Source organism: Mastigoproctus giganteus, chromosome 9 (assembly GCF_048544385.1).
Source record: "Mastigoproctus giganteus isolate SK-2022 chromosome 9, ASM4854438v1, whole genome shotgun sequence".
Taxonomy (NCBI): domain Eukaryota; kingdom Metazoa; phylum Arthropoda; class Arachnida; order Uropygi; family Thelyphonidae; genus Mastigoproctus; species Mastigoproctus giganteus.
The window spans coordinates 82,741,363-82,813,451 of record NC_143583.1 but is presented as its reverse complement, the minus strand read 5'-3'; the positions used below and the strand labels follow the sequence as shown (position 1 = coordinate 82,813,451).

At 37.8% G+C, this 72,089-nt stretch overlaps 1 protein-coding gene across 2 annotated transcripts; it reads right to left on the bottom strand.

Moving 5' to 3' along the window:
- Positions 1 to 19,729: 19,729 nt before the first annotated feature.
- LOC150080499 (uncharacterized) lies at positions 19,730 to 34,938 on the bottom strand. 2 transcript variants are annotated; one of them, XM_090381454.1, is made up of 2 exons: positions 34,823 to 34,938; positions 19,730 to 20,157 (listed from the first exon to the last, which is right to left on the bottom strand). In XM_090381454.1, exons 1-2 carry the CDS (start codon positions 34,837 to 34,839, stop codon positions 19,779 to 19,781), a joined length of 396 nt encoding a protein of 131 aa, XP_090237580.1. In that variant the 5' UTR covers positions 34,840 to 34,938; the 3' UTR covers positions 19,730 to 19,778. The 2 variants fall into 2 exon arrangements, with proteins under 2 accessions (XP_090237580.1, XP_090237581.1); XM_090381455.1 differs by lacking the exon at positions 34,823 to 34,938 and adding an exon at positions 33,963 to 34,058 and having other exon boundaries at positions 19,733 to 20,157.
- Between the last annotated feature and the right edge of the window lie 37,151 nt (positions 34,939 to 72,089).

Sequence of the window (72,089 nt, the reverse complement as noted above, 5' to 3'; positions counted from 1 at the left end):
TGTGGTCTCCTTACTTGAATACAGTATTCCAAGTGTGGTCTAACATAAGCCTTATATAATGGGATTATCACGTCCCTATCTCTACTTGCAAAAGTTCGATAGATCATCGATAGGACACCATGGGCCTTCCTTGCAACCTGTTTACAATGCTCAGAGAATTTCATGTCTGACCGTATCGTAACACCCAAGTCCCTTTCCTCCAGTACTGAGTTTAGTTGAACTCCACCAAGTGAATAAGTTTTTTTGGGATTACTGTTTCCCAGGTGTAATACCTTACACTTTGTTGGATTAAAGCACAGCTGCCATTTTTCTGACCATTCCTGAAGTCTATCTAGGTCTCTCTGAAGAAGCTCAGCTTGACAGTGATCATTAACTACTCTCCCAATTTTAACATCATCTGCAAATTTAGATATCACGCCCTCTATCCCTTCATCAATGTCGTTTATGAAAATTAAAAACAACAGTGGCCCTAATACTGATCCTTGGGGAACCCCACTTCTTACATCAACCCAATCTGAGGAATAGCCGTTTATCACAACCCTCTGCCTCTTGCCCTGAAGCCATCCTTCTATCCATCTAAGGATTTTCCCAGTGATTCCAACCTGTTCCAGCTTATAAAGCAACCGCTCATGTGGGACTGAGTCAAAAGCTTTGCTGAAATCTAAATAAACAATGTCGAAATCATTCCCTAAATCCAACTCGTGAGTGACCCTTTCGAAATAGCGAATCAGATTTGTTAAACATGATTTTCCCTTTACAAAACCATGCTGAGTATTCTTGAGAATTTCAATTCGATCCAAATGATCCTGAATTCCACCCTTGATCATTGCCTCCATGATTTTCTCCACCACTGAAGTCAGACTGACAGGTCGATAATTTCCCACTTCACTCTTAGAACCACCTTTATGTATAGGAGATACATTTGCACTTTTCCAATAAAAGGGAATCTCCCCAGAGTCTAGCGATGCTCGCATAATTAGCCTCAATGGTTCAATGGACTCACTTGCCGCCTCCCTTAAGATTATAGGGTATATTCCATCAGCTCCAGGAGCCTTACTGGTCTGTACTCTCGAAAGTTTTTTCGTTAAATAATCTTGCGAAATTTCAATATCATTAATTACATATTTTTCAACTTCGCTCCCACAATTTCCCATTGCCACAAAAGGCTTTTCATTTGTAAATATCGATGCAAAATAACTGTTGAGTTCATCTGCAACGGCAGCTGGTGTATTTAATACTATCCTCTTTCCCTTACGTAAAGGTCCGATCTGGTTTGTCCTGCTCTTCTTGGCATTTATATATGTGAAGAATTCTTTATCCCCCCCTCTTTGCTCTGTTTGCTAGTGATTTCTCATAAACTGCCTTTGCCTGTCGAACCTTTTCTGTGGCTCTATCACACATCACCTTGTAGCTGTTATAGGCTTCAGTACTTTTTATTGCTCTGTAACCTTTCCATGCCACCTTTTTCTGCTCAAGTAATGTGGCAACTTCACTATTCATCCAACTTTGAACCCTCCTCGTGGAGTATTTTTTAATGGTATATACGCATTCAAGGCATATGTGATTAATGTTTTAAAAGCGTACCACAGTCCAATTGTATTCATTCTCTGCGCGATATCTACCCAGTTAATAGAGGCCATGTAGTACCTTAAGGCATCGTAATTTCCTTTTCTGAAATTAAAACCCATTCCTTTGCCTTTTACTTCTGCTACCTCTCTCGTCATCATCCACCGTAGAACTCCGTGATCACTTCCTGCTACTGGTTCCTCTACTGTCAGCCCTGTTATGTCATCTGATTCATGTGTGATGATGAGGTCTAGGATATTCTTTTCTCTAGTACTTTCCTTGACATGTTGATACAAATAACAGTCATCTAGTTGATTTAAAAATTTTGTTCCCCATGTCGAGTTTCCTTCCCATTTACTCCAATCAATTTGTAGATGGCTAACCATATCCTGATGACTTTAGTCGCTGCACAGGGTACATTTGCAGGTATACAAATTGTTCACAGTACAAAGACAACAGCCACCATTCCTACCTCCACTGAGAATACACTGGACTTAGAAGGTAACATTATCGTATCGAACCTTATATTATTGTTACCCACTGAAATCAAACAACTACCAAGGCATGTGACTCTCATAGACTGCAACGCACGTATGGCATTGACTCTTCATTTTGAAAACAAACTTTTACTGGGAGTTGTAGGTACAAATTCACATTCTTGAATATAGGCTGAGACCAATTCCCTGAGGTATCTCGGGGAAGAGAATGACTAGCAACCTTCCTACCTAGGGTATGCCAAGAGTGCTTATAGAGGTCTGGAAATGTGACTGGTCATTTGATATGGCCCTACACTCGCTCTTAAGGTATTGGCTCAGTAGAAGATCTCACTATATGCATTATTTATTCTCCAAGTTTGTTGGAGAGTATATAACTTTCTCAGGTTTGTCTTGATAACGGATACCAAAGTTGAAATCGAAACGTCGACAAGAATGCTATATTATTTAAGTTTTCTGCTTAATTTCTAGATGGCGGGGGGGACTCAATAAATCGCTTAAAAGTACATAAATAACGTGGAGTCCAGTGTCCAATTTTTAATAAAGTATGCACGTTCATCCCACGTATTACTTTCCAACATTATAAAAGTATTCGCTTTTTATGTTTCTTCCTTAGCTTTTGAGAATCAGTGTAGATTAAAAGCAGTTATGTGAATTTTGTACCAAACAGCGGGGTACGTCCTTAAATTCGCAATTGCTCTATGCATGCTCCTTTTATGACGTGGGAGATGTTTCAAAGGGCAACTTCTGTACGAACCTGCCAAACATACCCTCATCCACTTGCTGAATGGCAAATATAATTCAGATTTTAGAAATTTTTATTAACTTTTTCATTATAAAAAAGTCGCGAGGATGGAAATTATTGTCCTGTAACTTTCAATGAATATTTTGAAACAGATTACTCAAGTTATAAGAAAAATTGCATAATTGAATCACAGCATACGTGAATATGTACGCACTGATTCACATACGTGATGTGAATCAGTGTGTAAGTATGGAGTGTGAAGAAGCTTAAAAATCACCTTTAATCAATATCATTTTTCGGACCTCGGCTGCCTAATTTCAGCGGTCTCCTGGCGAGGAGGGCATAGTGACGTAGCGTTTTTGTCTGGAAGTACAGGGGGTTCCCCCAACTCTGCGTTATCTGTGCAGAATACAATACTCTGTATAAGACCAGAAAATGTATAAGGCTAGTAAATCGGAATGTCTTGTAATGGGGGATTTTAACTTCCCAGATATTGACTGGAACTTGTGGGTTGGTCACTCACACACTAGTAAGACTTTTGTGGATTTATTGGATGATTGTTTTCTGCAGCAGCATGTTCGAGAGGCAACCAGAGAAAGTAATACTATTGATCTGGTTATCAGCAGTGATCATTCGTGTATTAAGAATTTGCAGATAAAGGAACCACTAGGTGGCAGTGATCACAGTGTGCTGAAGTGGGATTTACTCAAAGTGGTAACTACCGTCAGGGGTAAAGGAAAGGGTTTTTGCTTCCGTAAAGGGGAGTACAGTGGTCTCAGACAGTTTTTAAATTCTGTACAGTGGGATCAACTGATGATGTTACCAACAGTAAATTCTAAGTGGGAAGCATTCAAGGAATTAATCGTGGAAGCTACTAAAGGTTTCACATCTATTAAGAAATATTGTTCAAGGTTTAGGCCTAAATTGTTATCAAATGAACTAACGAGACTCGTGACAGAGAAGAAAAATGCATGGGATGCATATAAATTATCAAGCGACTCAGAAGATTATGGCAGATATAAGCTAGTCTGTAATCAGGTGACAAAGGAGGTTAGGCAGGCGAAGGCAGATTACGAGAAATCCTTGGCAAAAGATGCTAAGAAAAACAGCATGGATTTCATTGCTTATATAAACTCTAAAAGGAAGGAGATGAATCTGATTGGTCCGCTTGACATCGATGCTTCGACTGTTGATGATCCTGCTCAGATAGCAAACAAACTGAATGAGTATTTTGCATCTAAATTCACACATGAGGAGTTATTACGGAAGTAAAATGCCAGAAGGTTATCAAATTGTAGCAGGATACTTAATGATTTTGTAATAACTGAAAGCAAAGTGGAGGAGAAATTGTTGAAGTTAAACCTAAGAAAAGCACCTGGGGTGGATGGGATCTATCCAGTTATATTAAAGGAGGCGGCAAAGGAAGTAAGCAAACCCTTAGCCATAATTATGAGAGCATCCTTGGACTCAGGGGAGGTTCCCACGGACTGGAGATGTGCAAATGTATCCCCAATTCACAAAGGGGTATCGAAGAGTGACTCGAGTAATTACAGATCAGTTGGTTTAACTTCTGTTCCGGGTAAATTAATGGAATCGCTGGTTAAAGATGCATTGCAGGATCATCTAGACAAGACTGCAGCAATAATTCAGACACAGCATGGGTTTGTTAAGGGTGAGTCTTGTCTGACAAATTTGATAGGATATTATGATATGGTTACAAAGGAACTGGATGCAAAAAATAATTTTGATATCATATATTTGGATTTCAGGAAAGCTTTTGACACTGTTGCGCATGGAAGACTATTGTACAAATTGGAGCAGAATGGTATTAAGGGTAAGTTGCTACAATGGATAAAAGGATAGTTAAGTGGGAGAAGACAGAGGGTGGTAATCAATTTGGTGCTGCTCTTAGTGGACTAATGTTATTAGTGGAGTCCCACAGGGTTCGGTGTTAGGTCCACTGTTGTTTTGTATATTTATCAATGATATTGATGAAGGTATATCAGGCTTAATGTCGAAGTTTACAGATGATACAAAGGTTGGCAGGGTTGTTAATGACAGTAATGGCAGTCTGCTACTGCAACAGGATCTAGATAATCTGGGCAGATGGGCTAAGAAGTGGCAACTGAAGTTTAACCTTGACAAATGCAAAGTACTGCATATGGGCAGAAGTAACCCCAGAGAAACGTACCAACTGTGTGGTAGAAAATGAAAAAGACCTGGGAGTAATTGTGCAGTCAGATATGAAGTTTTCTGAGCAATGCAGACATGCTGCCAGGGCAGGTCATGGGGTTTTGTCAATGATATATAGGAAGTTTGCTAGCAGGGAAAAGGAGGTGATTATCCCTCTGTATAAGGCAATGGTCAGGCCACGCCTTGAGTACTGCGTACAGGTCTGGAGACCTCATTTTAGGAAGGATGTAGATTTACTTGAGCATGTACAGAGAAGGGCAACAAGATTGGTGAGGGGAATGAAGGGATCCTCTTACCAAGAGAGGCTTACGTTCTGCAAATTGCAGTGGCTGGAGACTAGGCACCTGCGCGGTGATCTGATTGAGGTGTATAAGGCCTTGAATGGGTTGAGCACGCTGAATTCTGATGGGATCCTTCCACTTGTTCAGATTACAAACCTAAGGGGGCATAAATTCAAATTAAGAAAAGACAGATGTAGAATAGATGTACGGAAATTTGCCTTTAGCCATCGCGTGGTTAATTCCTGGAACAAACTTCCATCTGTCGTTGTGGAAGTTGATAGGTTGAATAAACTTAAGGAGGAACTGGACAGGCATTTGGAGGGAATGGTGTGATTTTTTTTTTTTTTTTTTTTGGCTGATGCTGCATAAGCTCATACACTTGCTTTCGTGCATCAAATGCCACTGCTCCTACTACTATGTGTTAGTGTGGGTTGTGTTTTCTTCTGGCCACTAAGCCTGGGGAGGGGGGGGGACCCTGTGGAGAGCCACAATACCCATTTTATGTCACTTTATCCGTGGAGGCGGGTCAGGACCATAGGCTCTTGAGGAGAGGTTGAACTCTAGGGTAGCCGAGGCTACCAGGGAGAACCCAGAAAAAAATAATATTAAAATATAAAATAAATAAATAAAAATAAATAAAATTTTATTGGAAAGGAAATAGGGGAGGTAGACAGAAGTGGGATAAAAGGAGAAGAGAAAAATGGGGCTGTAGCAAAGGAGCCCGCCTGGTTGGAAAGAGGTAACAGTAAAGGGTTCCCTGCAACGGGAAACCCATCCTTGTTCGGGGGGGGGGGTGAAATATTAGCATTAGCACTAGTAGAAATATATGATGCACGAAAGAAAGCATCAGCCAAAAAAAAAAAAAAAAAAAAAAGAACAAAAAAACAGGGAAAACAACCTTCCCATATCACCCATCCTTTTGCTAGCTCCAAATATTTGTCTAGTTCTGCCTCGAATCTATTTAAGCTATCAACTTCCACAAAAATAGATGGAAGTCTGTTCCAGCAATCAACTACCTGCTGGCTAAAGGCAAACTTCCGCACATCTATCCTACAACCGTCTTTCCTCAATTTGAATTTATGTCCCCTCAGGTGATTCATCTGGGCAAGAGGAATAATCCCATCAGCACTGAGCATGCTCAAACCATTCAAGGCTTTATACACCTCAATCAGATCATCTCGTAGGTGCCTAATCACCACACACTGTAATTTGCAAAATTGAAGCCTTTGTTCGTAAGAGAAACCCTTTGTTCCATTCACTAATCTTGTTGCCCTTCTCTGCACTCGTTCCAGAAGCTCTACATCCTTCTTGAAATGAGGCCTCCAGACCTGTATACAGTACTCAAGGTGACCCTGACCATTGCATTATACAAGGGGATAATCACCTCCTTATCCCTGCTAGAAAAATTCCTGTGTATCATTGACAAGACATTATGAGATACTCTTGCAGACCGTCTGCACTGCTCAGAAAACTTCACATCTGACTGCACAATTACCACCAGGTCCTTTTCATTCTCTACCACCTTGAGTGTAGTACCACACAGTTGATATGTTACTCTGGGGTTACTGCTACCCACATGCAGTGCCGTACATCTGCCAATGTTAAACTTCGATTTCCACCTCTCAGCCCATTTGCTCAACGTTTCTAGATCCTCTTGCAGTAGCGTACTGTCATTAGCAACTCTGGCAATCTTTGTATCGTTCGCAAACTTAGACATTAAGCCTGATATATCCTTATCAATATCATTAATAAATACAGAAAACAACAATGAATCCAACACTGAACCCTGGGGGATTCCACTAATAACATTAGTCCATGAAGAGCAGTGACCATTGATTACTACTCTCTGTCTTCTCCCACTCAACCATCCCTTTATCCATAGCAGCATTTTGCCTTTATTGCCATACTGCTCAAATTTGTACAGTGTTCTTTTATGTGCAACAGTATCAAAAGCTTCCTTAAGATCCAAGTATATGATTTCAAAATTACTGTTTGCATCCAGTTCCCTTGTGACCACATCGTAGTATCCAATCAAATTGGTCAGACCAGACTTCCACTTAACAAAACCATGCTGTGTCCGAACTATAACCGAATTGTTGTCTAGATGATCCTGCAGTGCTTCTTTAACCAGCGTCTCCATTAATTTCCCGGAACAGAAGTTAAACTAACAGGTCTATAATTACTTGTGTTGCCTTTTGATCCTCTTTTGTCAATTGGGGTCATATTTGCACATCTCTAGTCCATAGGTACCTCCCCTAAGTCCAAGGAAGCTCTCATAATTATGGCTGAGGGTTTTCTTACTTCCTTTGCCGCCTTCTTTAATATAACTGGATAGATCCCATCCACCCCAGGTGCCTTTTTTATTTTTATCTTCAACAATTTCTCCTCCACTTTGCTCTCAGTTATTAAAATATCATTTAACTCACTACCATACTGTAATACACCTCTGGTATTCCTCTCCCTGAATAACTCCTCATGTGTAAATGTAGATGCAAAATACTCATTGTTTGTTAGCTACCTGAGCAGGATCATCAACAGTTGAGCAGTCTGCTCCTTACAGGTTAGATGGATATATAATGCAAATCTCTCAGACATGTCAATCCGTCGGAGTGATGAATGTATGAGTTAACATTGTAACATGGAGGAAACTCCTGCTCTTTTTATACGGTTTGACTTTAGTTGGAGTTGAATGTACTTTCAAAATGTCACGTCAATGCGTTAATTCACCACACCAAATAACTTTTGTTGTGCGTGGTGATTCCACAATTAAATTAAATGTCATAAACGCTGTTAAAAAGAAGGATATGAACTTTATTTAGGTTCAAATTAGGTGATCAGGACAAGAAGTGGGTTCCCCATATAAGCTGCACTAACTATATTTTATGTCTCAGAGTCTGGTTAAAAATACAAAACAAACGTTGGAAAACTCTTTCTGGATTTTGACCAGACAGGCTCTTGATAATTACAAAAGAAATGCAACGAAAATAGACCCAGTTTGCAATATTTTTGTTCTGTTTATTGTAATACTTAAGGAAATTTTATTAAACATTTCAGTATTCTAAATCCGTGGGTCTGACTTCAAATTTGGATTCAGCTGATCATCAGGAGGAAACAATTAAAAGCTTAAAATTTGTTGTTCAGTGTTATAAATGCTTTTCTTTCACTATTGAGTCTTGTGACAAATGCATTCATTTTAAGGATACCTATTGCTATTCTAATGATAAAACGAAGCAGCGAAAGTGAAGCTTACTTTCTGGGTTGCTCAGGTGACTGCGGTACTCCTTGTTGAATAGATGTTTCGTATAATTAATGAATTATTATCGAGATGTGGTTTCCAAAAATTCTTCCAATTCTCAAGCTATCTATTCATACGCAGGCAAATTATTCCCAATACATACAATTTATCACTCAAAAAAATTGCTAACTCTTAAAGGGAATCGTCAGGAGTTTGTGTAATGTATTAAGGACCTATCTGCAATAGCCATGGGAATGCGTATAAAAATGAATGATTGGATAATCGTGCTTTGAGTCTACAATGATTTTCTGAAAACAGAAGAGCAAACAATGACAGAAAGATAAACCTAACACCCTTGGAGGTCTCTGCTTCGAGGGATGGGGGTGAACAACAGTTTAGAAAAAGTAATTAAAGTTTCTGTTTAATGTTTTGTGTCCTTCGAGAGGCCGTGTTCATCATTAATTGAATTTACACTTTTCTCGAGAGTTCGGACTCCAGGGTATTGTTTTAAAACGTCATAGTTGGAGTGTTCAGACTAGAAGCCCGAACTTATATTATCCCGTTGAGCTTTGGACAACAACGGGATTACCGTTAACTTCAAGAGTAATCCTTAAAACATTACCATCTGTTTTTTTCTTTCCCCACACTCTAAATAGATTCCTCTTTGGCTTGTGTCTAACAGCAAATAGAAATAAGACAGTGGAACAAAATTAAAAAGACACGGCTTTGCTTTTGGGAATGTAACAACTCTGCCATGTTTCCAAACTTCTGCTAAGAATGAATACAATTTGAGTAGAAACTTTGTTTCTAGTAAGTTGCGAAATAACTTTCTTTTTTTAAAGGTGAGCTCAATAACTCATTGAAAGGATTTTTGTAATTTGAATGTCCTATTTGGAAAATTACGTTATTTTCTGTACAGAATGTAAAATTTGTAAATATTGATTTACTACTATGTATAGAAGCTGATGGCAAAAAACGATCTAACTGTGAGAGTAGGGTGTTTAAATTTGACCTTGCATTTTCAGCTTTTCTTGTACAGCAATGTATTATTTTTACACAATCATATTTCGCTTCCTCACGGATTTTCGTACCTGAGTTTGGTCATACCTCAAGATTGCGTCCTCAGAAGTTATTAAGAAGGTGGAGCACTAATGTGTAATAAAAGTTTTGGTGAAATAAGGATTACATATTACTGACTGATATTACGAATACTTTTCTTCCCACCACTAGCTCACCAAGTAATCGAGGAATTGGCTGTCGGCGTGCAATGCGACGCCCAAAAGAGTCCCACACTTGCTCCATCGAATTTAAGTGTGGTAATCGTGTTGGACAGGGCAGTAGTTGGATATATTCAGTTTCAACTCAGACACTTCCCATTGCACCTACTCAACCAGAGTATGAAGGCAGCCTGGCTCACCTCCCAGCAGTGGTGGTGGCGGGCAACGCAGGGTTCCACTAGGGGGCCCTGCGGCCAAGTAGCCAGAGACACAACAACAGAACAATAACACAATACTGCATAAACCAGACACTACAATTTTTTCTGGCTTGTGCAGTAGTTCTGCATTCCATCACAGAGTACATACGGCGCAGATGAGGGAAACCACAGGTGGCGGCTAACCCTAATTACTATGCCACTATATTCAGTTTCAAGCTATTGAAGAAGAAGAAGAAGAACACTTTATTGAATACAAAAGGCACACGCCGTACACAAGACCCTTCACGGCTACAAGCCAGGGGTTTACAGTAAAGGCTAATACAAGGTTACAAAGGCTAATACAATATTACAGTAAAGGCTAATACAATGTAATGAACAAGGATGAGATAGGAGAAAAAAAAACAATATTATTACTAATTATACAAGTGTAGGATTAAACATTGGAAAACAAATTAAAAATTGACATATGAACATATACACAACAGCATGTTTCTTCCACATTTGAATTCTTTGTACAGTGGTGTCGTTTGTGTAACACAGAACTCTGTGAAGGCCAGAGGTTTTTCAAAAAGTGAGAAGTGTATGGTTGTATCGTGTAATGTCATATTACGTTGTTCCTTTGACCTTTTAGGCGTTGGACCACTAGTGGGATCCCCCGTTGCCCACACTTTGCCCCGAGGAGGCAGATCAGGCAGTAGAGGGATCGCTTATTTACTCGAGCAGACCCTGCTGCCCAGTTTCCGAAGATATCAATAGCAAGGGCCTATAAAAAAAAATAAATTTTTCTTTTCTTTTTTGCTTGCGAGTTAAGTTAAAGCCGAGTTAGAGTTTAAATTAAGGTATAGAGTTAAATTTAAGTTAAGTTTAGGGAAGGTGAGTACGCGGTAGGTTTGATAGGTTGGAGTTGGAGGTGAAGGCTGGAGGGGTAAAGGTAGAAATATAATGCCGAGACAACACTGCGTGCCACATTAACACAATATGCCACCTCCGCCTGAGATTGCCCCGATTCAAGTCGTCAAACGGCCAGCCCTCTCAAAGAATCATCTAAAAATTTAGATTATAAATAATGATGACTTGCCATCCTGAGTACTGCAGATGTGGCTATCCCGCTGAACAAGCCAAAAAACGGGAATAAAATGATATGGTCACAACTCGTGTTTTTATAGGCATGAATAATTTGCATAATGTGTGGCTCGGTAAGGTGGTAGATCGATTTATATTGGATACTCGGAATTTGCATGCCAGGATGCCTATTATGTCAAATATTCACCTTTGGCGACACTATTCACAATAAAATATTTATGAAAAACATTTTGTTCTGTTAACTTTGTCGAGCAGTGTATTTGGCGGTGGAAGCCGAATCCAATGTTTTACCAGCGAGGGCCCTAAAATCGCAATTTAAACCATGACGAGCCATAAATAATTCACTTTAATTTCGAGACGCCTATTATACGGTTGGGGCGAGTTGAAAATGGTTTCAATCCAATATAGATTGCAGAGGTTTTCGTGAAAGACAATATTGCCAACTCTTCTTGTAAGTTCACAGAAAATTTCAGGTTTATAACTATGTTCTTCTCCTTTACGGCAAGCGTTGAAGTAAGGAAGGTGAACGAAGACGATGACTGTTGAGAAAAATCAAGCACCGTGCAGTTCCTGGGTACCTTCATTTAAATTTGAAACCACCGTCAGATTCAAGCGTGGACAAGACAGTGCTGAAGATGTACCCTGCAGGGTGGATCTGTTACTGCGCCAACATCTATAGATGTGGATGTCAATCATGCCTTGATCTTTCAAGACCACAGAATAACATTGATACACATTGAGATAAAATTCAACATCTCCTACGAGCGAGTTCACGATATTGTGGTGAATGTTTCAAGAATGAAGACGGTTCCTTCGAAGTTGTTCCCTAAAGCATTGAATGTAGATCAGAAGCGAGAAAGAGTGAGGTGTGATCATAAGATTGTGCAGTATTTTGAAGCTAATGAAGCTCAGTTTTGGGACTATATGTCACTATGAATGAAACATGGATGCACCACTTCGACCCTGAAACAAAAAAAGTAATCGAAACAGTGGAAGCATCCCTTGCCCTCCTGAAAGGTTTCGAATGCAGAAGTCGACTGGGAAAGTCATAGTATCCTCTTCTGCGATGCAGAAGGAATGATCATGGTTGATTTCCTGGAACGAGCTGTCACTAACCTACTGAGACGTTTCTGTGAGAAATTGAAACTCAAGAGGTGTGGTAAATTGGCCAAAGGATACATCTTGTATCAGGACAATGTACGGGCGGGCACAGCATTTGTGTTTCAGACAACACTGCGTGACTTTGGATTCGAGCTATTACACTTCCCTCCTACTGACCGGATTTAGCTCCATCGGATTATTTTTTATTTCCAAGTCTCAAAAAGGACTTGAAAGAACAGAAATTCGACAGTGAGAATGCTGTAATGGATTCAGTCAACAACTGGTTTGAGTCAAAATCTGAATTTTATTTGAGTGGGTTACGAAAACTAGTGGATCGTGCCAGAAAGTGTGACTTAAGAGGGGACTATGTTGAAAAATAAATGCGTATTCAACTTCCAGCATTCCTTCTATAGGAGGCTGGAACCTTTCAACCTCCCCTCTTATTTTTGGTTTTAATGTTCATTCTTCAGTTAAGCACAAGTGGATTTATCTTTTATTTTGCCCTTTCTCCTACCTCTCAGTGTCCTTTTCCTCTCTCTCTCTCTCTCATAATACGTCATTACATTATCCAAAATAAATTAAGCTTTACATCTTTATTACATTATTCGCTATTTTCGCAAGTGGAGAACAATTCAATAAACTCCAGTATTCGATTGGATGATAAAACTGCTCTAATCATTTCCTAGCAAAAAAGTAAATGACAAGGTTACCTTGAACTATCTAAATAGCATCCGTGATTCTTTTTTTTTACCTTTTCAATTCTATTTAGGGACTTATTAAAAAGACACTGGTGCAAAATCCGAAATTATTTTACATACTGATTAAGACAAATTTAACAGTTGATTGGAATTAAAAGGTACCCGAAAAACGTGCCTGTTTTCCAGATCCTGACCTATTTCACAGCAACAGAACACGAGAGGCGTTTCAAATCTGATTAAATACACTCAAATTCCACTCAGGATATGTAATGTAGTCACTCTTGCTAACATCTCGAAGAGAAAAGGACAGGAAAGAAGTTGGTAATTCAATAAAAGATAAGACGTGTACCATTTATTTTTGATGAACAAAAGGTTACGCCTTGATTGCAGTTTTATTTAATTAATTAGTCGATTAATTAACTAAATAAAAGAAACAGTTGAGCTCAAGGGTAGAACAGGACAACAAATTAGCTACCTTTACGTCGATAGAAAATACTGCATGTTGGGATTAAGTATTTGATTCTTTCTGTAGATTATGTCTTCCTCATTGTAGCCCATAAAAATTCCTCACATCATCGACTCGAACTGAGATCTTTTCCACCCAGTCTAGGGAAGACGGTGAGTCTACCAATTGTGCTACCAGCGGCGGCACTGTGAGACAGATAGATATATAGTTGTTGTCGGATTTTAGGAGCATCGGCTACTTAGGCCATGTTCCTTCATGTATTGTCTGCAAAATGAGTATGTTCTGAGGTTGATTTTCTGTTTTTCTGAATGAAAAACTCCAGTTTCCGAAAGGAAAAAACCACGCTACCCTCGCCTGAGACCGACTAACTCGGCCACGTTATGAAAAATACCCATAAAAATTCCTCCCGTCATCCGAACTCAGGTGTGTTCCACCCACTGTGGGGAGGATGGCAATCCTACCAACTGTGCTACCCACCAAGGCAGATTGATAGATGAAATCCAGAGAGGTGATAAGCGTATGACTTCTCGCTCAGTTCGTTGAAAGATTTAATATTAAACAGTGAGCATAAAATAATTTCCTCCGTTATAAATCAAAATTTTTTAGGTTAAAATCACCCTAAAAATTCATTCTATAATGATTAATGAAATTAGATGAGCGTATAAAAAATAAAGGAATGATAAAAAAAGAGTTCTGGACCATGGTCCATTAAAGCACTTGTTGCTATAGTTAAGAAGTTACATGAATCCCAAAACTCTTCAAGAAATTGTTTTAACAAGTTTAGATATTTGCAGTACCCTCGACATCGCTCGACAGATGGATATTCTACTGAGAGTGGTAAAAAAATACCTACTTCAAAAATGAGGTAAGCTTAAAGTTACATTTATGCAAGAGCAATAATTCACATGAGTAGGACGGATTATGCTAGCATTTATTTTTAAAGATTAGATAAAAACCTAGACGCTAGCTAATCTGTTGTGGATAGACGAGGTTTATTTCTAGTTTCGTGGTAATGTTAACCCCTACAGCAGTGTAATTTGGGACAAGTAGAATTCTGCTTACTTTTAAAATTTTCTCTATGATGAAAAAGTTATTGTATTTTGTGTCTCTATACTAGGATTTTTGATTGGTCCATATTTCTTTCAAGAAGAAGTTAGTGGGCCACTCAAAAAGTGTTACTGTAACTGTGTAAAGAATTTTTCTTTTATTTCTTGTGTGTTGGCCGTCCAGAGCCGAACTATGGCAATCCTACAGTATGTGAAGATAGTGCACCCAGCGAGCCGATCTGTGTAGTGGTGATTGTGTTCACGAAGTGTGGTGTTGGGTGACTGGCCTCTTAATCCAACGAGAAAATCACTGGTTTCCAGTAATTTTCTCGTTGGATTAAGAAATAATTTGAATTGATAACAGCGTAAACCCTTACATCCGCGTGGTTTCGGTAGTGATAGGATGTACATATTCCTCCAAAATTTCAAAGAAATAAAATTATGCAACCAATGCTTGGGACCGGTTAACTCGGCCACGTTGTGAAAAAAAGCCGTAAGAATTCTTTGCGTCATTGATGGGATTCAAAACCCACCCGCTTTAGATGGACGATGATTATAATCACTGTGCTACCACGGGGACATCTGTTCAAAACATATTTCGCAATATTTGGAATTTTCTTGAATAAATAAAAGGCCGTTTATAAAATTTATATTCATTGTGGTAAATTATTTTTTGATCGCCTCATTTAAATAATCTTTTAAATAATCATCCGCAGTGATTGGAAATAAATTTTGGCCTCCACGTAAATTTATTGTGTGAGGAACAGAACAATAACTCAAAAATAGGAAATAGGTAATAAAAGACCTTCCAACTACTCTTTCTCCCTTTTAGTAGCGTATTTTATTTATTATATGCCTGGCCTATAGGAGAATACTGCTCAATACATTAGTTTAACCTAACAAACTCTTGAGTACTAATTAAAAGTCCACGCACACAGCATCAACTGATATTGTGTTAACAGACTGTTAACTCAATAATGAACCCAATATTCAGTTGACAGTCGATTAATCAATTGAGTTAACAATAGACGTAGGACAAGATTGTCACTTGCCTTTTTTTGGAAATTTCAGACTCCTTTTATTTTTATTAAGATAGCCTAATTAAGGTGAGACTGTGCATGCTGTTGTGTCTTTTATTATTTTTCTTTTTTTTAAATTAAAGTATGACAGATATAGTCACGAAAGTAATCAACAAATTAATAAAGTGTTGGTTTGCTTTTGGCACAAATGGCAGCATCAATTCGTCGTACAATACTTGGAACTACGATCAGGTCCTAGTTCCATGGCCCACTACCTCCGATCTCAAATAAGGGCGCAATACGCTGCAGTAGATGACATTCCCCAGGATATTTCTGGAAGCGCATTCGACTCTATGATATGAATATTGTGTAATTGTGACTCGTCGCTTCATGTGATCTGTTTATGCTCTTCATGGTCCAAGAACGATGGGCTAGGAACCACTGAAACGGCTTCTGGCTTGACTCGTGTGATGTGGGATTTGTGGGCATCAGCCTACCATGAAAATATGCGTGTCATATGTACGCTGGCAGGGAAACTTGAGTTCAGCTTCGCCATATACAGTATATCCGAGCTGGAACACAACTCCGAAAGGCCAGTCGTAACAGTGCATAATGTCGTTGGCGTAGAGTCGGTGTAGGGGTGTTATTATGTTCTGATGACTGGTCTCAGTAAGCAAAGAGAAGCAAAAATGGTTCCCATCCCTACCACGAAGAGGTGGGCCGCCATGTGTCGCGTACTGTACTGTACCAGAATGCGAACAGTCAAAAATTACTTATCGATGAGAGGAAGCGCATCACTCCCACAGATTCTAGCAGTAATACTATGTCAACAGGCAATCTCCCAAAAATCATCAGCAATTAAAAAAAGAAATAGCAATTCACTCAAAATTGCTATTTCTCTTCTAATTGCTCATGCTTCGTCAGCGTACTCACTCTCACACGTCTCATCTGTAGCCTCTGTCGTCTGAAAAGGCTGACGTATAAGAATTGAAGATTCTTATACGTCAGCTTTTTCTTTCTTTTCATTTCTTTTTGGCCTACTCCACCCTCTGTGTCCACCTACATCGCCTTCTTTCTCCATTTCATTTTTTCACTACATCTACTACAGCTAACTTTGCGAGGTTGAAACCTTTGGCTCTCGCATTCCGTGATAAATTCAGTCCGGACTCAGTTTGCTTGTTTGCGATATCTCAGCTATTGACAGCGCATTCTTAAACCTCTTCCTGCTTTGCATACATCTTGTTCGAATCACTTGCTACCTTGGGAAGAGTGTCCGATTACTTTTGGTAGGTTATCGTATATCTGTTCGCTTAGTAAGTTATATGTGACACAAGATGGTACTCATAAACAGACACGTCTGTTTATGAGGATTAATATATAGATTAATAGAGGATTAATGTTTAAAAATGAAACCGTGGTAGACAAAGGACTACGTGCTGTTACGATTGTATGAGCCCATAAGTAATAAGAGAAAGTAATTACATAACTGATACGGCTAAGATCCATAGACTATCCTTGTGGGTAGCACAGTGGGTATAATTTCCGTACTCTCCCATACCGGGTGGAAAAGATCTGAGTTCGAATCCCATCAATGATGCGAGGAACTTTTATAGACTTTTTACATTTCGTAGCTGAGTTAGTTATCTCAGGCGAGGGTTGAACGTTTTCATCTCCTGGAAACTAGGGATTTTTTTTTTCGTCCATGAAAAAAATTGACAGAATATAGGATATTTACAGATACAGTATACTGATACCTCATGGCCTTTTGTAGTTTACAGGCATTATGCCATGAGGCATCAGGAACATCAGCAACTAAGGCCATATACTGTCTGTAAATTTGCGTGTGTTCTGAGGTCGAGTTTCTGTTTGCTGGACGAAAAACCCGAGTTTACAGGAGAAAAAACCATGATACCCTCGCCTGAGACCAACTAACTCAGCCACGTTGTGCAAAAAGGCCCATAAAAATTCCTCCCGTCATCGACGAGACTCGAGTTCAGGTTTTTTTCGTCCGATGTGGGGAGGACAGCGATCCTACCAACTATGCTACTCACGAGGGAAAGAAATTTGTATCTAGATGAGCAACCCCATACGATTATTACAATGCTCCATCTGTGTAATTTTCCTGAGACATTAACCGTATTCGTATAATCTCTGTCACCTGTTACAACTTTCTTGTGGAGCGGTGAGAAAGAGATAGAACGGAAAACTACCTTTTGACCAAAGTTTTAGAATGTGACATTAGACGTTTCAGTTCTTGAATATATATTTTTCTTATTATATACATTTTTTTTCAACTGAAACAAATTTTGACAACGTGCAACCGGTGAATTGTCACAATAAACATGACAGTGATTTTTCGCTTGATGCTTCAATTATGTAAATCACTGACCTGGTCGACTCTGTATACTTCAAAAGCAATCCACCTTATACATTTGTATGTTAAGAAATTTCTGACATTCGCTGAAAGCTGTTTTGTTGTCGCGTCTACGTTTTCACTTTGGATGTTAATCTGTCGAATGTTGAACTGTTGTTAGAATTATATCAGCCACACAGATGACGCATTAAATCACCTCCTAAAAAAGAAAACTTCAGTTGGAATGCATTTTATTCCTCGATGTTTGATGCAGAGATTTTATCCATCCACAACTTCTCCATGGAAAAAATCACGCAATCTGTTTTCCCACTTCCATTTTGTGTTTGCAATCTACTGCTTCAGTCCTCATTTGTAGCCATTCCATCAAGAACGGTGGTTGCAATCGCTGTCCTTCCATGAGGAACTTTTATGTGCATTTGTCTATCGTGGCGAAGTTAGTCGGTTTCGACCATCGATTTCACAGTTTCTTGTTTGGAATAAACTCGTGTAAGTTTTTGACGTCTGGAGATATAAAAATTGAATGAACTTTGTTCACGTTTACTGAAAAATGACAAATGTTGCGCTATACACCGCATCTATAATGTTATTATTGTTATCGTTGTCTGATTTTCTGCCAAGGAAACTAAACTCATGAGGCTTCTGTGTATTTTATGTTGGTTTCTCTGTTTTGATGGATGAAAAACCCGTGTTTTTAAGATAAAAAATAGTACGACCCTTACTCGAGAACGACTAACTCAGTCACGTTGTAAAAATACCAATAAAATCTGCAGATACTGACATCATCACGCTATCTGCAGTAGCTACGCTGAAAACAAAAAACTGTATCGATTCGCTCACTCGAGACATTGACCATGAAAAATTAAAAATTTTCAAAGGCGTTTGATTCTTTTGATCATAATAAACTAATTAATAAATTTAATCAATATGGGATTATGGATTATCCTCTCAATTAATTTAAAATTTTTGTCTCAGAAATTCGCAGCTTATTATCCTAGAATTTCTTACCAGAATCGGAGGGTTCCATTCAGGGACCAATATTGAGTGCCCTGTTATTTGTCCCTTTATCAACGACACTGATGAAAACTGGTGGGTGTACACATACACGTTTTGTTGATGAAGCTGTTCGAAATTACTAAGGTTAAATATTTACGAATAACGCAACTGAAATAAACTTACAAATAAGTATTTATTTCACTAGGTGCAGGGACTAACTTTCGTCACTTAACCGAATAAAAGAAAGATCAGAATCCTTTTAACAAACATATTAATAACATCGAGAACAATAATGAAGACTTAGAGAATATACGATTTCTGTTAATTAAGTTACATATCCATCTGTAGACCGATTTTCTACTATTCGAGTGTGTAGTTCCTTACAAGCATAAATTAATTGATTAAAAATATTGAATACGTTGAATAAATATAGCTCAGAGCACTTGCAGCACGCACTTACACTTCTCCATCCAGCGAAACAACTTTTCCATCCACGTGGAATTAAGAAACCAATGCTGCAAGACTTCCCTGTCCCCTTTTGAACATAAAAAAACCATGGTAAGTGATTCCTGCACACCAAGTCGTGTACACAGTTGCCACTACTTCCATATATAATTGCAACATTATCTGGATTAACAAAACTCAAGTAAAGAGAAACAGAATAATGGTATTATTCTACTCAATAAATATGCAAAATGTCAAGAGATGGAAATATTATAAATTCGGCTACATTTTTTTGTTTTATATATTTTTAATACTCGTTATTTACATAAATTCATCGCCACATACAATCAAAGAAGAAAATGGAATGTTTTATTGCTATATTAACGTCTAGGACTACCCGTACACATATTTATTGTACCATATGAAACTCCCAACAGATAGGGATAGGCCCAGACCATATTTAAAGGAGTGGAGAACATTCCAAATATAAATAATAATCAGAGTGCGAGCATCCTCCAAGCAAGTAGCGGGTCAATATTAAATAAAATTATGTAGAATTATTTCGCGTAGTATTTATTCATGCAGAACATCACAAAAACACTTCGTTACACCTCACAACACACCACAGGAGATTGTCCTTCCACAAAAGGAATGGTTTCCGCTTTATCTGGCTTGAACTTGGTGCTGTTTCTTCTCTCTGACTTTTTTTGGATCTTCTTAAGACTCGCTTCATAGGTAGGAGCGGATGGCATGAGATTAGCTTTCGTTTGGTACTCCATGAGTACCCTGTAGTGAGGTCGTTGGTATACTAGAGACGTCTGCAGATTCGGGTGGACTTCTGAAAGCACAACGCATCTGTCTTGTGGTGGTTTCAAACGGCGACAGAGGCAATATTGAAACATCATACTCCAAACGACGACTGCTACCAGAAAGATGAGAAATGCTACGGGAATTGCCACGAGCAGGATATCAATGTCGTTAATTCTGTAACAAAGCAAAATAAATAAATAAAATCATTAACCAAAGTTTAAAATGGAAAATTTCAAATGTTGAAACAATCACGCGTAGGAAAGTATACTCAAATGATGCAAACGCAATTGTTATACCACCATCTAGTGGTAGTTTGGTGTTAAAACGCATGTTAGAATCTATAAAATTATTTAAAGTAAACAAATTTGAAATCAATCACAATCACACGAATTTCGGAGTTCTTTCAACCAAATCCAACCCTACAAAACATGTCCACCTTCGCATACACGTTAGTGAAGTAGTTAATGAAAAATTTCTGCCAACCTTTAATAATATTCTTCTACAGTATATTTAGAAAAATATGGAAGAGATAAGCCGTTACGGATTAAGTATGCATTTGGTCAGTAATAATATAATATAAGTGGCAAGAAACAGCAAAAATTAGAATGGGTGATTCCTGTAGATTTGACGTTGCTAAATTCAAATATGACAACCATACTGCCGTAACATCCACTAGATTTAAGGGAGAAGGAATTAAAGTCAAAAACGAAGTTTCTAGTAAAAAATATTTCATATATTTTAAGAAAATGTTACATGCAGTACTAAATATTGACCAATGGGTCTATTAACCTTATTCTATTAACAAAAATCTTTATCTGATAACAAAACACTTATTTTGTCGTGTTGTACCCTTTGTAATCGTCCATTGGTGTCTTCCGTACGAGATTCCAACAGTATTCTGCCAACATATTTACTCTCCATTTTCCCTGGTATCTTTTTTCCATTTGAGAAATATCTTGGTGAAACCTTTCACCGTGTTCATCTGAGACCACTCCCAAGTTTTCAAGAAAAAAAGTCTAAATGGGAATGTAAGAAGTGAAGCTTTAATGACAGGTCTTGGTTTTTGGTCATTAATATAAGATATTTGAAAACTGAGGGTGATGAGAATTTTTTAAGCACATATCTGAGTTTTTGAACATATTTCCTACGAGAATCTGTCGAAATTATTTCAAGGATCAAAGCGATGCTGACCATGTAATTATTAAGTTCTAGAAATGTGGTTTCTGTTTCTAGTGTTTCTCGTTAAAAGGTAAAAATCAAATTAAGCAACTGCAGAACACCTGGAGAAGGAACACGAAACCATCGCTTAAAAAAAAAAAGTTTAATCGACAAGGAAATTCGAACCTAGATCATTTTGGTTCTTTCTAAGCAGGTCGCACACTCATTATGCTACGGATGACATACGAAAAGAAGAGTCCAATTCAAGGTATCAGGATAATTAGAACACACGCTCTCCTGTTCACCAGACAGCACTTTAACCGAGTAAGTCAACACCATCACGGATATGTAGGTGTATTTAGATCTTTTTATGATTTACAGGATCAAAACCGTACAACCACTTTCAATACATCGTATTCAAAACTCCCAAGGAAAATCTAGACCAATTCTTCGAGATCATCCTTTACCACCAAACCAGAACCTGGATTACTAAAAATAAACCTCTTTTAGAGTTCATGAATTTTATGGACAAACTCAGTAATCTTCCCACTTCATATTACATAAAACTGTTTCCAAATCCTCCACTACGAGCCTCTGAATAAGTTCGTCCTGTAAGTTTTTCTAGATTTCACAAAACGTCATGACATCTCCGTCCTTTAAATGAAAAGTTTAATTTGGAGGACAGAATCAAGTCGCAGTGAGTTAGAGCAGGAGTATAGAGGTCAAAGGTTTATAGTCACTATCCTTATCCAGAAATTTTCACGCACTCAGACTGCTGTGAGAAGTAACCATACTTTAGACATTATCATGGAACATCTGGTAGTACCCGCTGAAGAACTTATCTGCATAAATGCTGGTTGACAGCTTGGCTTAGTGGAAAAAAATCCTTTATGGACAATTTTATTGATGTTCAAAACACGTTCAACTTGCTCTTGATATTCAAGGGGAATATCAAGTTCACGCCCACCTAAAATCTAATTATGAGCAAAGTGATTGTGGTTACTTACATTTCGGATTCTTTAGATCCAATCCGGTCTTTTCTTCTTACTCTAGATACTGAAATTCGAGCTAAGATTTTCTTCTTACTCTAGATACTGAAATTCGAGCTAAGATTTCATGACTCTTTAGAGAGAACAAGAAAAATCGCAATTACTGAAATTCTTACAATTCACTTATTGAAATTCCATGAAAAATCGCGGTTGTTGAAATTCTTAAAGAGAATCGATCGCCAGTTGCGCAAGATATAAAGTCCAGAAAGTGGACACGTGTGTGCGGATCTGACTAGGATGTTTAACATCTTAAAACATTTAAGAAACATTAACATTGAAGGCTTCTTTCCACACTCTAACATAATGCAAACGAGAATCGTAGATTATAATTAAGAAAAGATATTTGGAACGAAATGCAACTTAAAGAGTTTCAGAAACAGTGCGCTTATTCTTGGTCTTTCTATCAAGCATACATTGTCAGGCATATTATTCAAGAAATGGAGCACCAGTGAAACCCTTTCAAAATTATCCCATTTTTTTAATTAACAATAAGGATAGATTTCGAAGTGCAAGTTCTCATATTTAAATACGTATTTTATGAGCCAAACAGTAGATCAATTCCGCTATCCATGGGCAATGCAAAGCGAGATCCTAGTATAGGTAGAATCGAAAAAGTGACTTATCTTTCTTTATTCGCGTTGCCAATATGTGAAACTTCTCGCTAAACGTTCCTTTTTCATGTTGAACTTACATAAGAGGCCACAATTTTGGAAGCTCGGTCACTTATTTTGTAGAGGGAAAATATCGATCGATTTCAGTTCGATCAAACTATTGCTTCTAACGATTTTTCTGTGGGAGGTAATTTTCTCTGACAAAAGCCAGCCAACAAAGTTTTTCATTTTTTAATGGAGTGTGTGCCTCAAAGATACAGAAAAGTTTTTAAATTATCGATTGAGAAGTTCATTTAATATGCAGATAGTGGCAAAGGTTTTGGGTTCTACGACTAAGATTGGACTGAAGTTGCTATGGAGTTGGCGCAGAAATATGAAACTGAAATAACACCAGGTCTGATAATATGCACCTCTTAAGGTATTTTATATTAATAGAAACTATCAACTGCCGATTTTATCCTAAATCTCCTCATAAAGATTAAAAAAATTGTTAACGAAACGTTTATAAAAATGTGGTCAAAACCACATTTTTACATTCATTGTTTTTCTGACACAGTGCAACGGTTTTCTTGTTGTAATATGAACTAGCAAATTGGAGAGATGGTTTTGTGAACACTGCCATTTTTATCTGCTACTACAAATCTACTAAATGACGAACGTACACTGGTGCTCAAAAGCTAAGGAACGAACACCAAAAACGAGAATATATTTTTAAATACAAAAATAAAAACATAAAAGACTATTTCGATGATTACTTGAGGCAGAAGAGCTTTCCGACACCGACTTCGTGCTACTGCAAGCAACATGGCTATTATCTGGTCCTACTGTAAGGCATCATAGAAACTTCAAATAACCCTAAATTTGTTCTGAGTTTGTTGGATCTATGGGAAAGCGTGTGTTGCGCACTGTATTGGCTTATATCGGAGAGCTTATATTCAATTGACTAACCAGATCATTCAGACTTCAACCAATAACGCGTGCTTAGAATGCTGCAGGTAGGAAGGATGCCAGTCACAGTTGTCCCACCATGAAACCTCAGTGAGCTTGAGTCAGCACTTAGGCAAGAATATAAACTGATACCTCCAGCGCTAATTGAAAGTCTCCTCCTTAGAATGAGAAATCAATGTATTACTATCTAAGGAGATTACACGCCGTCCTATGGTGCTTCCATGAATTATCGACGCCCTATTTTTGGATTACTCTATATTTTTTCCTTAGATATTGAACACCAACGTACATTTTTCTCTCTGCTTGTTAATTTTACTATCGATAGTGTTTTAAAAATCATAAATATATCTTTATTTTCTAGTCCAGAAAGGAAAATGCTTCCCTGAATCAGCTGAAATGAAAAGATTTGTAAAATTTTAACCCTAAAATTATAAGGTGATAATTCTCCTACTACACTGGTGTGCAAAATTTAAGGATCAGTCAGATTTTCACCTTTAGCTTCTCATAGGAGTGGCCTGGATATAGGAAAAGCATACCAGGAACCTCGTGAGGTACAGAAATGATGAAGGAAACAACAACGGAAACAAAACGGTACAGAGGGACTTTATTCAAAAATGGCAACATAGCACTGGCTGCCATGATACAGATGCATCACTGCCAATGATGTAACAAAGGGAAGAGGTGGTCCTCAGTAGGAGATATGGCCACCCCTAATGTCGATGAAGGCTTTGCACCGCCTGTCCATGCTTAGAACAATGCTGTTGATAAGTTCTTGCGGTAATATCGTCCATTCCTCTGTCAGAGCCATCTTCAGCTGGTGAACATTTTCTGGTGGGTGTGAACGTGCCGCTAGGCGTCTCCCCAGAGGGTCCCATATGTGTTCGATGGGATTTAGATCGGTGTAACGAGCAGGCCAATCCATACGAACAATGACCTCACTTTGCAAAAGCATATCACAGCTGCAGTGCGATGGGGTGTGGCGTTATCATCGATAAACACGAAATCGGGGCCAATGGCACCTCGGAACAGACGCACATGGGGAAGGATTACCTCAGTACAGTAGCGTTCGCTGGTTACAGTACCCCTTCCAGTATATGGAGTGCGTCCAGATAAAATAACGTACGTCCTTCCAAGATAACGCCTCTCCAGACGAGACCACCTCGACCTCCAGATTAGCCGACGTCCAGAACCGCTGCTGAAACAGAATCTGCTCTCACCAGTAAAGAGTACCTTAAGTAAAGATTTTGTGGTTGTAACCTTTAGAAATAGTGTTGGTCCTTAATTTTTGCACGTCAATGTATTAATCCTGAAGGAGATGATAAGGTAAGTCAATGCAGCAATATATTTTTTTTTTTAGATTACTAGGAACTGAGCACCAATTTCGGTGTCAGAAATCGATATCTCATTAGCACAACATGTTTGATAACAGTAGGCTGAGGGCTGGAGTGGACATGGCGGTTATTTTCTCCTCCCTCACCCATATGGCCCGATTTCGATTTCTTCATCCAATCGAAGCTGAGAATTGTTTTTTGCTATAATTACTTCACACCATGGTTCAGTTAACCGCTCTCTGAAAAGGGGCGCATAGTTTTAATCTTGGAAACTCTGGTTTTTCATCCCGGAAAGCAGCAAAACAATTACATATGTAATATACTGATATAATATATCGATGCTTCATAACTTTAGTTGCCTCGGAAATGCTAAACAAACCAAACAATTCTCCCTTCCTATTCCCAGTCTTAAGACGAAATGCTGCATCTACACAAAGCTATTATTAGCTAAAGATAAATATATGAAACAGATGGTAGTGGTAGAATTCCTGAAACTTTTTTAACTTCATAATCACGTGCCATCATAATCATAACGTTTAACAATTAACACAGTTAAATATCTTATATTTCGAAGACTGAACGGATTAGAAAAATATGCAGTTCCCGATTATTTGATCAAAAGAATATTACACGAAATAAATAATTATAAACGACTCTATGCCTCTATTTTAATCAGTAATAACCATGGCAGTAAATGCGTTATTTACTTATCACAAAGTACACATGACAAGAGTAAATTCCACACCCTGATGCTTGTTAGACCAGAACAATGATAACGTAACACCAGTTACTCCAGAGGGCAATCACCTCCTGGAAAATGCAGGAAATGGTGTCGAATAGTTAACTACAAATACCAAAAACAGAATATGAAGCCTTGATAACTTTTGTAATACAGCTGGGAGGTTTAATCCTGCCCAGCAGAGCTGTATACTGTACTCGAAAGAAGACATCTTTGGAAATATTTTAGCATTTCGTTGTAACCCATGTTCACCTGGTATATTTAAAACATTCCGGGAAAGAATATCATAATTGGAGCTGTTAGAGATGATCTACATCAGTGTTTCCCAACCTTTTTTTTACCATGCCCCACCTAAGTCTTTCTAAAATTCTGATGCCCCCTATGTAACGTTGGGAAACACCGATATACATATTTTTTATATTCAAAAATTGAATTATTCCCTAAATGAAGCCTAATTACAACTTGTTCAGGACACAAAACTTAGGTTTTAGGAAGAAATCATTAGGAAATTATTAAGAAAAAAACAGTAAGTAAATTTTCAAAACATATAATGGACAACTAAAATTCAAGTACAAAATAATTTATATGAAAGATTTTTTTATAATATTTTAATTTTTAGTAATTATTATTTAATTGTTTAATAATTTAAGAATTTCAACATTCCATGTGAAGTCACGTCTAGATGAGTGCACTAAATTTAATGAGACCCTTGTGCTTGATGCTTGCCGCAGAGAGATTTTATATTGGGCTCCAATTTAGTCAGCTTCAGTCTCAAGTCTCCCCGTTTTGTGATATCCAGTCGATTTCTTTTCTTTAGGAACAAATCATTTATGGCACTAAATCCACATTCAGCTAAATATGAAGATGGAAACGGTAACAATAGCTCTCTTGCAAAGTTGGTTGAATTTGGGTATTTAATTTCCGTTTCATCACAAAGCCATGCCATCGCTCCTTTTATATTGAATAAAGTTTTAACCGACTCATCATTTTGCATTTCTGAGAGTTCTTCTTGGTACTGCATTGATACATCAGACAAATCCACTAACGTTGGTTGCATCATCCAGGTTGGAAAATCAATTTGTTTTAAATCAGAAAACCTTTCTTTTAAATCAGCGGACAGAATTTTCAGATGATCGACAATAACAAGTACAGCGGTATCAGTCACTTCACATTTTTGCAGCCAACGAAACTGTTCAAAATTTTTGTTACAAATATATTTTTGACATAATTCAATAAATGTAATGAAATCAAATATCTTCGCTTTTGCATCGACGAGAGTTTTATTTGTTCCTTGAAGTTGTTTATTTAATATATTTAGTTTTTCAAAGATATCGGCTAAATAACTCACAAATGCTTTACCATCGACCGTTAACAGATGCTTCATTTCAGGTTTGTCACTTAAAAAGTCACTAATAGTATCAAATAGTTCCATGAATCTTTTCAAGCAGTTCCCTTTCGAGAGCCACCTTACTTCAGTGTGAAGTAAAAGTCTCACATGGTCTCCATTTTGTTCTTCACAAAAAAGCTTGAAGAGACGCTCACATTTGGTATTAGCTTTAATAGCATTGACACATTTTATAACTGATTTTAGTACTTCATGAAGAACAGGCGAAATATTTTTAGCTACCAAGTTTTCCCTATGAATAACACAATGCACAAGAAGCATTTCTGGATTCTCATCTTTCATCAATTTTAAGCAGCCATTTTTCTTGCCCATCATATTAGGAGCACCATCTGAAGCGCAAGATGTTATATTTTTCATTGGTATATTATTGTCATCTAAGTAATTTTTTAGCTTATTATATATATCTCTGGAGGTAGTGGTGCTCTCTAATGATTTACACAATAACATTTCTTCAGCAAAATTACCTTTATCAATATATCTCACATAAGTTATCAGTACGGCTTCACTGTCTCTCAAAGTTAATTCATCCATTTGCACTGAGAATTTTCTTGTTTTCAGCTTTCCAACAAGTTGTATTTCAATATCTTCACTCATTTCATCTATTCTTCTGCTAACAGTATTGTTATTGAGTGGCATAGCTTTCACGTCTTTGTCATCTTTTTCCAGAACTGTTTTAAGAAATGCTGATATTGATGGTTTGATTAAATTCTCTCCTATAGTATGATTTTTCCCAGATTTAGCAATGAGTAAAGAAATTTCATAACTAGCCTCAAGAGTACGATTGACAGTTGCAGTATGAGCAATAAACAGAGACTTTAATGTTGCTCTTTTTTCAAAATTCTTCTTTAAAGTTTGAAAGTAATCTAAATCTGAATTTACATGAGCATTATGTTTCGCCTTCAAATGCGCCTCAAGACGACCTCGCTTCATTGATTCGTTGGTCAAGCATTGTTGGCATAAAAGACAAAAAGGTGACCTTTGATCGTGGACAGCGGGTATGAAACCAAATTTTAAGTATTCCTCTGAATACTGACGAACTTTTTTTTTACTTGCACTACTCATTTTACTGCGCAACTGAAAGAAATAAATATAAGATAAATCAAAAACTAAAAATAAACTATGCATTACAGTTAATTTAATTTTATTTTAATATATCAAAATTAATTATTAGTACGCTTTTTGAATGAATAAATCACACGAATTACTGAATTCGGGCTATTAAATCTGTGGTCTCTGTGAACAAGCAGATAAGTCTAATTTGTCAAAAATGAGATAAGTGCACTATAATAAAGTATTTATTATTTACTATTATGTGACACGCAGCTATCTTCGTTATTGTAGTTTTAGCGTGAGTAATAAATATTTGTATATTCGAATACAGTGAAACTTCCCTTTAACGGACAGCCATGGGGAACGAAAATGTGTCCGTTACAGAGAAGTGTCCGCTAACAAGAAGTCTGAGGGAGAAAAAAAAAAAGAAAGAAAGAAAAATCGTTAAACGTTTAAGGTAAAATTAAATTAAAATATATACAGATTTTGAACAATATTTTTGTAAATAATATACAATTACATACACAAGAGATAAAGAAAAATCGTTAAACGTTTAATGTAAAATTAAATTAAATTATATACAGATTTTGCACAATATTTTTGTAAATAATATACATATTATGATTTTATCTTAAGAAAAATACATACAGTAATCACTTATTTTCTTCTGCACCTTCTTCCGGCTGATAATTTTGTTTTCAACATTTGTTTGGAGTGAAGAAACCATCGAAAGTCCTTCAGTATCTTCTTCAGAGGCGAAAAACATTTTTAAACGATTGATTTGTATGAGCGCTTCTTCTATTTTCATCGGTGGTTCGTCGTTAATATGTTCTTCGACAGAATGACCTCCTTCCATTTCGTCATCCTCATGAGGAACTTCTTGAAAAATATCGATGATAATGTCGTTGATATCTAGAGCACCATCTTCTGTAGTGAGGTTTGAGTCTATATCTTTGTAGCCAGGGTCACTTGTAGCGGAAGTATCGTACATTATCAATAGATGTTGAAGTTCTTGTTCTTCTTGGTGCTCCACATTGCTGTTCACAACTTCAATTTTTGCGTTTGAGAAGCCAGACTTTACAAAACAGTTCACGACAGTTTGTTTTCTAATTGCGTTTACTGAAGAGGAAATCCATTGAATCGCATCTAGGATGCTGATTTTCTTTGCAAGGTCACTCGCACATGTTACATCGTTCATGTTTGCAATGAGATGTCTTAAAACACGTTTTCTGTAGTGAAGTTTAAATTTTTTTTTTTATCCCTTGATCCAAGGGCTGACACTCTGCAGATGTGTTTGGTGGCAGAAAAACGATTTGAATGTTGGACAATTCAATGTGCGGGTGAGATCCAGCATTATCCATGAAAAGAATAATTTTTCTGTTTTGACGAATCATGTTTTGGTTAAAGTGACTTATCCATTCGCTCATGATATCTCGTGTCATCCACGCTTTTTTATTAGACTTCCAGTCAACATCCAAAAGATTCAACTTTATGCCCTTGAAACAACGAGGATTTTGCGGGTTTCCTATAACAAGAGGTTGTTCAAAGTCTCCCAGCATATTTGTACACAATAGTACAGTCAAGCGTTCCTTAGAAATGTTTCCGCCCTGGCACTTTTCGTTTTTTAGACTCATTGTTTTTTCAGGAAGAGCTTTAAAAAACAATCTTGTTTCGTCACAGTTGTAAATATCCTTAGCTTCAAAATCACGACATAAATCTTCCAATTTGATGGTCCACTCTGTTACAACCCCAGTATCAACAGATCCACCTTCACCACTTACGGTTTTCCAAGAAATTTTATGCCGAGTTTTGAACTTGTCTAGCCATCCCACAGAAGCTTTGAACTCATTTACTCCCATAGATTTCGCAACCTCCAAAGCCTTTTCCCTAATAACAGGCCCATTAATGGGAATTTTTTTAGCAAGTGCGCGACAAATTTGAAGTCCAACAGTTTTCGGGAATGATTTTTGAACCTGATCATTTACGTGTTGCCAAAATTGTTTGAGCAGTTCATTTTTTTTTCTTTAGGATGTCGCTTACCTGCGTCTTTCCGATTTTGAATTTTCCACACACTTTTTTTGCCGATCATACGCATTAATGAGTTCGACTATCTTTTAAAGTTAAATGTTTACGAGAAGACATTGTGCACTTCACACGACACTGAACAAAACTGAAAAGACGAAAGGCCGACCATATTCCCCCCTCCCTGCACACACCGAATTCATCAGAAGTTTTGATGTGCCTTAAAATTCTTGAAAAAGTGTTTAGAACCGCGACGTAAACCTTGATAAAATTCAGAGAATCGGAAATAGAAAATAAACACACGATTGAGGCAATACGTGGAAGAAAAGTTCCTAGAAAAAGGGCCGTGAGCTCGCCCGCTGTCCGTTAAGGGGAGATCAAATTAAGTGCTAATCTAAACGAAACAGTGCAGATTGCCTGTCCGCGTCCGTTACAGAGAATGTCCGCTAGACAGAAGCTGCAAACACGTTAAAACCAATGGAGGTGAGTTGGGGAATTTGAAAATGTCCGTTGTAGAGAGATGTCCGTTAACGAGAGGTGTCCGTTAGGAGAAGTTTCACTGTATATGCGTGTTTATATGAGAGTGTGAAGTTTATTTTTCCTCTCCTGCAAATTCGAGGAGAGGAAAACAATTTTAACTTGTACAAAACAATTCTTCTTTTGTACAAGTTAAATCATAGTAGGCGGTTGTTTTAAACTCTAGACGAGCAATTTTTGAATTGCCCCCCTGAACAATCAAATTGCCCCCATGTGGGGCGTGGGACCCACGTTGGGAAACACTGATCTACATGATCTACGTTCAAGAATGCAAAGTGAAGTGTGTGGCCTTAAAACTTTCCGTATTAAACACTTCCATCTGATTGAACACCATGATTTTTTATCAACATATCATCCCTTGGCATTTGACAGAGATACAACAAGAAACTTGGATGAGTTATCGGCTAAACTAATCGATTGAGCCAACGAAACAGATGGGTGTTAGAGATGGGTTTTCTCCACCATATTAATATTCTATCATCCAGTTTGCTATATGAGTTGCAAATTTCCACTATAACGACATGAATATTGATGGATGTGCCAGAATTGTTTTTATCAATGCAAGAAGACAGAGTAGGCCGCTTTGTTATATGTCGTGATAATACCAACGTAGGAATTCTATCAGAATCTAACCAAACTCTACGAATATGCGAAGAAAACGGCCAGCAAGTACATTAAAGTGTATATTAGTGAAAAGATCACAGAAAACAACAACTTCGAGGGCGAAATTAGAAATACTAAAACAATTGCATGTGGGTGAACATGCCATGGATTACGTCAGATACTTCACCTACACAAAATGATGATTCGTACGAATGCTATCAAAATTAAGCAATACGATGTATTGTGACATCATTAAGTGGTACTGGACTTTCAAAAGGAAAAGACTGAGATGTGGAAGAATATGGAGAAATGTAAAAATGTGCACTGAAAATAAAAGAAAAGGTGGATAAAGAAGAATTAAGTACAGGATTGCATAAATTAATATTTTAAATCCCTAGCTTAACAGCTAAGCTACCATGCGTTAGCATAGCCAGAAGCAGAAAGAGGTACAAAAATATCAATGATGGAACCCACCCGGGCAAATTAAATGTTAGACGAAATACAGTCGTTTGGATGAGTGGCATTTTGCCAATCATGTTCCTTATTATACAATAAATAATATACAATACACTTATCCAATTCGATGCAATGCCACTGAGCACACATGGGACAGTTATAGTTATGAATAAAACGTATTTATTCAAAGAAATTCAATGCGTTATGGAAGACTTTCTATTAATTTCATAGAAATCTGGTGGTACTGTGCTCCGTTCCCACATTAAAGCATCCGTAGGCAAGCGGTTCGCCTTGGCCTTACCCTAATTCTCCATTCAAGTTCATTCAAAGGTATTCAGTTAGGTTGAGGTCACAGCTTTGCGCTGTCTACTTCAACCTACCGATGTTATTCTCTTCATACTACCGTTCGCAATTCCTCGCTTTGACATGGAGCGCTGTTGTGTTGGAAAGTATAAGGGTCAGTGTAGGAAGTAGCATTTGTGGTTCCATGCGCTTTGAGCAATGTGCATATCACGAGAAACAGTAGCCGACGACACCGCCTCCCAATTTCAAAGATGGGACAACTTCCTGAGGTAGTAAGCGTCCTTAAAGTATTCCTCATATCTAACACGTCCATCAGACTGGATGAGTATGTCTTCCCACTTGTCACTCCACGAGACCGATTTCCATTGATCTACAATCCAAGTTCTGTGTGCCTTACACCGTGTCAATCAACGGTATGCATTTGTTTTAGTTATCAAAATGCCTGTGAGCTGCAGCTTTTCCGAAAACTCATGGCAAGAAACTCTGTACCTCTTTCTGTATATGCAATCAGATCTAAGAGAATCTGAATTTGAAGACGCGAGTGGCCACAGTCAGGCCTGTAGCATTTTACACGATCACCTCTCTACTTCCACCTCATCTGCACGTTGTTAATTCTCAACTTCGGAATTTTCGTTTCATTTTCGACATACACAGTTGAAGAGAATTCCAGGCTGAACACCTTTATGGGTCAAAATATTTATGCGTACTTCAGTTACACACAAGTTCCGAAATCGAGTCGGTGGAATGTTTCGCATGTTGGTAGTATAGTGTATGTTTATATTCAAGTCACACTTTCTAAGAACTTCTACAGAGAACTAGTTGAACATAAATTGTCAATATTTGTTATCAATTATTTATATTTATTAGACAGAATTTATATCCAAATGTTTGAGTAAAGTTTTATTTTATCGACCATTTTGGGAAGTGATCCAAACATCGGCAAACATGTTTTTGCTTCACTAACTGATCATTTGAGTCCATTTTATTGTTCAAGCAGATGTACTTCCGTAGGGTAGAGGGTATTTTTCTCTGCAATATTAGCACATGACACGCGTTCAGCTGGCTGGCATACATAACGCAATAGAATAACTGCTCTATTTAGAAAGCATCCTGAGTCATTCAGGCTCATGCGCCATTGACAGTTGATATATGGGTTTGCCTCTAACGAGGCACGTTTAACCTAAACTAATTTATGAAAGTTTCGAAAGACGCATCCACCTACACTGAAACACTACATTTAAACAAATAAAAGATAAATATTGGTACATTTATGTATCGTCCCTTAGTGCATTCCCATATCAATCACAATAAAACAAGATCTACTAATAATAACAGCACAGATCAATAACCGAATCAATTAACTAGTCCTGAAAAGTTTCTCTCAAACTTAATGAATATTTTAACTACTTAGAAGTTATCCATTTGAAATAATGCGTGCATAATTCAACTAATAAAAAGAAATCCAAAATTGATTTCAGGCCAAAGCAATGTAATTGAAACTCAGTCGAACCAGTAATAATTCTCTTCTTATTCAAGAACCAAACTTTATATTTTTAAAAGACAAATAAATAAATAATAAATAAGTATTTTATGCAACTGTGCGTATACGAATGATTTATAAAATATCAAAAACGATCTAAAATGCTATCAACTGTGTATTTAATGCAAATGTATTTTAGCTAAAGATAGAGCCCCAAAACGCTTAGTAGTTAGATTAATAAGTAAATGATATACAAATATCAACTCCATTAAGTTGTTCTTACTTACAATATGCTCATTTAGCTCGATATTTACCACGCAGCCATAATACTTTGATACTGTAGCTGTACATGGAGCAAGCAGTTAGCAACCCTATCTCGTGTTATCTCGCGTGCGTATTGTGATTCAAAACATCATAAAATGATGATACGTCAGATGCAGGTGTGCTTATTTGCAACAGGTGTTTTCTCTCATGGACACAAGATGTAGTCCTGAGAAGGGCAGTTCAGAGATCACGAAGTATATTTCCTGATCTCGTGAGTGTATTCCATAAAACCGTTTCTTTGGATAGGTACGTCTATATTTCAGCTGCTTTAAGAGGTTAGTTATTTGAAGAATGACCAGTTGTCTGAATGGGTAAAGTTGTTGGATGCAGTAAGACGATTTCAATAGATTTGTTCAGCAAAGTGGCGTAATATCTAATACAGTTTCTTCATCAGTCATATATTTCTGGAATTATACGAATTGAACTTTTTTTTAATGGTTCTGTTGACTGCTGTTTTATAATAGCTGGATTTTTACTTGAAATGATATCCCCTGAATGTATTTGGACAATAATATACATCGCTTTGGGCAACATAGCAAGATCAGCATGTCGTTTGTTCTAGACTATTCTTAGCAATATAACCTGCAGCAGAAATGTTAAAAATTAATTTTAACTATATATTCCCAACCCTATTCTGGTCACAAATATAATTAGTGACAAATTTTTAAGGCGCGATATTTTTGCAGAAAACTTTACCAAGAAAATTGTGTTTCAAAAGTTTTAAATAACTTTCAAATGAGTTACAAACAAGCAGTGAAAGAGAGTACTCAAAAATATCTAAAATACTTAAAATTATACTAAATATAGTTATTTTAAATATCACCTGGTAAAAAAATCCATCCGAAATCTAATTTCTAATTGGAAGGATTAAAAATCTTCGATATTGTGGTTCTTAAAATATGTAAAATTATCCACTGTTTTCACCGTTTCATTTCAAGTCTCACACAGAACTCATCACCACACACACGATGTGTTTATTAATTAACGTGAAAGTTGTTCGTCACTTCAAGAAGGCGCATGGATATAAATACATGGGCAAGTGAACCAGAAGCTTGAGTACTGTTATCAGCCTGCTGGCCTAGGGAGATATCAGGGCTGGCCCAGTGAAGTCGAAAAGAGAGGAAACAGGACGTGACGTTTCAAGATTTGTTTAAAGAAAGCTTTATGCATGTTCAACTAATAGAATGTTGCCACCCAAACAAATTTAAAGAAGGGAATCAAGAAATACTTTTGTGAATGCGTGGATTACTGAGGGGATTGTTTTTCAGTGGAGTCTGGTATCCAAGGGACAAAGATACTACTTAGATGTATTTAAAATTATTCAATATGGAAATCGCTTAATTGAAACAGTCGCTGCATTACTTTCTTAGCATTTTGTTTTTAAAATAAGCCTTCTGGCTGAATTGAATCTGTATAATGCTCCCGCCATTACCAAAAGTCCCTGAACTCCAAAATAGAGAGAAAAAAGAGGGACTGATTGTTAATTGTTAGAGATAATTTTTTGTTATTATTTTATCAAAAAGGACGTGCGGATAGGATGAGTTCTACGCAACAGGTTAGAGGTGAAAATTCAGGAAAAGCATGCAGACTGGTCTCAATTTCTAAAACTTAAAGCCACCTAGTGATGTTCGCAAGAAAATAATTTTTACAGCATTTGTTAATGATGCGAACAGAGAAGCAGATCATGAGATAAGCACAGTGTTTTTAGGTATTAAAAGGAAACACCCTCCCCCTCCCCACCGGGGGGGTCTGTCTTGCTCAGTTTCAGATTTAGGCTATTTATCATCTAGACCAATATTTTTCTGTTATATTTAGGATTAAGCTTTGAATTCGACGTTAAAATTGGACTAAGTATTATCGTTTAGATTTTACCATTTTTAAATTGAAATTTAGAAATCGTAATGACCATACCGATTTATATTCTACGATTTTTCGCTGTTGTTTAACCCTTAACATCACTGTGATCATATATATAATTCAGATCATCTTACAGATTTGCACATTAATCGGTCAATTTTTATCATTCTACTTTTCAAAACATTTTCTAGTAGAAGGAAGATGTGGCTAATATACAGGCTGTACGTATATCCGATGATAAAGATAAGCTTCTTTTCGCGAAGGTTTATCGAAGTCATGAATTTTTTTTTTTTTTTTTTTCTTTTTGAGATTTATGAAGAATCAGACTATGTTCATTATGTTCCATACGTCTTCATAAAATTGGCAATTAGCCTGAATTTATGAAGTTCGAGTATTCAGCTTGTTAAAAATTACTGCGAGAAAATACCCCGACGCATAACTTTAAATGTTAGACGCGTGACGGTCTCAGGTTCAAGATATCCACTAAAAGATGGAGAACGTTACGCGTCTGACAACTAAATTGACATTTACTAGCCACAGGAGGCGAAATCGAAACTGCATACACTAGCGCCGATTTTGATAATAATATTCTCGATAGCACCATGATAACGCATTCGTAACCTGTTGATGTGACTGGACCGTTTTTCTTCGAAATAAAACGATTTCAGAATGCCTCAAAAGTGAGTGAAAATAGTAACAAAGCTATAATAGTGGCCACGTGACTAAAGTTGAATTATATGTTCGGATGTATTCCCAGCTAAAAGTAGCTCGCATCGAAATCATACACATAAATACAGTGCCCTACCATTAATATCCGGACACCTGCCCATAGACAAAAAAAAAAGAACTTTTATTGAGTCATTTAATATTTTGTGCTGAAAACTTTTGCTTTTATGACGGCCTTCATCTTCGCGACATACTCTCAACCAGCTTTTTATAAATGTCAGTTGATATGTTCCTCCACTCGGCCTTTAACGCAGCCAACCAGTTCGGTTTTGTTCTTTGGGCGATCTCGACGATCCAATACATCTCAAAGATGCTCGATAGGGTTCAGATCAGTACCCTGGGCTGACCAATCCAACTTTTCCACACCCATGTCCTCAAAGCAACCTGTTATGACCCGAGCAGTATGGCATGGCAAGTTGTCTTGCTGATACAGGTATTGGCCTTCCCCAAAGTATTGCCATAATGTTGTAAGTGCATAATTGTCCAGACTGTCCTGGTATTGCCCAGCATTCGTGGTTTTGTCGATAACGACTAATAGGCCCAAGCCAAATCATGAAAGGAGCCCCATACCATTACACTTCCTCCACCAAACTTCATTGTTGGGAGGATAGCACCAGGAAATAACTGTTCCCCTGGCATTCGCCACACCCAGGGACCGCCATAAGACTGCTAGAGTGCGAACCTCGACTCGTCTGTCCATAGGACTCTTTTCCACTGCTCTACAGTCCAGAATTCGTGCTCCTTACACCATGTTAATCGGCGTCTAGCATTTGTTGACCTGATCAATTCTGTTGAACTGTTCAGTAATTCTCTTGAACGTGCCACTGTGCATGCTCACTTTTGCAATTGTCTGTTCAAAGCCCAGTGTGCATATTTATAGCAGGTTCTGTGACGTGTTACATGCATAGGGCCTGTTTCCCCATCCATGGAGGGGTGTCCGGATATTAATGGTAGGGCAGTGTACATTATTATTTATAAATCACAATTTGTTTTGTTTATCTCTCATAATATTCGATAGACATTTAAAATTTTTAAAAACTGGCGTTCTTATAGAAATTCAGTATTATGCAGGAGCGTAAGCATATCCCCACTATACAGTGGAGTTGTCTGTCATCACCACTGTCCAACAGAATTGATTTTCGAAAATATTTGCCCTAATCATGATTTCGTACTTCCAAATGAACTTTGTTTCCTGATAAAAAGAAAGCCAAAATTGTTATGGAAATGTAACGAATTCATTTCTCTCTTTCCTTACAATAAAATAAATCTTCTGTGATGATCATGAAGAAGAACTTTCTATTATCCGCTAGAATAGCGTCATCCAAGTTCCTAGACAAGTAAATGCCTTTTAGAAATAAAAGCTTCGAAAACGAAGGCTCCCATCGAGCAATCAAAGTGTAACGCAGTCCTGTGGATTCAAACAGCAGTGATGGAAGCAGTAACTGAACGAAGAGTGCCTGTTTGCACAGTCTGTTATCAGAGGATCATTAGGGACCTGGATGCAGCGTGCAAAATGCTATCGTTGCGCATACAGCAGTTGCAGAGCTGATGAAGTAAATTTCACCTATCCTCTTGTAGAAGGTAACTCACCCATTCAGGTTGGTTTCTGAAAAAATATCATATTGCCTCTCAAACACTTTGCTAAATTTTTGAACCATTCTTTATTTTATTATTATTTTTTTTTTGTTGATTTCTTTCTTAATTCTATTAAAAGGCATCAACAGAGCATATAAAACAAAGTAGTTTAAGTTAACCGTTGTCTAAAATCGCATGGAAAGTGGCAAATTATCATGATTTTAAACATTTTATATTATTTATCGTTCAACGTTGACACCTTCAATTTTTCTTAAAAACTTTAATTTCAATTTAAATTTAAATTTCAAAGTTTAATTTCAATTAGAGACTAATTCTTCACTCGAATTAATTTCAGTTAGAGAAAATATTTTACGTAATATGAGTTTTAGAGAAGAATGTGTTTTGCAGAAGGTTAACTTATACTAAGAAAAATTATAATTTACATATTCAGCTGATCGTTACGTTCCAGGAACTGGGGAAATTATATTTTGATCATAAACGCGCTATCTGAGGGAAAATATGACCGTTTTTATCCCCCAGGATCTTCACAAACGTTTAATTCTAGCATTTTCTGCTTCAGGATTTAACCATCAATTGCAATACGATTTATAAGAAGATTCACTCTTTATCGGTTGTCCTTTATAAATATCGAATTAGCAGGAAGTAAGAATTTTGATTTAAAAAACATTAAAACTTTCGTTTCTCGTTTGTAAAGTTGAAAATTTTTTCATTCTTCATTCCCGCACTCATATTATACGTGCGCTGTTCTGGACAAATTCTCCCATTAAAGAACGACTGGACAAATCTATGCAACGACATCAATCTCCTTTCTGCTTGGGATACGCCATCTTATGCACTTGACCAATGGAAAATGGTACCCTCTTCTTACACCCAAAACAACATTTAAATTTCTAACACCTGTTCAAGATCCTTTTTTAGAGAAGCATCAAAATAATTCAGAGAGCAAGAAAGCGATTTCGGTGATCTTCAAGTTTAATGCAGCAGACGGGTTCGGTAAGTTACAGTTTCCATTCATATGACAATAAGACATCCTGTCGGTCGAGTTACACCGTGGACACGATGGTCGATCCGATCAAGTCCGAAACCGGCAACGAGACGTTAAGCAACGAAGCATTTATCCTTAAAAGTATGTGAAGTTTACGCTGCAGCTTTCAACTTTCTCCAATGAAAAATTTTGAATGGTATTTAGACCGAAAGAATTCAATAAAGCATTCTTAGTACGACTATCGTGGGTGTGAAATCATTAAATAGATTCGTCTGAACCGGAAGGCCACTGACGACGTCAATAGCACTGGAGTACATCAAAGTGACATTTACAATTGAAGTAAATGTAAATAAAAAGTTTGTTTTTGTTAATATTTGTTGAACAATGCATCAACCACTTATTGCGAGCAAAGTCACTTCGTACTCTTCGAAATAATTAATGTAGCATTAACATAAAACCAGAGAAGTAACAACCAACTCTTTCCCAGCAACCCTCTCTTTCTCGTAAAGAAATCGATATCAGTTCACTTCATCATCTTTACAATGCTAAAAACATTTTTTTTTTGCATATACTGTATTGCTGAATATTTTATGCGTCACAAAAGATTTAGTTTAGTATAACAATATGATTATATTACTCAAGACTTTCTAAAAAAAAAGCAGATGTCTTTCAATACGCAGTCTGCTCAAAACATGTTATTAGTGATTTCATTTAGCCGAAAATAAAACATTGTGGTGTTTGATGGTTTATGATGGATTGCCAGTGTTTTATAGCTAGTGCCATAAAACTCTAGCTGAGTTCTGTTTCCGTGTGGTGACATCTAGTGGTCACTATTAAAAACAAATTCACCAACTGGACTACTGTGTATTCTTTAAAAAATGCAAACTTTGCTGCGCTGTGTTACCAGTGTATTTTTGCTATCAAATTATGTTACTTATATTTTAAACAATTTAATTCGTCCACTGATCACAGCTGCAAGGGAGTGGTCACAAGAATGTAACTTCATAGGTTTGTCACAAAATATAAATAATGTGGGCTTGAATTGAAATATTTTTTACCTAATGAAGAGAAAGCACCAAAGCTGCTTTTATGAAACTGGAACAATTAAATTAATATGAAGAACTCAACACATGGCAACTACAGAGATGTTCAGAACACTCCTGATAATTTTCGATCGTGATCTGCCACTATGATCACAAATCGGTCTGCTTTGCACATTTCGGTTATCTCAAGTTCCAGGGAGTTTCAAACTTTTGTTTGGCCTTGGATCTTTTTTGCGAATTTGGATCTTTCCCGGAAACCCTGATATCTCTAAAACAGCTAATTGACACGATTAAAATTGCCACGTGACCTAGTTTAAAAATGTATGATCTACACAATTTAATATTTCGAAAATTAAGAACTGGTAAAACTCTAAAAAAATCTGATGAATTAGAAAAAAAAAAAGAGTGGATTTATGACAATAAGAAATCCTGTCCGTCGAGTTATACCATGGACACGATGGTCGATCCCATCAAGTCCGAAACCGTCAACGAGGCAGAAATCACTTTTGGTTTCTTCTATTTATGCAAGATATCTGCCATTAAATGATTAACAACATGAAAGGTTGTGCTATATGAATTTTTCCTCTTCTTCTTCAACCAATAAATATTTATTTATTTATCTAGTGCTTAGTAAGTAGAGTCTCTCCAAAGATAGAAAAGTTTCAGTAAAGTAATTTGATTTGAGAGAGCCAACAGATGGACAAGATTTTTTCGGTCGCTAATTGTGCAATCTGTGCAAAATTGGAGCAATTTGCTATGTCCGTCCGTTCTTCACTATGTCCGTCCATCCTTCTATCCGTCCGCATGTAACAACTGAACTCACAGTAGACGGATTTTCATGAAATTTTATATTTCAGTCTTTTAAAAATATTTATCAAGCCATCTCAAATTTCAATAAAGTCGGGCCAACAGAAATTTGATTTTTTTTCCCTAAAATATGATCGATAAGATATCGTTAATTGTGCAATCTACACAAAACTTGAACAATTAACCACATCTTAGAAACCTCATATATCACTGTATCGTCACTGATTTATGCGCGCATAACGTTGTTTTCGACGTCCACTTTGATTCTTTCAAGCACGATGCGCTGTTGCTGTCATCCATAAAGTGTCCATCGCCTTCGGGATAAAAGTGTAACTTCGCAGGGTGCAGTATCTCATACAGGTACTTCCAGGATAACATTCGACTTTCCTCCGGTATCAACGGACCCTATCCGTGCCAACAAAACATTCCCCACAGATACCATCTCTAGATGCTTCGGTTGTCTCAACAGGGAAACAGGGTCCATTGTTTCGTGAGGTTCTCGCCACACTCTCTGCCTACTATCGCTGTTCCTGTACCATTCCTTGCGCATGGTACAGGTTGAAATAGGGCAGCTCTGGGCTTGGTTGAATTCAGATGCCATTTGCTGCACATTGGATGTCCTACTTTTCCGTGCAGTCCTCTGTGGGGGGGGGGTGGAATAAAAGGAGATTATATTTATTTATTTAGTTATTTTATTGTTCTTATTTAGTTCCCTATTATGTGTTTGTCCACTTTATTCTTATTTCCCCCACTTACGCATCTGACTTTACTTCCTAGGAGAATTCCAGATTCAAGGGAACTTCTCAATTAATTATAATTCCCTTCGGAAAGGCTGAGTGTTCAGGAATAACAAAACTCACTGGTTAATAAACAACAAAGTTTATTTACATACATATATACAACATAATATGCAATTGATTAAAAAAACATGTAATATGCATACAAAGTTAAATCAAGGCAAATATTATTCTTATATTAACAATCAATATGCTACTTTCATCATTATACTCTGTGTTCTCGCCATTCTGTTACAATACACTGAAGACCAATCTTAACTTTCCTAAAGTCTCTATTGTTTATTAGTCTTTCAGTTGGACCAACAATTCTTCATCAATACACACACTATATTCAATTATCTATCCTTAGAACATTCAAAAATTCTCACTATATTCAATTATCTATCCTTAAAACATTCAAAGTTTTTTATATAGTTCAATTATCCTTCTAACATATTATAATCATCTGAACAACAATTTAATCTATTACTTATCTTTCGTTTCTCTTGCATTTTACAATAGCCTTTTTGAATTAATTAAACTCTGTTAGTATATATATAATTTACTAAAGAGATAATTTATCTATCAAGTTACTTCTAGTGCTATCTCTGTTTTTTATTAATTAATCACTATACTGTTTCTCTAACAGTCCTTGTTAACTTACAGTACTTACTATTATCTTTTTTCCTTCCTTTCCGGGGAGGTTTCAAACTTCCATTTTTGGCTCACTGAGGATCTCCTTCATCTGCTTTCACCTGAATTTGCTACAGATAATTTTTTTTTTTTTTTTGGAACTATTGGCTGCATGGGACTGGCGTCTTTTCTCCACCTTATTTGGGCTACCATCCATTCGCTGCTTCCTTCCTTTTCATCGAGCTACTAATTTCGCATTTTCGCTCCTTTCTCTCGAGCTACTGATTCTGCGGATTTCGCTCCCTTTCTCTCCACCTTATTAAAACCTATCACAAGAAAAACTCATAGGGCAACTCACACTAACTCTTTCTCCACTCCACTTTATTAAAACTTATCACAAGGAAAAACTCATATGGTGCTACCCTCGTTTTTTCGCTCCACCTATTAAGAACTTTTTCAAGAAGAAAACTTCCCAGGGCGCTACCCTTCTCTTTTCTCACCAAGACCAAACACTCAACTGTTAACTGACACATATTTCCTACCACAACAGAACTCTCAACTGTCCATGTTACTAACTCATTTTACTTATCTCGACGAAAATCTCGACTGCTGTGTCCGCTGACTATTTCATTTTCCCTAGCACCAACAAAAAACTCAACTTAGAATCCCACTAACCCATTTTCCTAAACACCCACAAGATCTCAACTCTGGGTCCCTCCTAACTCATTTCCATACACACCCACATGTAGACATGTGTAGACATGTATAGTATCTTATGTAGGACGGCACCTGAACGAAAGTTCAACTCCGTCTTTGTACACTGTGATGGTTACAGAAAGCACTGTAACAGGCCAGAAATGTGTGTAACGTTATGTTCGTGCAGTGTGTGTGTTGTTTAGTTGTTTCTGGCCGTTTTGTCACCAGGCAGGCGATCACCTGGAAAGCCTGCCCAGTGTCCGTCTACACCACGGGGAGGTAGGCCACAACTGCGCAGGAACCATGGCCAACCTCAACAGTCACGTACTGAATGTCCAAAGATAGTTTTGGAGCCATTCAAAAGAATCCCGTGCCAGCAAACCGGCAACAGCGCATGCGCTCACACACACACACACACACACACACACACACACACACACACACACACACACACACACACACACACACACACACACACACACACACACACACATTCCCAGGAGACAGGACAGCAGAAGACGAAGAAATAAGGATGAGAATAGCATAAAGTAAATAAAAAATAAATAAATAAATAAATAAAAAAAATAAATAAATAAAAAAATAAATAAAAAAAAAAATAATAAAAAAATAAAAAAAAAAAAAAAAAATAGGAAATTAAATCTTTGTCCATTTCTTGCCCACGTCTTTATGCAGTGCTGCCTAAAGTGGTCCACAAAGAGAAAGAGGTGTATTGTCAACCAGAAGTAGTAATGTCATTCAATCTTGATCGACAGGAACAAATTCTAGATGTAATTCTGAATTCTGTTAATCTGGAGTGGTGTCAGAAGTCTCTGGTCGATGACGGTATCACTGAGTAGAGGTTTAGTTGCAGAGAGTCTTGATAAAGGATGAGTCAGAGAAGTGCAGCATCTGTTAAAATCTTTGCGTGTTTTGAAAGCCACAATTTTGTATATGACGTCATCAGGACGACGAGGCAGCGCACAGTTGTATTATGATTTATGATGTGTTTTCAGTTTCATTTCTTGAATTAACATTGAGGTTGAGAGACTTCCTGCGATTAAAAGCAGCATTGGAGAAGGTTTGAAGGGCCTGCAAATTGTTGACAGAAATGAGTATCTTCTCACCTCCGGGACACAAGTTGGGTACTGTTGCCTTAAGAGCCGATCTTAGATCCTCGTAAATGGAGCATTCAAAAAGTACGTGAGGAGAGTCTTCCGGTAGCCCACATCGACAAGAAACTGTATTGGAAAGTCTAAATTGGTAGAGTTTTGCGTTTAGCGAACCATGCCCAGTTAGTATGTAGGAGGTAAACAGTGAGGGTGAAAACCATTTTCTGGTGGATGATGAGAGTAGTGCAGTTACGTCGGGAACGAAGTTTTTGGTGATAGCTCCTTTTTCGGTAGAATTCCATCTATTCTGCCAGGTATTCACTAACAAATTCCAGCATCTGGTTCGCTCAGTTTTGGGATCAGTCTGAGGGTTAACAATGATTCCCTGAAATTCCGTAGAAATGCCTTTGCGGATGTAAAAGCAAAGCCCTCTAAACACAACATGCAGGTCAAGTGGTATAGTGCCTGCAAGAGTCTGTAAAGCTGGAGTTGATACTGTTCGGCAAACGTGAAGTAGGCTAAGGAGAAAACAACGTTGAATAGTGGATAACTTGGTTTGTACAGTTTTGAGTGCAGTACGTCTAAACCAAAGGCTGGCAGCATAGGTTGTAATTGGGATTATGGCAGCATTATAAAATAGATGTAGGGTTTTAGTGTTCAGTCCCCAGTCTTGTCTGGTAATTTGGACCAGCATTGCGGTAAAACTCTTAACTTTGACGGACAGATGTTGAATATGCTCAGTAAAGGAGAAGCGGTCGTCGATGATGACTCCTAAAAATTTGGTGCTTTGGACATGTGGAAGTGATTTCTTGTCAAGTTTTACAACTGGTGGTCTGCGATAGTCTAATTTGTGTTTAAAAATCATGATCTTCGATTTTGTTGGAGATAATTTTAATTTGTTCTTAGAGGACCAGGACGATAGTTCAAGGAGTACTTTATTGGCATAGAGTTCTAATTCAGATCTTGAGTTTCCATTCACTAAAATGATAATGTCATCTGCATACGCAAGTTGTTGGACATTTTGAAATTCAATCGTCCTAAGCAGCCAATCATCGAGAACTAGGTTCCAAATCAAGGGACCCAAAATTGATCCTTGGGGGCAACCACGGGAGACAGATCTGTGAATCTTCGTGCTTTTAGTGATGACGGTGACGGTGCGATCGGCAAAGTAGTTTCTAACAAGTTTATAAAGCTGAATAGAGCAGTGATTGGAACGGAGTCTACTGAGGGCACTCTCCCACCATAAAGTATCAAAAGCGCCCTCAAAATCGATAAAGATTGCCATAACGTACTTGGAAGTGGAGCAGTCAATGAGGTGGTGGAGTTCTAATAAGGCATCTTCGCATCCAAGCCCTTGCCTGAATCCGTATTGAAGAGATTATGTGGAGCTTGTGGCTTCCTGCAGTGTGGTTATTTTATTCGCGATTAATCTCTCTAACACTTTTCCCAGGTGAGAGAGCAGGGCTATGGGGCGGTAGGATCTGGCATTATCTAGTGGCTTACCAGGTTTATGTAAAATCTTAAGAATGGCGTGTTTCCATGGTTTGGGAAACGTTCCAGTATTTAAGCAGTTGTTGAATAATTTAAGTAGAACTTTGGGCCTTAGGTCATAGAAATGTTTGATAAATATATTTTCAATCAGGTCATCGCCAGGACATTTGTTTGACTGAATTTTATTCAAGATTGAAGTAAGTTCTTCTGCAGTGAATGGACTTGTTTCTTCTAAAGGAAGGTATTTTTGGTTTAAATCTCGAATAGATAGATGGTGTGAAGTTTCAATAGTGAGATCATCATTAGGCAGCAGTTGGTCCAAGATGGCATTTATGGAGTCTGTTAGTGTAATAGTTTCCAAACTGTTGGAGGTAATGGAGTTAAAAATGTCACCCAAGATCATTTTATTTTTAGCAATTTTATAGATGACGCCCCAAGGATTATTATTCCCAGACGTGCGGACAAAATTGTGCCAAGATTGCAATTTGCTTTCATAAATCAGTTTTACGTATTTACTTTTGAGAGTTTTGTATTCCTCGTGTAATCTGTTGACTTCTTCTTGAGGCCAAGTACGCCGTTTGCGCTGAAAATTTCTTCTGGCTTTATGTACAAGTTTCCGAGTAGAGGAAAGTTCGTTATTCCACCAAGGTGTGCAGTTAGTTTTCAGTTTCTTTTTATGCGTAGATTTCTGAATTGCAGTGATGATAATGTTTTGAATCTGCAGTGCTAGTTGTTCGGTGGTAAGAGAATTAAAATTTTCTAGGTTGTCTTCAGGCAAGTGAGAGAGAACGGAACGATTAAAACGTTCCCATTTTATGTTTCTAAGAGAGTAACGTATGAGATTACGAAGCGGTTGTTGATGAGGAAGAGTTGATCCCAGCAGGAAGACGATAGAGCGATGGTCACTTGTTGTTAGGTCAGTTTCGACGTGCCAGTCAGTAATATAAGGAGCAATACGGGCTGTGGCCAGAGAGATGTCTATGTTTGATTCACCCAGGGAATTAGAAAAGGTACATGGCTGGTTTGGTTGATTCAAGACAGTTAGCTGATGGGAGAAGATGGTATCCTCAAGCAGTAATCCCCGCGCATCTGTGAAAGAACTGTGCCACAATGCAGACTTGGAGTTTGAGTCGAGTAAAATTAACAGAGGAATAGGGCCTAATAAACTGAATACGGAATCAATATAGTGTAAGTGAGGAATCAAGTCAGATGACGGGGGGCAATACATTGAGATAACATAAGTCGAGTGATTAGGACTCAAGACTTGAATGCAAATGGCATGCTGTGATGTTAAACAGGACAAGAGTAAAACGTCAACATTTTTATTAAATACACACCCACATAGCTCAACTCAGGTATCTACCTCCACTGACATTTTAGAACACGACAAAAAACTCAACTGTTTGTCCTAACTCATTTTCCCAAACGCCGACTAGAATCTAAACTTTGTCTCCCCCTAACTCATTTCCATACACACCCACATAACTCAACTCGGGGTACTGACTTCCCTCTCTCCCTGTTCACTCACTTTTTTTTCATCTCAATTTCTGTACCGCCTACATATGTCAAAGCCGCCCTAGTTTTCAGTTTAACCAATCTTACTCATTTTATCAACTTTCTCTCTGTTCTTATTCGCTAATTTTAATCTTTCTCACGCTGTCTATTTAGTGCTCTATCCAACTTCTTATTTTAAGAAATTTGTAAATTTTCTCAGGCTGTCTGTTCCTTTGAAGTCAGCCGCTTATAGTTATACTTTAGCAGACTAATTTCCCACGATCTATAAAACTTGCCATCACTGCCAGCCAGACGCCAGTCTTAAATCTAATTCCCAGCATTTCCGTATTCACTACCTTGTCCCTCCTCCAGGTGTCACAGATTAAAGAAAATGTCCCGACAGCATGGTTCACCCCGCTATTGTTTACCAGAGTTGACACCTTCTACTAATAGCCGTTGCTACTGGTTTCTATTGTTTTGGTTTGCCTGTGTGAGCTGAGAGTCAGCGTGTACCTAGCTTGCTAATAGCTTTTCAGCCTACCGCTCCCCTTGTATAGGCGTTGTCTAATTTAATCCCAAGCCAGTGATCTTAGTAATATTCTTGACTTGTAATGTTCCGCTCCCCCATATTGCTTTATTATAAGTTTTACTTTAAACTAATCTCACTTTTCTATAAAATAATATATTTGTAAGATTTTACATCTTACACCTCCTTACAGTACGACGGCTTCGCTCTTGAAGTATTCTTTTTCTGCCACATTTACGCTTTTGAGATGTCGAAGAATCTCTTTCTTTCCAGTCATTAAAAACCTTTGAGATGGGTGCTTTTGAGAAAACAGTTACGTTTTTCGTTCCTTGAATTGTGGCTCCTACTAAACGTGCACCCACCATAAGACCATTTTCGAAGTCTGATATATCACGCGTTTTCCCCAGCCTGGCTTCAGATTACTGCAGTCGAACATCCTGTGCAGCCTTACTCAAAGAGGGAACATGTCATCATCCCACGTTACTGTTACCTTTGCATCTATTTGCATTTATTCGTAATTACTTGCATTTCTTCTGTCTGTGAGTGTCTTAATACAAAGGTTCGAATACTTTTGGCCAGTGCGTGTATGTGGACGAGATTCGTGACATGTAATACACGAATACTTCTTCGATGATTGCACTTAAAAAGTAATTATTGTTTAATACTCAAACCTTAGCGAGAAGTTGAATCTTTTTGTAATACGATTTAGCCGTTTTATATATTATTGATTTTAAAATGGATATTGAAGCAAATTATTGCTTTGTCCATGAATGCACTGGATTTAGGAAAATGCAAGGAAATTACCCCACTACTGCCTAAACGTTTGTAGGATTTAATATTAATTTATTATGACTTATATCTGGTACATTATCGCAAGGTATATTATTGCATCATTATAATCAGTTTTATGTTTAATATTAATTGATTTATTGCCAAAATTAATTCATTATTAAAATTAATTTGGTTTCAACATATTTGACTACGTTATGAACACAAAAAAAAACAACGAAATTTAACTAATATTTGAATTTAAACGAAATTTGTCTTCACACTACAGGCAAATCGAATCTAAATGTGACGTCCTTATTTTCTTTGAAGCGTTTCTGGATTTCACGCAATGCATTAAAGATTTTTTGATATTTCTTTAGGCTCACTAAGTGCTTATGCACTACAAGTTCCTTGTATGCTGCAAAATAGAAAAAAAAAAAAATAAATAAATAATTACGAAGATCTTTATTTGGCTGTTTTAAATATTTTTTTTCCAATATTTATGCCGACTAACCCATAAACATACATGAAATGTGGAAATAAAATACCCATCTCATTAAAAGTATATGAGCTTCAGAGATGAGCATTACACCAAGTTCAAGATTTACCTCAAGATCCATCTCGGTAATGGAAAAGAATCTCAGAAATACGGAAGTTTTTGAGCATTTCTCAGAGCGTAGTTTCTGGCCGGACTTATAAAAATCACCGCAGTGGTCAAATTTATGGATTATTATATTCTATCTTAGAATCTTTTCATTAATCTAGTATATTTTCTTAAAAACTGCATGAAACCAACCCTCAACCGAACTCAAGTGTGAATGGGTGAAATGTATTAGACCACCTGTAAAGGTAACAGTGAGATCGACAGAGATCACTGCAAGTTTTCCCTCGTGATATTGTGGAAAAACAAGGAATAAAAAACAGTCGCGATTCGCGTTTTGACGTTAAAAACGTTTTTACTGGCGTTGTTCCAAAAAAATTGTAACGAAAAAACGTCATGCGAAAAGCGTTACGGAAGTAACGTCATCTTCTACTTCCGCCAGAAGCGAATTATTGTAACTTTGTATTGTTGCAATCATACTTGTAATGATGGCAACAATAATTTATCTTCTACTGGACCAAATTTGCACGGAACTTCATCTTAGCTCTATACTAGAGGAAAAACTTTCAAATCTCTGAAAATTGCAGTAGTTTTTGCAGAATAGTGGAAAATATGAACGTGTGATCAAGGAAATTTTCTCACGTAATAAATGGGATAATGTGGACGTATAGCATATCGTCTCCTAAGGAATTTAAAAAAATTAAACAATTAAACTCTAAGGCTGGAAAAGAGTTGTGCACATTTATGAAAACATTCTTCAACTTGGACATGTCATCAGATCTTTCGATAAATACTACACGTAATGAAACAACTATAGATGGTGTATTTAGTCGTGAACTCTTCAATGTAAATCCTACTTTAGTCATCACAGACCAATACTTTCAGTAACCGATATGTAATTATTATTAATAAAATAAAAACATTGTTATGTTATTATCCACGAATTTTATTAATATCTGAAAATTAAAACGTTTCTAACGCCTGCCGATGACTCTTAAATGTAAACACGTTAAATATGCTAACAGCAAGACATATGATGTACAGAATTTTCCTTCTTGCCTAATATAATAGTTTGATTTTCATCGATGATTACACTTCGATGACCGCTCAACAAGTATGAAGTTTTCCTAACACTATTAATACAAAAACAGAAAATCATCTGCAGACCTTTCAAGTAAATTCGAATTTATTAAAAGCCTTGAAAGGTCTGCAGATGATTTTCTGTTTTTGTATTAATAGTGTTAGGAAAACTTCATACTTGTTGAGCGGTCATCGAAGTGTAATCATCGATGAAAATCAAACTATTATATTAGGACACCCGAATATTTAAATTCATATGCCATGCTGCGTGTGTTCTATGGTCGATTTGTCTATTTTGCTGGACGAAAAACCCCATGTTTTTTTTTTTTGGGTGGGGGGACTTTGCCATCTACGCCTGAGACCGACTAACTCAGCCAAGGAGTGAAAAAAAGCCTATTAAAGTTCCTTGCGTCATCGTCGGGATTCTAACCTGGGCCTTTTCCACCCGGTGTAGGGCGGATGGTGATGATATCACTGTGCAATCTGCGCAGATTGGTCCCTATAATGATTAAAAATCGAATTAAAAATTGCGTCAAGTTGAAGGCCCATAGAACAATAAAAAGAAATAACAAAAATTTTCCGGACGTACTGCCAGGAGAAAATGGCCCTGACAGTTGTGTAAGGACAAATAACTAAGCGACAGGTTTATTTAGATCGAAAGAGTATCCATGTCAGTTCAAACTGTTGGTTGTGATAACTGTCGATGACAATAACATGCCTGGAATCGAAGAACGACGTCATCAATTTTTTCTCATGAGAGTTGCTTTGACTCTTGGCCAACATGCCTTTATATGCTGTCTCTTACACCTCTGTCAAGATTGTTGTCATCGTCCAAGTACACTTTGTCCTTCAATAACTTTACATCCAAAAATTCGAATGGATCTAATCAAATCTATTTTATGTGAAAACTAGAGTCCAAGGATTTTCAATCAAGAAGACTTGGAATAACACGAAGGGTGAGGAATCAGAAGATCACTAGGCCCCCACGTAGAGCCCCAAAAATTGAAATATACTTCAGTATACTCAACATTTTGCAGCAATAAGTGGCCCAAAATCCCACAGCACTTCTGGGTCTCAACTGATTTAAGCGTGTCGCTGTAAGGAGTTAATGATATTGTGCTAACCATTCAGTTATAAGTGCGCCGCTGCAGTCTGTGAAATGTTTCAAGGCCAATTACTTGTTCTATGAACATACTTTCTTCCATACTTCCTCAGGACCATTTAGAGTCTGCTGTCGTAACCATAAGATTTATATGGGCATCAGTGTTGCACGCTTCTTACGAACTGGGGGAGAGTTGACTATCGAAGCAACAACTGTAGGCTATATAGCAACTGCTCGTTCGTTGGAGAGCGAATGGTCATAGCAAACAAAACAATCTCTTTTACAACCTCTTAAAAAAACTATTCACAAACTATCCATCTCCTCAAACTTCTATACTGTACTGTTCAACTCACTTTGTGACAGGGATTCATTTCTCAGTCTTTTCAGTCGGAGGTATTCGCGAAGGTCATCCATGGAATTGTTAGTGTTTCCATAGCAGAATAAGCTCTGTTACACAAGTCTCATGCTGAATCTTCTATGTCCGTTTTGCTATCATCTGTTTTTGTAGCACTTAAATAGAGGCGTCATCGGAGTAAAATTTTCATTATTCTTTTATACAGTGCCACTAACACCCTAGTGATGCTTTTGTCTTACGGGCCGCATTAGTGTGCACAAAGCACATCACTGAAATTAATGAGAATTATATATTAAATATTTTCACCTATATCCCTTGTGCGAAATTGCTCGATCAGTAACCATAAAATCTACGGTGGTTCTTATAAGGCACAAATTTTGTTTAATTGGTGTATCTTTTTAAGTACGAGAAGGGTTTGATAAGTTCGTGACCTGGGTATTAAAGGTTTATTGTTGAGGAGTCTGATAACATGTTACTTTACAACATAGTCCCCTTTGGAGTCCATACACGTTTTCCACCGATGCTGCAATCCACTGGTGCCAACTGCAAAGAAAGTTTTCGCTTGAGCCTCCAGGAATGCATTCATTGAAGCAATTGATATCACTGTCGGTAGGAAAATTAATGCCAAACAGCTATTATTTTTTTTTTTTCAAATTAGAAAATACATGAAAATTCCATGGCGCTACATCTGATGAATATGGGGGACAGTCCAAGATTTTAAATTCGCACTCATGAAGTGCAGCCATGGCAATGACTGACTTGTGAGCAGATGCATTTTCCTGGTGGAACAAGTCTCCTTTGCTGAGTTTTCCTCGGCGTTTGTCTTTGATATTTTCACGCAAACGCCTCACAAGGTCTGCGTAATACATCCCTGTGACTATCTGATATGTCCGAATGTAATTTACTAGCAACACTTCATCAGGGCACCAAAAACCAATGCCATCACTTTGCCAGAAGAAGAAATCGAACTGACTTTCTTTAGAGGGGGGGGGGGGAGAAGAGCTGTGTTTCCACCTTTTGGATTACTCCTTTGTCTCGGACTGAAAGTGATGGACCCACTGGTTATCCTCGGTTGCAAACTGCGAAGAAATTTGTTAGATCTGCTTGAAAGCGAGGCAAATGTTCACTTGACTTGAGAACTCTTGTGCATTTTTGATCTGCTGTCAACACCTTTTTGGACACATCGTGCTGACACCTTTTTCATAGCGAGAACCTCTGTTATTATGTGGTACGCACGTTCAGATGAGATTCCCAAGATGCTGGCAATGTACCAAACTGTCACTCGTCGATCACTCTTCACAGATCGTGCACATCGTCAACAACTCCTGGAGTGATGGACGTTACAGGTCTTCCAAAGCATGTATCATCTTCCAGGCTTTCTCACTTCGTTTAAATTCTGCTGCTCACTTCTTAACCGTGGAATAGGAAGGAGCATCCTCCCCAAAGATTTTGCCATATCCTCATTAATTGCGTGTAGCAGTAGTTCCTCTTTTCATAAAAATTTGATGACTGCTTGGTGAATGATTTTGTCCATCTTTCCTCATCTACAAAACTTTGTTGAACTCAGTACCCTTAATTAAAAATAAGACGTTATTGAAACTGTATAAAACATGGTGATTTACTATTTGAAGTGTTATTCATTAAGTAGAGAAATTTTTAACACTACACCACTACTCTTTTATACTGGTGCCACGAACTTTTCAAACGCCCCTCGTATTACCGTTTATTTATTACCATATAAATATAAAACTGTTAACCTGTGAAAGTCAAAAACATTTGGGGACGGCCAATTCAACTTGTCTCAATTCTATTGGCTTTTAAAGAGGTCCAATTTAATTACAATCACCCGATGTTTTAATGGATATATGAAAAAAAAAGGTGATTACACGCACTAATTGGAATTGCTGCTTCTTATTGCATGGCCATAAATAAGGGAAGGAATTAGCAAAATTATACTACTTTAAAAGTTTTTCACTGATACTTACTTGTACTATTATTTAGTCTGTATCTACACAAATCTTCTACGATCTTAAGTGTCACATAGCCTCCGAGTTCAAGATACTTTAGATGGGGAGAAACCTTTAGTAAGCGATGGAGAATGATTCGTGAAAAATGTGGATAACCATCGAGTATCAATATCAGAGACTCTACAAGAAAATATAGAAATGAAAATTCAAATTCATTACACCAAACCATACCTCCTATAACATAGTCAAAATTAACGAAATTCTGAAAATATTATTTAATAAATTCGTATAAACCTAATTTATGTAAAATGAGACTCACCAATGAGAAGATTATATAACAGACTAGTTTCAAGTGCAGATTAAAGAAACGGTTGAAACTAATTAAACCATTGATTTTTTTCCCCAGAGTTTGGAGTATAATTTTCTTTATTTATTCTCAACAATCCACATCACTTCAGTACACAACATAATTAGTACCACCTTAATATTTTGTAATTGGCTTAAGAAAAGCTCGTTCTTATAATAATTTGTCATTTATTATTATTTATGCAGTAAATATATTTTTTTCGTATTGCAAATGTATTGGAAGAATTCAATCCATTTGCAATACAGAATTCATAATAAAATTTCGTATTGCAAACCGGGCTACATTTTAATAGAAGAGTCCTGTAAAATGATGATATCAATTTCAAAATCTGGCACTTTACTCTTTTAGACCTAAAGTAATTAATATAAATAAATAAATCTTTATTGTGAAGTAGATTTACAGCACAATATCCCATCACGGCGACGAGCGCCAGGGGTTCACATATAGATAACATAAGTACAAATTCAAATGGCTACAAAATATAGCGAACACATACAAAAGGCTACAAAATACAGATTACAAATGCAAAAAGAAATACAAATACATCATAAAAACAAGGAGCTGAACACAAATAAAGAAAAACAAATACAACTCGGCAGTGATTCAGGTTTCAAGAGCTTTGATAAAGTTGTGTCTGTCCTTCTTTTTACTTATTATGGTGTCGATGTCGGCGTCCACACGGTTGAGGGCAGCGAGCATCTGCTTGGGCAGAAATCTTTCGGTGAGTACAAGCCTGTTGTGGTGAGCCACAAGTGCTGGTACCGACCTTAGGCTTGGCTGTGGAATCCTCCAAGAGCAAGCATTCCAAATATTTGGAGATGATATTTGGCCTGAGATGAGTTTGGCTGTGAAGACCAGCCTCTTTTCAACGATCAGGAACTTCAACCTCGGGATGTCGAGTGCTTGTGCCATCATGGTAGTTGTGGTAGCGGGAGGTAGCCGAAGCTTGTTATTCGCCCATTTCAGTAACCAGTATTCAGCAGTGTACACCCGCTTAAAGTTTGTATGTGCAGCAGAGGCCCATATTTCTGCACCATAGAGAATGGCAGGGTAGACGGTGGAGGTGATGAACCTTTCAACAGTGGCAGGATGTCGGACGTGTAGCAGCTGCTGCTTTGAGATCCACCGTAGACGAGAAAATCTGGTACTGAGTTTGTCGATCTGGTTGACAAAGGCCATCTTTTGGTCGAACAGAACGCCAAGGTCTGTGTGCGAGGGTACGTTTGGTATTCGTACCCCTGCGAGTGAAACGTTGAATACTGTCGGCATGGATTTAAGGGAGAATATAACCTGAGCAGACTTCAGAGGGTTGATTTTTAGATTGAAGTTTGCCAGGTACAATTCTAGATCCTTAAGTTGGGAATTGATCCTGTTGCTGAGCTGGGCGGGGTTGTCGCCAGGGTTAATTGGAGTCAGCAGTTTGAAGTCATCGGCATAGCATAGGAGACCATTCGTTGAGGCAATAATGGGCACGATGATGACTGTGAACAGGACACCAGACAGGACACCCCCCTGCGGTACTCCAGCAGTAATGTCGCAGGATAGGGTATGTTGCTGCCGATGGAGAATAAGTATTCTGTGACTGAGAAGTGATTCCAAAAAGCACAGCATATCACCTCGAATGTGAAAATTCTCCTTAAGTAGGAGGAGCAAGGCCGGAATCGACACGGCATCAAAGGCTGCGCTTATGTCGAGGTATGTGGTTGCTAGCTCAGCTCTTTGTTCGAATGCTGAGAGAATGCGTTCTGTGGTGGCTGCCAAGTTAGTGATTGTTGATTTTCCTGCGATAGCATAGTGGATTTCAGGTGGTTTCGTCTGGAGGATTTGTTGAGTGATTGTGGGTAGCAAAGCCTTTTCAAGAGTTTTTAACAGACAAGAGGCAACTGATATGGGTCTGAACTGGCTGACGTTTGTGGCAAATTGGTTTTTGGGGATGGGGTACACTCTGTATTTATTCCACTGGGGTGGGAAATAATGCTCAGCGAGGCATCTGTTGTAGATCGAGAGAAGAGGGCCTATGATGAATGTGCTTAAGCATTTGATCATAAATTGTGGAATTCCATCCTCCCCAACAGTGGCTGTTGTGGGAAGGGAATTGATGGCACGTATGAGCTCCTGTTCCGTGATCTGGATAGTCCCTAGGACATCTGAAGGGTTTTCATAGACAGGCTGGACAACTGTAGATGGGACTGTGGTTGTATTTGAAAATCTGGCGATGTATTTGAGCCATTCTTGAGGACCAAGCATGTGATTGAATCCACCATGTGGGGCAGCATAGAATGGCTTTCCTTTCCTCAGAGTGCGGTTAAGGTTCACTTGGATTGCGTCAGCTTTCTTTCGATTAAAGTGGGCCCTGGCACGGGAAAAGGCGATTCTGTCTTTACTGTCATTCGTATTTTAATCGGATGACAGTAATCCATTAATCGGATGACCGAATATCGCTTTTAATCGGATGACATCACCCATTAGGCGAATCCGCAAGCTCCGAAAACCGGCCACAATACTTCCTCCTGTATTTTATGGATAATGAATTCTCATAATGGGTGATGTTATCAAATTTAAAGCGATATTAGTTGCTTTAGGTTGAGTACGTGGACATGTGTGATAGTTTCTAAAAGAGCCTACGTCCGAGCAATGTCACTGAAGAGACCCTATATTTTAATGCTGCAAATTGCAAGCCACTGAAGTTTATGCCTATTAAAATCCCTTATGACGTGTGCTGGCGCACATGTGCACAATTACAAAATACAAAGTTTTACATTCGAAAATAACAACTCCAGATCTTCCACCTTACAATCGTTGACTAGAAGGTATTTACATCCTTAGGTTTAAGCAATTTGACGGAATCTACTATTACAAAAATCATATACATGATAATACACACGCGCGGTGATGAAGTGTTGCCTCGTTGAGTATAAAAGACCGCACAGGCTGTTCGACTGCAATCGTCTGAAGCCAAAGTGTGGTAAACGCGTGATCTATTAGACTTCGAAAAAGTTCTTATTGTGGGTGCCCGTTAAGCAGGAGCTGCGATTCATGAAACGAAAGGCATGACTGGGACTGGTTTCTCAAAAGCATCCGACTCAAAGATTTGGATGTTTCCTAGGTCGAACATTTAGAAAGTCATGTGGAGAGACGAATTACGATACGCTTTGTTTTGCACTGATGATAGGCAGCGAGTGTGGCGAGAACTTCAAGGAGCAATGAACCCTGCTTGCATTGTTAAGACAACCCAAACATCTGGAGGTGGTATCATGGTATGGGGAATGTTTTGTTGGCACGGACTGGGTCCGTTGATACACCAGTGGAAGGTCGACTATCATCCAGAGAGTATATGAATTTTGTATCAGACCTACTGCATCCTGCAATGTTACATTTTATCCCGAAGGTAATGGCCACTTATGGATGACAATGCAACAGCCCATCTTGCTTGAATCGTGCAAGATTAGTTCTGAGAACGTGACACGGATTTTCACCATCTTCCCTGTCCCCCACATTAACTTGATCTCAGTCCTATTGAGAATGTGTGGGAGATGCTGCACAGAGTTATTTGGCAACTAAATCCTCTTTCTTCAACTTTGTTACAGCTACACGATATTTTGCTGGAAAATGGTTACAATTAGACTAAAACACACTAAAATCCCATATAGAATTCATGACGCACCGTACACTTGCTGTTATTCGAAACAAAGGCGGCCCGATTCGATACATTCAGTATCGAATCTCTCTCTCTCTCTCTCTCTTTCTCTCTCTCTCTCTCTCTTTCTCTCTCTCTCTAAATTAGTAAATTAAATTAGGGTGGCGCCTCAGTAGCCAGGTGGGAAGGAGCAGCAGTGCATAGCACACGCTTCTTGATTAGACCGGGGTTCGAGCCCGTCACCACCAAATATGGAGGAAGCGGAGAGGTCAGAGAATGACCACCGCATTTCCCGGAGCAATATGGCCTTAGTTGCTAATGCTCCTAAAAACCAAATAACAAAAACAAATTAGGGTTCATAAATTTAAGCATCATTGGTATTACTTTAATATGTGTTCCTTGAGGTGAATAAAAACTGTTAGAAATGTACTTACCCAAACGACGAAAACGGTTCCGAAGATAAATCATGAATATGATTTGAGTAGTACCTGCTCGCATACCTTTCGTAAAGACAACTCGATAATCAAGGCGACGTAGTGGAATGCAAGGGGAAAGCATCCGAGTTAAAGTGAGATATTTAAGGTTAGTATCTGAAAATGAAAGAAATTACGGGTAAGGGGTTTCACCTTTCAAACGAAAAAAAAATCGATTTATAATTTTGTATTTATCAACAGCAGTTACTGCTACTTCTGGGAACGTATGCCTTTTTTGTGAGAAGTTCCTAATAATTAAATAAAAATAAAATTATACATAGGTCCTGTATTGTTCAACTTTTGTACTAAACACGTTCACACAAGTTCAGTGCACTATTTGCTATTGCTCAGTAACTATCAAAGAGTAGAACAACTTACTCATTAGGTCGCCTAGACCAGGAATGATTACTAATGGTAAGCGAAGTGCTTCAAGTACTTCACTGCTCGAGAAAATTAACAGAACACGTAGAAAACGTGGGGTACTCGTGCAGATGGCACCGAATTCCTCGTTGTGTCCAGATTAAATAATGTCTAGAATCTGTTTGTAGGCTAAAACGGGACTCATCAGAGAACAGAAGTGTGCCTCATTTGTCAGAGTTACATGTCACATGATCATGGCACAATTCCGCCGAGCTGTGTAGTGGTTTTCGGTTAATGGGATACAAACCACCTTCTTTGCTCTTAGAGTTCACTTGAATTGAGCTTTCTTAACACAGACCAGTTGGAAATGTTTTCAAGTGTGGCCGTATCAACCACAAGAGACAGTTGATGACAGGACATCGTCTTGTTGTTAGAGCCAGATAGCGGTCTGTTCTAGTTGACGTAGCCCTCAGGCGACATTGGCCAGCTCGTCATGTAAGGGTTCCTATCTCTTGAAACTGCTTCCATAGTGCTCAGACGACACTGCATGACACATTAAGCCAATGTGTCACCACCACCCTAGACTGCCCGGCTTCAAGTAGACAGACCGCTCGCCATTTCAAAGAATCATCTAAACGACGATGACTTGCCATCCTGAGTACTGCAGATGTGGCTATCCTGCTGAGCAAGCCAAGAAACGGGAATGAAGTAATGTGGTCGCACCCGTGTTTTTATAGGCATGAATAATTTGCATAATTTGCGGCTGCTAAGGTGGTAGGTCGATTTTTTAGCATTAGTAGGGGCATTTGATGCAAGAAAGCAAGCTTATGCAGCATCAGCCAAAAAAATTTCTATGTTGTATATTCGGAATTTTCATGCCAGGATGCCTATTATATCAAATATTCACCTTCGGTGAAACTGTTCTCAACAAAAATATTAATGAAGAACATTTTGTTCTATTAATTTTGTCGAGCAGTGTATTTCTTCGCTCTCTTAACTAGCAGTGCAAGCAGAAATACTTGAATACTTGAGCGTATATCAGTACCCACAGTGAAATTTCAATAAGAGCAGTGATTAGCATTCCTTCTGTCTAGAGTATCTCGGCATGCTCTGATAGATTTAATTTGCGGATCTGCTAGGCAGGGTTCATAAATTTATTCTTTTTTTATAAAAAACATAAGTATTTGTAATGTGATAGAGATGTTATTATAATTTTTATTAATTTTTTAATGTTTTCTTTTCGGATCTATAATTCATGATGAACGTTCAAGAGCGAATTTTCGTTGTATCATCCAGCATCAAAGGAATAAAGTTTTGTGAAATTAGGGAAAGAATTTCAAGGATATTTCATAGTCCCGGTCCTACAGACAATGCGATTCGTGCACTGATGAATAAGTTTAAAAGAACTGGGTCTGTGCGTGCCGAGGAAAGATGTGGACGCCTAAGAACAGCAAGTGAAAGCATTGAATCAATTCGAGAAATGTTCGAAGAGAACCCAAAATTATCAGTTAGGGAGGGATCTCGAAGACTGAATATATTCAAAACATCAGTTCACAGAATTTTGCGTTCGACACTGATGAAAAACCCCTACCACATGCAACTGTTGCATGACATGTATGAAAGAGATTTACCACGCAGAGCAGCAAAGTGTGCAGAATTTGTCCATCAAATCCAAAATAACAGCTTAATGGACCACATCTTGTTCAGTGATGAGGCGACTTTTCACACTTGTAGTAAAATCAATCGCCATAATTGTCGTATCTGGGCTTCCCAAAAACCATCTGAATTTACAGAATGGCAAAGAGACTCCCCTAAAGTAAATGTGTGGCTTGGGAAGACGAAGTCAAAAATTTATGGACCTTACTTTTTTTACAGAAGCAAGAGTCACAGAAACTGTGTACCGCGATATGCTTCAACAGTTTCTTGAACCCCAACTTCTTTATGATGGTGTTATTTCAAGCTTAGTGTTCCAGCAGGATGGGGCACAATGCCATTACGCTCGAACTATCGAGGAATAACTCAACAGGTGTTTTCCGAATCGGAGGATCGGGCGTGGAGGACCTATACCTTGGGCGGCGCATTCTCCGAATTTAACTCCCTTGGATTTTTTCTTGGGGTTTCATAAAATGAAAGGTTTATTGCAAGAAGTTCAAAATTTACGTGATCTTAGACAACGCGTTCCGGAGGCAGTACAGAAAATTACCCCTGAAATACTTGCAAATGTGTTCCGGAACGCAGCTGAGAGATTTGAAATCTGCAGGGACACTGATAGGGCACATGTGGAGGGCAATAATTAAATTCTTGACCCTTTGTATATAATATATATATATATATTTTTGTTTAAAACTTGGATATTGTATACAAATAACCTTGTAATCATGCTATTAAGTCATTCGTCTCAAATTAATAGGATTTCACCAAGATATGGAATGACTTTTTGGGACACCCTGTATATGGGATATAACTCCACCTTGGAAGGTATTGGTTTGCTAGGAGACTCTGCAGAGACATTAAAAGAAAGTCAGCATCAACTGTTCTCCAAAAGGACGAACATAAGGGTGAAGAGTCTTGATCTTCGATTTCGATACCTTACAGTAGTGAGATCTTGTTTCGGGAACATATGGAGAAATGTACGGCTATTGATAGTAATTCAGTCCACACCATTAAACCACCACCACCTTCGAGTCGCTTTCTCCGGTGTCAGTGGAATTGAAAACCCTGATCCATATTTTTGGATGAGGAACAAATTGTACTGTTTTAAAAGTGAAGATATTTTGGGTTTATTTTTATTTGTATTTAACAATGAATTCACACTTTTTTGCGTTTGTTCCTTAGCTTTTGAGCACCAGCGTAAATGTGTATTTTGTTCCAGTTGCAACGACCACCCTCACATTTTAGTATCGAAATGGGGTTCTCACTATACGTTTGACTATTGACTGCGGTCCATTTGTGCAAAACAATAGTGGAGGATGCCTAAAACAAATTAACACTAACAACATGTTCTTTTGTTACCTCGATATCACATACTCGTACAGTTGAGATGTGGCCCCAACACTAATCCGTGTGGAACTCCACTTGTTACATTTATAATTACTCTCAGTCTGCCATCTTTTATCCGGTCTTAGATTCAATGAAGGATCCTATCTTTAATCCCATTTGCTCCAGTATCTTAGTATTACATTATTATCCAATATTTTCGTATTAGTATCCAGTACCTTAGTAACAGTATTAACAGTGCGGGTAAATAATGCAGGGAAGCAAGTCGTGTAGCATCAGCCAAAAAAAAAAAAAAAAAAAAAAGAGGAAACATTACTCACTTCATCTGTCCATCCGTCTCCAGTAATGGTTAAGGATGACATTCAGGACTGTCTAATCATGAATCGTGTCTTCAGCAGATCTCAGCATGGGTTCGTTGAGGGGAGGAAATTGTGAGGTAGTCATTAAGCAGCTGGATGCAGGTAGCAATTTTTGACATTAGAAATGTGGTAAAATAATGTGCACTTTATCCTGTGTGGAGTGTAATTTGCCTTAAGAAATTATTCTCAGACGTTTTGTGGTACTTCCTATGCCACTTCTTCAGTGATTCTAAAGACACCTGAGGTGAATGGGATTTATCCAGTTATATTAAAGGAGGCGGCAAAGCAACTAAGCAAACCCTTAGCCATAATTATGAGAGCATTCTTGGACTCAGGGGAGGACCCCACAGACTGGAGATGTGCAAATATGACCCCAATTCACAAAGGGGAATTGAAGGGTGACACGAGTAATTACAGACCAGTTAGTTTAACTTCTGTTTCGGGTAAAATAATAGAGTTACTGGTTAAAGATGCATTGCAGGTTCATCTAGACAAGATTTCAGTTATAATTCAGACACAGCATGAGTTAATTAAGGGAAAGTCTTGTCTGACAAATTTTATTGGATACTATAATGTGGTTACTAAAATTGGATGAAAAAAATAATTTCGATATCATATACTTGGATTTCAGGAAAGCTTTTGATACTGTTGCACATGGAAGACTACTGACTACAACTTGAAATGTGCTCATTACAGAAATGCAAGAATTTTCTTGAGTTTAATTTTATTTAATTGTATTAAATCTTAATTTTATTAACTAAATTTTTAACTGATTTAAATTTTTAAAAATATTTATCATAATCTTAAATTACAGGTGAAAACCTCATACCTTTGAGTAGGACTATTAATCTCTCAACACTCAATCGCGAATGATTATAATATGAACTTACCCACCGTGTATTGTCATAAATGAATCAAGTTAAAATAACTATTAATTAAAATAATCATGTATTCAACTCTCATATCACGTCAAGGGAATCGGAAAAACAATTGCCGCGAAATTCTAAAAACAACGACAATAATAAATAAATTAATTCACACATAAGTTAAACTTTAAAATCGTTATTAACTTCTTTTAAGAGACCACCTTATTCGGTTTGTTTCCGTGTTCACAAAAAGTACAAAAGTGATTCGCGAATGCTATTCCCCCCTGTTTTATATCGTATTAACGATACCTGACACGAAATTATTTATATAATTATCAGATGGTTTATTGATTAATATTTATCAGATGTCTACTAATAGCTATCTGTTGCCTAATTCGGGATCTATACGGGCATGCGTAATACTTGTGTATGTAGTAAAGGCTAAATATTAACAAGTAATCAAATTAACAATTTAAATCAAATATAAATGAAGTCACTGTAATTCATCAGTTCTGCTGTCTCTACAGTCACTGAATAAGCGGTACAGGAAGTACCAGGAAATATATGAGAATAATCTGTAATTCTTTACGAAATTAAAGGCAGGTTACACCCACGCAGGTTGAAGTGCTCATTATTTCAGCAATTTCCATTTCTGGATATGCATGGTGCATGCAGCTAAAAGAATATTTAAGAATTTTTGGCATTATATATCTAGACTTTTAAAACGGTTCATTACGAAAGGTTGTTATATAAAGGAAAAAGTTAGAATTATTGGTAAGATCCCATGCCGGATTGAAGGCTCGTTAAAAGGTAGAGCACAGAAGGTTGGGCACAGAAGGTTGTTATAAATTTTCCGTCTTCAGGGTGGACCAATGTAACAAGTGGGATCACTCAGGGATCGCTTTTGGGTTTCCTTCTATCTATAATTTTTAAAGATGATATAGACGATAATATCCAAGGTAAGCTGCCCAAGTTTAATGATTGAGGGTGACAAGGATGGTTAACAATCCGAGTCAGCCATGATGCTTCAAAAATATTTGGATCAGTTGCCACGTAAAATGGCAACTGAAGTTTAATGCTCCTAAATGTAAGGCTTAGCATTTGGAGAACAGAAATCCTGGAGTCACTTATAAACTGGAATGGGGGGGGGGCGGAGTTAAAAGTGATTCAAGACGAAAAACACTTAGGCGTTATGATTCAGTCTGGTATGAAATTTTCCATGTAGAATAAACAGGCAGATATAAAGACACATGGTGTCCTGGCCATCAGTTATAGGGCCTTTGCCAGTAGGGAGAAGGAAGTCATTATCCCTCTTTAGAAGGCGATGTTAGGCCCCATTTCGAACTGCATCTAAAAAAGCTATGAAACCTTTAGAGAGAGTTCAGAGAAGGGCGACCAGATTGATAAAGAGTGTAAAGACATAAGAAGAACAGCTTAAGAAGGTATGGACTGCGAAGTCTCATAATTAGACATCTGAAGGAATTTATAAATGAGCTTTATAAGACACAAATGGATTTGTAAGACACAAAGTCTTACAAATTAAATTAAATGTCTATACAATCAATGATAGAATGCTAGATAGTGTGATATTGTAAACCTTACAAGAAAACACTTAAAGTCAAAAATATTGTTTAAGATAGTGGTTCTCACGCTAATGGAATTTAATTAAGTCTATACAGGGTGTTTCAGTTAAACGTTTCAGAACTTCTAAGAGGGGTAGGGTACATCCTGACAACTCGAAATCATATAGCAATGTGGGGTCGGAAATGCTTTCCTGAAGCGGTGTTGTACACAGAAGCACCATAAAGGAAAGAGACCGTAAGTGAGAAATCGTTTTAATAATACATGAAAAGAAGCAAAAGGTACATGGATTAAAGTAAGTGTTCGAAGTTTCTTCCACAGGCTACAATGCACGCCTCACATCTCCGACGCATGGACATCCGAACATTCTGGAATACTCCAGGCGAATTTCGAATTTCTTGAACAAGAACGCCAAGTTAGTAGGATGGATGATTACACGAGCGCAGAGTTAGCCGATATGCATTTGGCGTACGGGGCTGCAAATTGTAGTGGGCCAGCCGCACAGCGTTTGTACGCGGAACGATATCCGACGAGGCGTATTCCCAGTCATAATTTCTTTGCAAGACTGCACCAGAGGTTAGCTGAGAGAGGTTCATTTGAAAGAGCTGACAGGGACAGGGTAAGAACAGCACGGACTCCAGCCGTCGAACAGAATGTGCTGCAGCATGTACAGGGGAATCCAAGAACGAGTACACGAAGTCTAGCAAACGCAGTCAGGGTTTCCCATTGCAGCGTCTGGAGGATTCTCCGAGAACAAGACATGCATCCGTTTCACGTGCAGCGTGTCCAGACACAGCAACCGGAGGATTATGCACCTCGTATTGCTTTCGCACAGTGGTACCTTGGAAAATGTGCTAAAAATCCCCTTTTTCCTGCTGAAGTGTTGTTTTCCGATGAGGCATCCTTCACAAGGGAAGGAATTTTCAACACGCATAACAACCATATCTGGGCGGTCGAGAACCCGCATGCAATACGACGTCGTGCAGCACAGATTCGATTTTCGGTCAATGTATGGGCCGGTATTATGGGAGATCACCTCATCGGACCTTACCTGTTACCCTGTCGTCTAACCGGACCTATCTACTTGATCTTTCTGCAGCAAGTATTGCCACAACTTTTGAGAGATGAACAGATTTCTGCATCGACGCAACAGATAATGTGGTTCCAACACGATGGAGCCCCTGCCCATTATAGCGGAGATGTTCGTAACTACCTGGATGTCACATTTGGTCAACAGTGGATCGGACGTGGTGGTCCCGTGCGTTGGCCTGCTCGGTCACCCGACCTATCATGTCTTGATTTTTATTTCTGGGGTCATATGAAATCGCTAGTTTATGACACCCCTGTTGACAATGCTGAGGAGCTGGTTGCAAGAATCGCAGTAGCTGCCGAAGAAATTCGAAATTCGCCTGGAGTATTCCAGAATGTTCGGATGTCCATGCGTCGGAGATGTGAGGCGTGCATTGTAGCCCGTGGAAGAAACTTCGAACACTTACTTTAATCCATGTACCTTTTGCTTCTTTTCATGTATTATTAAAACGATTTCTCACTTACGGTCTCTTTCCTTTATGGTGCTTCTGTGTACAACAACGCTTCAGGAAAGCATTTCCGACCCCACATTGCTATATGATTTCGAGTTGTCAGGATGTACCCTACCCCTCTTAGAAGTTCTGAAACGTTTAACTGAAACACCCTGTAGTTAATGTAAAAGCAAATATACCGTGGAAATAAACATTAGAAAGAGTTTTGAATCAGTGCCCACACCTGAATCAGCAAGACAGAACAGTGGGGGGGTCAACTGATAGAATGGCAAGGGACGGATTGCTCCAGAGATGACAATAGGGGTACCAGCGGGGGGCGTTCTTGTTTACTGCAAACAGAGCGGACGTGGCGAGACGAATCAAGTAAATGGACGCAGGTGTTTTCTGGATGATACTGAGCTCCGAAATTTCGATCACCTTCCAGAATATTCGAGAATTCTCTAGAAACGGAAGTCCTCTCTACACCGGAAGTGGCTCGACCATCGTGTCATGGGTCATAGGCAAATGAGAATGGAGACGATGATGGTCAGATAGAAATGATTGGTCGAGGAAAGGAGGGGCGTTACGAAATTTTGGGAAATAAAACGGCAAGAGCACGCGAGTTAAAGGGTTGATGAAGTTTTTTCGGAGAGGTATATTTTAGAAGGGTTGTTGAAGTTTTTTTCGAAAGTTTTTTTCGGGAATGCTAAAGTTTTTTGGAGGGCGAGAAAGGTGTTTTTGGAGAGATAGGCTCAGGAAACAGTCCCCGGAAGCGATCCACCAGTAAAACCAGTTATGGTGAGTTGACTAAGTTCTGATAGCTTTAATAAAGTGTAGATAAGTTACAGAAAGGGGAACTTTCTCGAGATGGAACATAGAAGTCCAAGAGCGTCCACCGAGAGATATATTTGAAAGGAGGACAGCGAGATAATGCTTACGGAAGAACACCGTACCGTCCCGTAGAAATAAACTGATGGGAAGCGACTCCTACTGAATGATCCGGCACAGCAAAGAAGGATACAACACCAGGATGATCGGCAAAGCGAATAGTGTCCCTGGCAAAGTTTAGCATTCCGGAATCGGGGAAGAACGTTCCCAAACCAATGGAGGACCCGATGCAGAGCAGAAAGTCACAGGCACATTGTATTAGCGGTAGGATCCAAATCCCCAGAAGTAAGTGGTTAAACAACGAATATACCTCTATGTAATTGCAAAGGACTGCAGGGAAGATTAGATAAATATTAAGTGAGATTTAGGGAAACATACAGTTAACTCAGTGCATGTTGTATAGATAAGCAAGGAAATATCATAGAAATAGTTTAATGAAGGATTGTTTACAGGTGTGGTCTATTTACTGATCAATTGATAGAGGGAAAGTAATAATTTTGGACGGGTTAGCCTATAGAGCAGGTACAGTTGTATGTTATTTATATAATGTCACTGAAGTAGAGAAATTAGTCGCTAAATGCTGGAGTTTACCTGAGAGGATGAAGAAATAAACCAATGTATATTTCATTAACATGTAATTTTAATGTGTTAGGGCGAGAATAGAATAGAACAATGTGTAAAGTGGACATTAAATTCCAGAAGAAGAATTGTGTTAACCATGAAGAAGAATGTAGGATGGTGCTAGATAAGTATGATTAATAAATAAAAAATGTCAATTGTATTTAAGAAAGAGTTAGGTGAAACTGATCATAGGAATGTGTTAGTTGCCGAATATTAAGAAAATGATGATAGGAGAGCCTAATGACCAGGAACGTAATCCATGCCATGTAACTATATATGAAGTGAATAATGTGTAATGAATTGCTTGATCTTTTATTTGTAATTATGTATAATAAACTAATTGTATCTAACTTAATGCAAATAGCGTTTGGTCATTTCTGAACACACAGCAAAAAATCCAAAGGAGGAGTGCATTAATATAGGAACTCCCACAGGACCGGAATTCTTCTGTGAGATAACTAGTCAGATGCAAAGTGCGGATTTTTAAGAATATAAATAAAAATAAATAACAAATAAAAAAATATATATATAAATAATAATAAACATATATAAAACGCCACCCCCACAGATTAATAATATTAATAATGGAGGGCTGTTCTCCGTTGAGGTTGTGACACTAACCAGGGTACCAAATATAAACTCTCAGGGAATAACAGAAGATTGGATCTCACGAAATTCACCTATGAGCAGCGTGTTTCCAAACATTAGAATAAACGTTGCCCCCAAAGTAGGAGGAGGTAGTGAGTTTGGCAAAGTTTAAAGCAAAATTGGATAATTACCATGTGGGAATGGGAGTACTATGCATATGCTGTTTTCTTTGAATTTTCATTATTGTTATTTTATATATTTATTTATTTTTTGCTGTTGCATAAAAGTTTCCGTCCTGCATAACTCGGCCTTACGTGTACTAATACTAACACTAATAACTTGTCCAATTCTTCCCAATCCATTCGAACCACCTACCTCCGCAACACCAGATGTTAGCCTGTTCCTACAACTAGTGGCTCTCTAGCTGAAAGCAAATCCCCGCACCTCCATACCGCAACCATCCTTTTTCAACTTAAATTTATGTCCCAATATATTTTTGGCGGAGAAAGAGTTCAGAGGTCATCCGCATTAAATTTACACAATCCAATCCCTTTAAAGCCTTAAACACTTCAATCAGGTCTCGTCGCAGGCTTCCAGCTTTCAGACGCTGGAATTTCCAGAAGTGAAGTCTTCCATGGTAAAAGTACTCCCCTGTGTCCCCGAATAATTTTTCTGCTTGCCTCTGCACCCGGTCCAACAGATCCACATTCTTCCCAGAAAACTTCATGTCTGACTACACAACAATCCCCAGGTCCAATCCCCCCCCTCTCCCCATCCACGGTACCGCCCAATTGGTATGCAATTCTGGGATTACTGCTTCCCACATTTAGCACACTACATTCCCCAATATCAAACCCCAACTGCCACTTCTCAGTCCACATGGCTAATTTTTCTAGGCCTGGTTGCAGCATAATACCCTGATTTCCATCATTAACCACTCTGACAACCTTCGCATCATCTGCAAACTTTGACATCAAACTCGATACGTCTTTATAAATTTCATTAACAAATACCGACTCCAATAATAACATTAGTTTACAAAGAGCAGTATCCACCAATAACTACTCCTTGCCCTTCACCACTCAATCATCTCTTTTCCCAGGGCAGTAATCTACTCCTATTACCACACGCTCCACTCTGTATAGCAGTCTTTCATGTGGAATAGTATCAAAAGCTTTGCTGAAATCTAAGCACGTGATTGTTTGACTATCGTCTAAATTTATGCATACCAATTTTGGAAAATGATTAGTATGTCTGAAATTACTTGAGTTAGCGTTAATTTTTCAATTTTTATATTTAGTTCTTCAAATAAAAAGTTATTTACTGGAGAAGAACAGAAAGTTTGTTTAATTTTAGCTCTATGTATACGCTCTCCAGTATGGAGATACTTCCATAATTAATGACGTTCAAGTTTTTATGCCAAATGACAGTGACCCCACCACCCGTCCCCTCCATCATGGTCTCTGCCGAAAACGTTAAGGTCGGCTGGGTTGAACTCGCTGTCGGATATCGATGGGTAATATTAAGTATACTTTGCCTAATGATTTGTAGTTCATACTTACAGATCTGAAATCCAACATTTATGTGAGGAATTTCCTGCGATAGTCGCCGCCACGCTTGATGACTAACGATGTTTCCTTTGTACTGATGTTCTTCGCATGACACCGTGAACATTTCCAGAGATGAAGCCAATTTGCACAACAGAATTACTATTTTATCACTTAGACAGTTGTAACTTAGGCTCAGGGATTGCAAGTTGGTGAACTTCAACAGCACTTTCTGGAATTTGTGGTTCCTGCAAGGTCAGAAATATAATGAGCATATGCAACGAAAGAATAGGAGCGCATCATTAAAATAAAAATTGTTGTTTATAAAAGTAATCAACATTAGTAAAGGGTTCATTTCTTTTATAGGGCATCATACAAACTGCAGAAAGCTGTTTAGATCCTTTGTAGTCAATTTTTTTTTGTTTTGCTAGTTGAAAACCCTGGTTTCTGGAGGAGTGGGAGGAGAGAGAGAGAGAGAGAAAAAAAAATTATGTACCAGGTACATAATGAGTTGCTGCCGCTCTACGCTGAGACTGATAGTGTCACTGATAATGTCACAGCGGCAGCCGTTAAAAACGTCTTTGCAGGAACTCATTATGAAATTGGTACAGTAAAATAGATAAAGTATTGTTGCATTATTTTTATTGAAAAAATAATTTCAGTTCAATGAAATACAACGAATGGAATTTTTCATTGTACTAGTGCACAATGAAATAATTCGTATAAAATATATTATAATAACAGTAAAATTATTGGTCTGTGGTAACTGAAATAAGATATAATTTTGACACTCAAATGATTTTAATTCCCGAGTGAATACTCCATCGATTATCGTTCCATTACGTGTAGTATTTTTTACAGTATTTGACTTCACTGAAGATATCTTTCATAAATTTACAAAACTTCTTTCCAGTCTCACAATTTAATTCTACATTGAAATCACCAGCGAGAACTATAGGTATACGATCCAGTGGCTCTTCCAATAATTTTGCACCTTTAAAGAATACAGCATCAAATTCTTGTTTATGAATTTTTGAATTATAGCTAACGACATCCGTGGAGTGATCTATATGGCAACGATGAAAATATATTCACAATTGAATCTTCACAAAGATCCACAAATGTCTCCAATTTCATCTGATACCGCTGTCGCATTGCTGCTATTATGTTGTGCAAAGATATGTGGTGTACTGATGATGTTGAATCTTCACGTTGATATATCACAACACCACCACTACGAACATCCGACCTTTTAAATTGAGTCACACATTGGAATGGTTTCAGAAATATATGTTCATCATTATCAACCACGTTTCACTTAATATCAATATTTGGGATTGCTGTAAGATTGTGTCATTTCGATATCTCGAACATGGGCCAGTAAACTTTGTACGTTCATTGACGATATTGATATACCACTTTGCATGAACCCTTGCAGTTCATCCTGTAGAGATGGTAGCTTATTATTTTTCAAGCTATCTATTTCAGCACGAAGTTCTATATTACTAGTAGCTTCGTCGTGGGGATTTGTAATATATAAACCTTGCAATGAGGTCAGTCGAGATAACACCACGTATACAAGTTGCTGTTGATGATCTTTCTCATAATTATATACAACTTTGTCGAAGGTCCCTCCTTGAGATTTATATACAGTCAAAGCACAAGCGCATCTAAAGGACACTGTGTATGTCTACATATTAATTTCCTATTGTTCTTGAATGGAATCGTAGTTGATCGTCTTACAATAGGTACGGATTGACTAGGTAAATGTTTATCTTTCACATATTGTTTATAACAAGATTGAAGTTTATGTCCTATTTTTGACTCAGGAAATTTCATCCATATTCGTTTAACTGTTTCGTCGTCCTCATATTCGAAATATACTAACGTACCCGATTGCACCGTTTACCAATCCATCAACCACATCTATATTTGTAGTAATCATATACGGTTTTCCTTTCAATAATGGTAGAATGTATGGAAGTCCTGCAGTTTTAGTCACTGACATTTTATGAATTTTATTTTGCATACTTGATAATTGTTCTTCAGAATGATATCCGTGGTATAAATCTTGTGCAACCATTTCATGAGTTTTATCTGCAACTAAAGCATTTGTATTATAGGCATTTATAACACTATTTCTTTAAAATAGTCGAATCCCTTGCGGACATAAATTAGTAGCATCTTCTTTGGTAACAAATCTCGATTCTATCATTTTAAGTTCATCTGGTAATAACACTTCTCCATTGCCCATTTTGGTAAGAATTTTAGAAAACGTACCATCGGACTGTCGAACAGCTTCTACTAATTCATGAAATTGTAGTGAATGCCATAATTCTGGAGCAATCAATTAATGTTTCGCCCCGTTTTCAAAATTATCAAAAATATTATCTTTCCATATATCCAAAGACTCACTATCAAACTTATTCATCCAATTCAGCTTTTGATTTACGTAATTTCTGACGCTCATGTGGCCATACCATTGGCACGTATTCAATCGCTCTTGAAGACACGGACATTGGGTATCGTAATAAATACCAAGCTGCCTTTTGTGAACTCATCTCTATAGAATTAAATACATCTACACTTAATGCTCGTGTGTCAGATCAGTTATATCCATATCAGGATATGGATATAACTGATCTAACATATCCTGATATATCCATATCAGGAT